Source organism: Muntiacus reevesi, chromosome 5 (assembly GCF_963930625.1).
Source record: "Muntiacus reevesi chromosome 5, mMunRee1.1, whole genome shotgun sequence".
NCBI classification, from domain to species: domain Eukaryota; kingdom Metazoa; phylum Chordata; class Mammalia; order Artiodactyla; family Cervidae; genus Muntiacus; species Muntiacus reevesi.
Window position 1 is genome coordinate 116,026,320 of NC_089253.1, and position 70,422 is coordinate 116,096,741.

A 70,422-nucleotide genomic window follows, 5' to 3' on the forward strand; every position below is an offset into this window, starting at 1 on the left:
GACTTAACCTCTGTTTCTCAAATTCCATCTCCAGGGGTTAAATGACTAGAAATGTAATATTTTCCCAGAAAAAAAACAACACTCACTGGTACTATTGAACACTTGCTTTGTGTCAAACATTGTGCTAAGTACGGGTTTCCCATGTATTCATTTATTATTTTACACAAACCTCACTTTACAGATGAGGAAATTCAGGTTAAGGGAGACTAAGTGATGTGCCCAAGGTAGCAGGGCTGTAATCAGTGGAACTGGGATTCGATCCAAGTTTCTCCACTTCTAAACCCTTTGATAGCAGTTATTGTGCTCTACAGGGCTCCCAAGTGGAGCTGTTGGTAAAGAATCTGCCTATCAATGCAGGAGACGTGGGTTCAATCCCTGGGTCGGAAAGATTCCCCTGAAGGAGGAAAACAGCAACCCAATCTAGTATTCTTGCCTGGAGAATCCCCATGAACAGAGGAGCCTGGCACGCTACAGTCCACAGAGTCACAAAGAATTGAACACGACCATGGACGGAGGAGCCTGGTGGGCTGCAGTCCATGGGATCGCTAAGAGTCGGACACGACTTGAGTGACTTCACTTTCACTTTTCACTTTCATGCATTGGAGAAGGAAATGGCAACCCACTCCAGTGTTCTTGCCTGGAGAATCCCAGGGACAGGGGAGCCTGGTGGGCTACCGTCTATGGGGTCGCACAGAGTCGGACACGACTGGAGCGACTTAGCAGCAGCAGCAGCAGCAGAGCACATTGTGCCCGACTCCTCTCTCCAGTTTGGGGTTACAGTCTACATACTCACATACACCTAGAACAATGGAGGTTTAGTTAGCAAAATTCTGAAAAGATCTTACGTTTATATCCAGGACACAGACCCTGGTGGTGTGGGTGATATACCTGTATCACTTCCAGTTAAACATGGAAGCTTGATCTCCTACATTTATTTTTCTCTCCCTCGATCATAGATATTTTTCCTCTTGTAAAGATGGCTACAACGATTTTTCTTATTCCTGAATACACGTCCCTTTACAATACAACTTTGCCACTCTTCTCATCAAGAGAAAAGGTCTTGAATCTGGGTTGACTTGTTTTGACCTGTAGAATTCGGTGGAGTTCTGTGTGACTTCTAAAACTTGGCCTTAGGAGATCTTGCAGCTTCTGCCTTGAATCTTCTGAACCATTGCTCTGAGATCAAGAGGGAGGGGATATGTGTATACAGACAGCCGATGCACTTTGTTGTATAGAAAATAACACACCATTGTAAAGCAACCATACCGTGATAAAATTTTTTTTCAATAAAATTTTTTTAATAAAAATAAAAGAAAGCCCCAGAAAGAAAAACCCCTAACAGACAAAGGAGTGGTAATTAAAAGGGTATCAAAATTCTCTCCAGATACACTGAATAGAACATAATACCTTTAAAAATAGAAAAATACCTTTAAAACGCTGAAAGAAAATGATTTTCCACCCAGAATTTTATAATCACCCCAATGATCAATCGAATGTGAGGAAAATAAAGATGTTTTTAGACAAGCAACTCTCAAAACCTGGGTTCATCATAAAAGAGGGAGCCGTGGCATCCAGGAACAGGCATGCATACATGCTCAGTCGTGGCTGACTCTTCCCAACCCCATGGACTCTAGCCCACCAGGCTCCTCTGTCCATGGGATTCTCCAGGCAAGAATACTGGAGTGGGTTGCCATTTCCTTCTCCAGGGGATCTTCCCAACCCAAGAATCAAACCCATGTCTCCTGCATTGGCAGGGGGGTTCTTTACTGCTGAGCAACCAGCGAAGTCCAAGGCTCCAGCAGAGAAAAAGAGGGACGTCTCTGCACCAAGAGCAAGGAGCCAGCCCAGACTGAGCCGTGGAAACTGCACAGGAAAGGAAGTTTCCAGAGTGAGGGACACAGGGCAAGGACTGGCTATGCAGCACTGTTGAGCAGCAGGCAAATTACTGCTAGGGACTGATAGAGCCATTGAAGGAACTGGGGGAAGTTGGTATAAGTAGAAGAAACTGAGAAATGGAAAAGGGGGCACTATTTATCCTTTCTTTAAAAAACATTTTTATTTACTTATATAGTTGTGTTGGATCTTAGTTGCGGCAGTGAGACCTAGTTCCCTGACCAGGAAAGGAACCTGGGGCCCCTGCATTAGGAGCATGGAGTCTTAGCCATTGGACCACCAGGGAAGTCCTAGATTATTTATTCTTGAAAAATAAGAATGTACTTTAAAAGGCATTTAGGTGAGCATTTTAATCTAGAGTAAAGAGAAGGAAAAAAAGCAGCTGCTGAGTTGGGGGGTGGGGGTGCTTCCCAGGTGGCTCAGGGATAAAGGATCCACTTGCCAATGCAGGAGATGCCAGAGACATGGGTTTGATCCCCAGGTCAGGATGATCCCCTGGAGAGGGAAATGGCTACCCACTCCAGTATTCTTACCTGGAGAATTCCACGGACAGACGAGCCCACAGTCCATGGGATCACAAAGAGTCAGACATGACTGAACACAAAGGCACTTGCCCCGAGCTGGGGAGCAGGGCAGAGCAATAGAAAGCGGTGAGCTATGGGCCCCTGGATTTCACTATACCTTTTAGCCCTATTTGATTTTTTTAATGATGGGAATAGGTCACTTTAATAAAAATTACTTTTTATGCAAAAATAAACAGCTTGGGCTCTAGAGTCCAATTACCCAGGTTCAGACCTCTGGTTACTCTCTTACTGGTGGCAGGGCCTGGTTCGAGCCACTGGCCTTCCTGTTTCTTTATCTACTTTGTAAAATTGAGGTAAGGGTTAAACATACTGTCTGCAAAGGGCCTGGCACAGAACATATGCTCAATAAATCACAGTCAGCGTGATTTGTTAGACTGCTGAGAAATTCCATGGTAGAGTGAAAGCAAACTCCGCTGCCCCAGATATGGGAGGAATTGAGAAAACCTGAACAATATCACCCTTGCATTTGCCAGTAAGTTCTCCAGCTGTTGTAAAGCCACTCCCACCCCACCCCCTCCCTATCTTGGTCATTAGCGATGTCCTAGTCTACCTTGCAGAGTGACTTAGGAGGCGCTGGACATGCAGCAGAGAGTGGCTTTTCACATAAAGGCCCAATTCATTGCCAGGGGCCTGCTTGCAGGCTTTCCTTCTGATGCAATCGTCCCACACAAGCTGTCTCTGTGGGAGGGGTCACAAAGCAGCTCCAGGATGGGGCAGGGCAGGGAGAAGGCAGCTCCAGGCTCGGCTGGGGGAGGGGAGCACACTGCATCAAGCAGAAAGTCCAGCCCCTGGCCTGCCAGGGTCCCGGGCTCAGAGCCCCCGCAGTGATCTGGGGCCCTACCCAACTAAGGGGGCCTCCAATGAGGCCTGGGGATGAGGATGCTGACTCCCTGGCCCAAATATATACACACACTTATTTAAACAAGCATATGAATGGGACAACGTCCAGAGAGAGACAGGTACCCTAACACGTTAACAAGAGTTCCCTCTGAATGGTGGGATTTGGAGTGATTTTCATGTCTTCTTGCTTATCTATATGTTTCAACTTTGGTGAAAAAAAAAAAAAAAAAGATCATACATTCCCTTTGGAGTTTTAATTAATAATGATGATAATAAAGAAGGAGGCAATGAATCCCTGAAAGGGAGTGGGTACATGAGGAGGGAAATTCCACGGCCCCTAAAACTAGAGGCCAAGAGCCTTCAGCCAGAGGGACTGGGTAACAGTGGAGAAAGTGTGGGTCCTCTGCCAGTCAGTGTTCCAAGAATTCAGAGACCCGCACTTGGGAGAGGTGCCGATGCCGGGGCAGGGGAGGGGTGATAGAAAACGGCTAAACGTCAGTAAGCTGCAGCGTGTGCCAGGTGCTGTCTATGCTAGAACTCACTGAAGCCCCAGAGAGACCTCATGGGGTAGGGCTGCTTGTCATGCAAGCTTAGCTTCTCCAGTCAAACAGCATGATTTTCTGTCTCCCATACATGACCCTTGGTTTCCACTTCCTTGGAATTTTGTCTCCATGCCTTCTTTCAAGTTCTCTCCTCTTCCTCAATGCCTTAATGTATGTGTGTGTGTTTGTGTGTGCGCATGCACTCACTCAGTTGCATCCAACTCTTTGCAACCCCATAGACTGTAGGGACTGGGGGCTCTGAGCCCAGGACCCTGGCAGGCCAGGAGCTTTCAGGGATTCATCACCTTGTTCTTTATTATCATTATTGTTAATTAAAACTACAAAGGGAATGTATGATATTTTTATCAAATTTGAAACATATAGATAAGCAAGAAGAAATGAAAATCACTTCAAATCCCACCATTCAGAGACCCCAGGCTCCTCTCTCCATGGGATTTTCCAGGCAAGAATACTGGAGCGGGCTGCCATTTCCTCTTCCAGGGGATCTTCCTGATCCAGTGATTGACATCTCTTATGTCTCCTGCATAGGCAGGCGTATTCTTTACCACTGAGCCACCTGGGAAGCCCATGTTAATATATATAAAATGCTAAACAAAGTAGTGTGCACTGGAAGTGCCTAGTCGTAGTAAAATAAGAGCTCTGCTGCTGGGCTATGTGCAGGCTCACTGAGAAAGGACCCGTGGGCTGGCTAGAGGAGTGTGACGGTCAGAGTCTGTCTAGGATGCTGGGACTGCACACCTCGAGGCCAGGGGTCCCCACACCCCAGCTGCTTCCAGAGCTGGTTCCATTAGATCCTAGAGATCCCAGGAAAAATGCAGACTTGGCCATTACCTCTGGGCAGGCAAGAAAGAAATGTTTTTCAAGTTCCCAAGAGGTAACTGGAGGATGACAGAGATGTCAATTAGGGATATACTTCCCTTTCTCAAAATCGTGTATGTCATTAGTATTCCAAGCACTTATTCCCCTGTTAGCTTCTGTCACAGAGAAAAGTTAAGCATCTCTTTGCCCACAGAAGGAAAACCAGTGGGAGAATAAAGCCAGCCACCACCTCTCCAGCCCAGGTGAGGACCTCTGGACCTCCACCTTCCCTGGACAGGGCCTGCAGAAGGCTCATTGCGGCAGGGCTGACAGCCTCCCCAGCCCCACCCCGCACTGGGACCAGGTGCCTCAGGCCACCTACAGAAGACCCCACACGAGTGGCAGCTCAGGTAGGAGCCTGGATCCCATGTGCATCCTGGACAAGAGCTGGGAAAGAGTTTCCTGCTGCGATCCGAGCACAGCTCCATCCTGCATCTTATAAGCGCAGGTACCAGAGTGGAGGGCTTCCCAGGTGGCTTGGTGGTAAACAATCCACTCGCCAGGCAGGAGATGCAGCTCCACCCCTGGGTCAGGAAGATCCCCTGGAGAAGGAAATGGCAATCCACTCCAGTATTCTTTGCCTAGAGAATCCCACGGACAGAAGAGCCTGGCCAGCTATAGTCCATGGGCTCGAGAAAGAGTCGGACATGACTGAGTGACTAAGCAACAGTAAATCGACCTCCAGACTCATACTCAATTGCCCACTCAGCTCCTCTGCTGGGCTGTGTAACAGGCATCTCTTTCCTCATGGGTCCAAAACTAGTAAGTTCTTTATCTTTTCTGCTCCCATAGTCTTCTGCACTTGAATTCATGACAGTTCCATCATTGTTCAAGCTGAAAACCCTGGAGTCACTCCTGACTTCTGTCTCTCTCATACTCACACCCACTCCATCAACAAATCCTTCCACACACGTGCAGATTCTGACCGCTTCTCCCTGTGTCTGCCTCACCCAAGCCCCCGTCAGCCCTGGCCTGGTTTGCAGTAGTCTCCTCAATGGTCTCCCTGCCTCCACTCTTGTACCCTGTGTTGTGAACATCCCAGGACGTAGACTATCCCGTGAAGACAGGGGTCAGGGCAGGGCCCTTCAGCAGGGCCCCGCGATATCTGGAGCAGTGGTCCATACTACCTTTCCACCTGCACTCATAGGGTTCGCTCCCCCACTCACCCCCCTCCAGCCACAGTGGCCTCAAACTCACCAGGCACGCTCCCAACCTGAGGGCTTGGTGTTTGCAGCCCCTCTCTGCCTGGACACCTTTCCAGGTTTCCACGTGCTCCCTGCCTCTCCTCCTAGGCACAGCCTCATTCCTGTCTTTGTGCAAAAACTTCCTTTTCAGTGAGGTCCTCCCCAGCCTCCTTGCACCACCCTCCTCCAATTTCTGTCCTGTGTTTACTTTCTTTTTATGCATGATACCTATCACCAAACATACTATAATATTTATTTATTTTATTTTTTATTAACTTTTAAATATTTTTATGTCTTTTTTTTAAAAAATAAAAGTCTTTATTGAATTTGTTACAATGTTATTTCTGGTCTACTGCTTTTAGTCCCAAGGTATGTGGGGTCTTAGCTCCCCGACCAGGGATCGAACTCTCACCTCCTGCATTGGAAGGCAGAGTCTTAACCCCTGGAGCACCCGGGAAGCCGCATAACCTTTATTTATTTGGTTTACTGTTTGTCACCCCTACTGGGTAATCGGTGTTAAAGAATCCGCCTGCAATGCAGGAGACACGGGTTTGATCTCTGGGTCGGGAAGATCCCCTGGAGAAGGAAATGGCAATGCACTCCAGTATTCTTGCCTGGAGAATTCCATGGACAGAGGAGCCTGGAGGACCATAGTCCGAGGGATCTCAAACAGTAAGAGGGGACTGTGCATGACTGAGAACGAATGGGAATTTAAGTCCCTAAGGTTAGAGATTTTTACCGGACACACAGCTAAGTGCTCAACAAATACTTGTCAACTGAGTGAATGAACAGGAATCAACTGTTCTGGTGTGTCTGTGTCAGCTTTTGCACTGAGCCAATGAAATGCAGAGCAAGAAAACACCGTAGACCGTCAAGTTCAGGTCTTCCTTCAGTTGAAGGACACTGAGCTCTAGCAAGGAGGCTGATATTCCCAACATCACAGCATGCTGGCTTTAGAGCTGGGAGGGGAATGGACCCCGCTGGGAGGGGAATGGACCCCGCAGCTTTCAAACACAGCCTATCCTCTGGCCCTCCCACCACCCACGGAGGTCACTCCATTCTGACAGCAATTTCCAGTCTCCTGAGCTATAAAATTAGAACAAGGAACCTACAAAAAACAAAGAAATGAGCTATGGGGCAAGGGTATTTTTAGGCTTGCTGGTTTCTAAGTGCACACATATAGAAAGGTCTACCCATATAGCTATATATAGCGGCCAAATCAGGAAGTCAGTTGAACGGTGGGTCAGCTTTTCTGGGGGTGGCTGAGTGGGGCTGTTGCCACACTATCAGTTTCCAGCCAGAGTGGTCAATTCCAAGGAAACTGACCCTGCTGAGTCATCTGGAAGCTGCATACTTCACATGGGGTGCTCAGAAAGACTCTGAGGAGTCAGATCCTCCTTTTTCTTCTCCTCAATCAGCCACAAGTTACCAGTGAAACTCCAAGGCCCACCCAGCATCTTATGGTCAGAGTCTCCCCAGTGCTGGCTGGCTATCTTGAGGGCAGATGGGGCTTCCGAAGGGGGCGACTGAGCAGTAACCTGGAGCCTCTGGGTGCCCAGCTGACTGCAGAGCCCTCCTGGGCTCTGGTCCCTTTGTCCACCAGGGACTTCCTAAGACCTCAGACCAGATCTAAAAGACGAGACCTGGATTAGCATAGAAGCACTTCCTAATGGTCAAACTTTCTATTCGTCACGTATGGATCTCATTTTATACAACTTACTAGGGAGGTAATCGTAAAATTGTCTCTAGTCCAGTCAAAAAATAAAATGTTCTCTATTTTACACTTGAAGAAACTGAGGCAAAGTGTGGGTAAGTGATATACCACCCAGGTCTCAGCTTAAGTGGTAGAGTCAAGCCATCTAGTTCCACAGCCCTCAGACTAAGCGGCACTGGCTGGAGTGCAAGAAACCTGGGTGTGGGGAGAGTACTTCTGGGGCTTTGAGATTCGTGGCTGGATCTAGGTATTGATGCTGCAGGCCTTTAACTGAACTTTGAGCTAAGTGATGAACGTGTAGCAAGCACATCGGTTGCTTATGAAAAGGAATGAGGGTAAGTCTGTTCCTCTTATCTGGGAAAAGCCGAAGGATGGATCCAGAACCTTCATGGAACATGCTGGAAACTGGGGTTTTACAGTAGTTGTAACAGGAAACCACTCGACAGGGTGACATGCTGTGGAAATAGGGGCTAGCGTCCCTCTGCAAGGCTGGAAAAGGACCAAACACCAAAGCTGGGCTAGATCCTTGCCCTCATGTGGTTTATGTTGTAGTGGACACGGACGAGGACCACAAACAAATGAGATAACTAAGATGGTTATAAAGGGGCTAACCAAAATAAAACAAGGTCATAGGAATGCTTATGGGTTGAGCTGTGTTCCCCCCAAAGCTGTTGAAGGCCTAAGCCCCAGAGTATGACCTTATTTGGAGGTAGAGTCTTTATGGAGGTAACTGAGTTAAAAAGAGATCGTTAGGGTGGGCTCTAATCCAATATGACTGGTATCATTATAAAAGGGAAAATGTGGAGACGGGCACACCGGGAGCACGCCATGCGGAGAGGAAGAGCGCTCAGTGTCGAGAACACCCAAGATGGCCCCATCCTCTGGAAGCTCGGAGGGAGCATGGAGCACCTTCTCCCCAGAGCCCTCAGAAGGAACCGACCCTGCCGGCACCTTGATCTTAGAAACTTCTAGCCCCCAGAATAGGAGACAGTAAATCTCTGCTGTTTAAGCCACCGGTCTGTTGTGTTTGTAATGAAAGCCCTCACAAACTAACGGGCTCCCCTGGTGGCTGAGATGGTGAAGAGGGCAATAATTACTGCCTGCAATAACACAAGATAATGAAATCAAACCCTGGGTTCGATCCCCGGGTCTGGAGGAGGAAAATGGCAACCTGCTCCAGCATTCTTGCCTGCAGAATCCCACGGACAGATGAGCCTGGTGGGCTACAGTCCATGGAGTCTCAAAGAGTTGGACAGGACTGAGCGACAAACACTTTCACTTTCAACAAGCTTAACACATAAAAAGAATTACTTTAGCTGACAGATCAGGTTAGGTCTATCTGAGGAGGTGACAACTGGGCTGAAGCCTGAATGTTGAGAAGGAAAAGCGGCAGAAGATTCGCACCCCAGACACGGGAGCTAACTCGGCATATCTATGGAAAGGCCCGTGTGGCTGGAGCAGGGTGAGTGAGGGCAGAGAGAATATAACCTTCATGGAACGTGCTGGAAATCGCGGTTTTACACTAACTGCAACGGGAAACCATTCAATGGAGTGATGTGAGACCCGACTTTTCCCTTTAAAAGATCCCTCCAGCTGTTCCGTGGAAAACAAACTGGAGGATCGGGTAAGGGGAGACCAGTTAGGAGAGCGAGGTTCACGTTCAGAGGAGAAACGAGAACTCCTGGCTGAGAGCGCTGGCAGAGGAGAAGGGAGAAGCGCTCTGGTTCGCGATGAACTTTGGAGAATTCCCACAGGACTTGCTAGTCCTGGGGCGGGAGAAAAAGGGAGGTATGGAAGACGACTCCTGGAACTTTGGTGTCTAAGCAGCTGAAAGGACTGTGGTGCTTTTTACAGTGGGAGTGGATAGAGTAGGGAGTTTCTTGTTGAGAAATAGCCAGTCAGCTCCCACCCAAATAAGATTTATAAGATGAGGCCCAAACAAAGATTAATGAGACATAGACCCCCTCCTAGAACTCAGGGCTTGAAGGAGGCAGACGCATAAATAAATCATACGAATACACGACGTCAAGCAGCTGGCTACACACAGCTAGGAGTTACCGGGGAAGCTGGCCAAAGGAGGAAAAGGTTTCTGTTTTGCTTTTTCAGAATAACTTCAGACTTCTATAAACATTGCCAAAACAGTACAAAGAATTCCCAAATACCCTTCACCTAGTTTCCACACATTTTAACACTGTACAGATTTACAGCACAGTCATCCAAACCAGGAAATTAGCTTTAGCTACAAACCTCATTCAGATTTCATCAAGTTCCCCATCTGGTCCAGGAGCCAATCTGGGATCACCCGCAGCACTCAGCTGTCATGTTTCCTTAGTCTGTCCTGCTGGGACAGCACCTTCGTCCTGCTCCGTCATGGCCTTCATGCTCTTGAAGAATGCCAGCCAGCTGTTTTCTAGAATGTGCCTCCATGGGACTTTGTCTGCTGTGTCCTCAGGTTGTGCATTTTTTTTTTTCAAATTTATTTTTTATGTTTGGTTGCACCGGATCTTTTTGCTGCATGGGCTTTTCTCTAGTTGTGGCGAGCAGGGTCTACTCTCTAGTTGCGGTGAGCGGGCTTCTCATTGCAGTGACTTCTCTTGTTTGTGCACTATGGGCTCTAGGGCTCACAGACTTCAGGAGTTGCAGCATTCAGGCTCAGTAGTTGTGGCACATGGGCACAGTTCCTGCGAGGCACGTGGGATCTTCCCAGACTAGGGATCAAACCCACGTCTCCTGCATTAGCAGGCAAAACTCTTTGCCACTGAGCCACCAGGGAAGCCCTGGGTTGTGCATTTTGACAAGAACACCGCAGAAGTGATTCTGTGCCCTTCTCAGTACATGACATCAGGCAGCACACGAGGCCAATAAGCTGTTACTTGTTGATTCTGATCACCCGAGTCAGCTGGGGTCTGCAGGTTTTTCCACCGTAAAGTTATTCTTTTGCCCTTTGAGTTAATAGGCATCTCAGGGGGAACTACTCTGAGATGATGTAAACATCCTGTTTCTCATCTTATTTTCACCCGCAAATGTTTGTTTCCGCTGATGAGTCTTGCTTAAAACAATCACGACCGTGGGTGTCTGCCAAGGGGTGGTTTTCTATTTCCTTCACGCCTTTGAATGTTCAACAGTCAGAATTTTTTCTGTAAGAAGGCTGTCCCTTTTCCCTTATTTGTTTACTCAAATATTTACTATATCATTACAGATGTATTATTTCCTATTTTTTCCTCTTATTCTATAAGTGATAATCTATTGTGATCATTTTTGTTGTTGTTGCTCAATCTCAAGTTTGGGAGTCAGGAGCCCCTCCAAGTTGGCTTCTGTGTTCAAGAGGAAAATTTTGGAGCAAAACTTAGGACAAAGTTATGACGGGGAGGCAGAGGGAGAAGGCAGAGGAGAGGCTTCCTGGCCTGTAGGGCAACCATGGGCTCTACACCCAGTCCTCTCTGAGGATGCTGGCCGGCCTCCGGGCTGGCTGTTCCTGACCACGAGGGCCAGGAAGAGGCAGCCACACGCCTTGCTCAGGGGGAAAAACCTCCACTGAAGGTGCCCTGCCTCTAGCAGGACCTCCCCAGGGACTAGCCAGCAGGCTGCCACACTTGGGCTGTTAAGGCATCTGCCTGGATCTGCTCGAGAGGAGCCTTCCAACATGTGCACTGACACACCCTCCCAGCAGCCACTTCCTGCCTGACACCGCTTTGTCAGAAAAGCCATCACCCAAGAGCTCTGGGGCTCCCCACTACTCAGCCCGTGACTGAAGGGTTCCTTTGACCTCCATGCCTGAAGGGATTGTGTCCGGGGAGGTGGCTTGACCCTCAGAGCTATGGAGTGATGAAACCACTTGGCCTGGAGACCATCTAAGCGAGACTGGCTATCATTTGGACTGGCTTGTTGCTTTTTCAACCCGGGGCCTTGGTAGTCTTGCGGGGATGCTCAATAGGTAAAGTAGGTGGGAGCGAGTGAAGAGGGCAGGGGAGCGGCCCTTGGATTTCCATCAGTCTGGTCCAGGCCCTTATTGACAGATGGAGCTGGGCCCCAAAGGGAAATGGTTCATCTAAGGTTATGGGGTCAGTGGGTGGCTAGGCAGGACCAGGACTCAGTGTCCGGAATCCTTGTGTCCTTCTCACCCGGCACATTCCCAATCTACTGGTTTCTTGTTTATCGATGACTGATGAGGCCACAGCCTGGGTTTCCTTGTCCGTTTCCCTTGTTTCTGAGGCAGGCAAAGAGATAGAGACCAGTCTTCCAGGCCCTTCTGTGGCAGGGCCTCTTGGCAGGTGAGCAGCACTGACCCTTCACCCTCAGGGAAGGGGAGCTGTCCTGGGTGGTTCAGCAAGTCAAGGCCAAACTCACCTGGCAGTCTCTCCTAGCTGGAGGCCCATGACCTCACCCAGACCCATCACCAAAGGGCTAGAATATGGGTAACATTTCTTCCTTCCCTCACTTCCCTTCCTTCAGGATGGGAAGCATAATTTTTTCCTCTTTTAAATTTCAAATTAAAAGCTTTAAGATAGGTTAAGCATTCACATGACTCAGAATTCAAAAACTACAAACATCATACTGCAAGACATCTCCTTTCCAACTCTGCCCTTTGGACTTCCCCTCCCCGGGGCAGTCACTGTGGTTAGTTTCTTGTGTAACTTTCCGGAGACCTTGTCAGGTTAGCAAACTTTTTCTCTAAAGGATCAGATAGTAAAATATCTTCGGCTTTGCAGGTCATAGGGCCTCTTTCAACTCTGCCAATGGTGGCAAAGCAGACACAGATGACACAGAAATGAATAAACGTGGCTGTGTTCCAATGAAGCTTCATTTACGGACCCTGAAATTTGAACATCAGGTAATTTTCACATATCACAAAATATTATTCTCCATTTTCCCCAAACATTTAGAAATGTGTAAGCCACGTTACCTCACATGCAATGCAAAAATGTAGTATTTCAGTGTTCAGATAAACCCATATTCAAACACTATTCTGTTGGTGGACTTTCAGCCTAGTTCCAGGCCTAAGCGATCACATAAAATACTGCAGTGTAGACACTTGCCCATACCTCATGTCACATACAGGTGACGTCTCTGTAGGATACATCTGGGGACAAGTTTGATCAAATCTGAACAGGCTTTCTTCTCCTCCCAGGCTCCTCCACCCCGTTCCTCCTCTCTTTAAAGTCTTCATCTTGCTCCCTGAGTACTAACCAGTTAACATCACATATACTCAGAGCTTCACAAGCTTGAGCCCTGGCATGTTTCTGCAGAGATGCTCTAACTGCCTGGCCCTGCCCCAGGTCAGCCCCTGAAGTAGTTCTCACCTGAGCTCTGGACTCCTAGTGGGATCCTGACTTGACTCTCACTGCTCCAGCCCTTACTCAGGGAGGACCCAGGGGATGCATCAAAGTCACCAGTCTATTTCTCATGGCTTCCCGTTGGCTTCTCCAAGGGAGGCCATCGTTCACGGTGCAAGAAAAGCCACAACCCTCAGAGGGGCATTTAAGACCACCACCCCACCCATGGTCTGACCCTGCCTAGGACAGCTTCCCTAGTGGCTCAGATGGTAAAGAATCTGCCTGCAATGCAGGAGACCTGGGTTTAATTCCTGGGTTGGGAAGATCCACTGGAGAAGTGCATGACAACCCACTCCAGTATTCTTGCCTGGAGAATCCCATGGACAGAGGAGCCCAGAGGGCTTCAGTCCACAGGGTTGCAAAGAGTCGCAGCGAGTAAGCACCACACCACGCGACAGCTTAGCGCCCAAGAGAGTAGACCATGGAGCAACCTGGCCTCAACCCTGGCTCTTCTCAGAGGTCTGACTTTGAGAAACAAACTTGTCCTTGGTGAAAGCTCAGTTTTCTGACCAGTGAAATGGGCAGAGCAATAGTCCTCACCTTCGAGGGTGGTTGTGAATCAACCCACAGAAAGCTCTTAGAACCGTGGCTGGCACATATCACACACAGTGTGTGCTGTGTCATTGTTTTCTTTTTAAACTCAATCATAGCTTTCTCTCCCTCACTCAGCACCCACGTTTCGCCTCCTCAGGCTCCCGACTCTGTAGCCCGACTAGATTGTGGCCATTTTGAGCTCCCCCCACACCCAGTGACCTTTCTGCATTTCATCCCTGCTGCTCCTTCAGGCTGGGCAAGCACTCCCCACCCTGCTCTCTGCTGAAATGCTACCGGTTGTCCAAAGCCCAGCTCAGAGGCATTTTCCTTTCAAGGCCTCGGTCTCCTCCTCTCTTGTCTTTCCTCTTCCTTCTTAACTTGTATGATTGCCTTTCCACAACCTCCTGCGTTCATGTGAGGATCGTATATGCTTTTGCCGTCCCTCAAACTCGACTGCCAACTGCCTGAGGATCTTATTCATCTCCAAGTTCCCTGTAGCACTTAGCACAGAAACTTGAATGTGGGAGTACATAAATGCCTTTAAATTTAATTGCAAACTTGAACTCATTGGGGATGCAGAATGTGGACATATGAAGAAATACTTATGCTGCCTGAGGTAGGACTCATTACTTCTCCATGGTCTAGAAGTCACCCTCATATAATCAGAAGGCACCAAGTTTCCCCCAAATCCCATAGGCAGGTTGGAGACCTGCAGGCTTCTGCTCACTCATTCCCTGTCATTCTGCCTTTGATTCAACAGATCCTACAGTCCTGCAAGGGCTTTCCTGGTGGCTCAGTGGTAAAGAATCTGCCTGCCAATGCTGGAGATGCGGGTTTGATTTCTGGTCCGGGAATATCCCCTGGAGGAGAAAATGGCAACCTACTCCAGTATTCCTGCCTGGGAAATCCCATGGACAGAGGAGCCTGGCGGGCTATTGTCCATGGGATCACAAAAGAGTGGGACATGACCTAGTAACTGACCAACAACAACTAAACAACAGTCCTGCGAACAGTGTGTGCTTTGCAATCAGCATCCAGCTGTCTTTCATTCCTCCCATAAGATAAGGACCAGGTGAAAGAGAACCAAGCTGTGTGCAGGACCTCATTAGCTTTGGGGTGCAGCTACCCGACGTGAATCAGAAACTTTCTACTCCTCACATAATGGGACTCCAAAAAATCTAGACTGGTAGGCTACTTTGCTTATAACCAAAAATCTCTCTGAATACAGTTGTGACTATGAGTGTGACTGGAGCTCAGAGAAAAGAGCAAGGTCACCAAGCCATATATCTGTGGGGACCATGTTGGGTTACATGTAATAGAAATCCCAAATACCTGATTTCTTCTTCCCTCGTGTAACATAAATTCTGAAGTCCTGTGGACCATGCCCTCCGTGGCCCAGGCGCTTTCTGCTCTTCTGCTCTGCCGTAAGATGTGACTTCCATCTTCAAGGTTGCCGTATGGTCAACATGATCACTGTGGCTCCAGATATCATACTCACTCCAGACAACAGAAAGGAGAAAAAGGCAAGGGGCGAAATGGCACAGTTGAGTCAACTTCCTTTCAAGAGCTTTCTCAGAGCCCCTTCAAGCAACTTTCACTTATTGGACTGCCTAAAAGATCTTTTTTTTGTAAGATGGCTCTAGTAGCATTTAGTTGTCTTTAACTTCATTTGGAACAATTTTGTTACACTATATTGTGATAGCTTTCATATTAGCATGCATTAAAAAAAAATCAACATTGGTCCATTTTTGTGTAGCCATTTTAATACTGAAGATGGAAGAAAAGCAACATTTTTGGCATATTATCTTTATTACTTCAAGAAAGGTAAAAATGCAATGGAAATGCAAAAAATGTGTTCAGTGTATAGAAAACGTACTGTAACTCATCAAAAGTGTCAAAAGTGACTTGCAAAGTTTCTTGCTGATGTTTTCTTGCTAGATGATGCTTCACAGTCTAGTAGACCCGCTGGAGTTGATAGTGATCAAATCGAGGCGTTAGTTGAAAACAGTCAACCGCAATACACCACGAGGGAGATAGCCAACATACTCAGAATATCCAAATCAAGCACTGAAAATCATTTACACCAGCTTGGTTATGTTAATTGCTTTAATATTTGGAGTCAACATAAGCGGAAAAAAGCCTCTTGATTGGGTCTCCATATGCAATTCTCTACTTAAATGTTAACAAAAACATTCCATTTTTAAAACAAATTGTGATGGCCAATGAAAAGTGGATACCGTACCATACTGTGGAATAGAAGAGATCATGAGGCAAGTGAAATGAACCACTACCAACCACACCAAAGTCCGGTCTTCATCCAGTGAAGGTGATGTTGTGTATATGGCGGGATTGGAAGGGAGTCTTCTATTATGAGCTCCTTCTGGAAAACCAAATGATTGATTCCAACAAGCACCACTCCCGATCAGACCAACAGAAAGCAGCACTCGATGACAAGCATCCAGAATTAGTCAACAGAAAACAATCTTCCACCAGGATAACGCAAGGAAAGCCTCATGTTTCTTGGATGAGCAGGCAAAAACTGTGTCAGCTTGACTGGGAAGTTCTGATTCATCCCCTGTATTTACCAGTCATTGCACCCTCGGATATTACATTTAGTTTGGTCTTTACAAAATTCTCTTAATGGAAAAAATTTCAATCCCCTGGAAGATTGTAAAAGGTACCTAGGAATAGTTCATTGCTCAAAAAAAGATTAAAAGTTTTGGGAAGATGGAATTATGAAGCTGCCTGAAAAACGGCAGAAGGTAGTGGAACAAAATGGTGAATACATTGTTCAATAAAGTTCTTGGTGAAAAAGAAAAAAAAGTGTCTTTTATTTTTACTTTAAAACTGAAGGAAGTTTTTGGCCAACCCAATACATCTCCTTGGCCACACCTGTGTTCCATGCACACCATCACTTCAAAACGTAGTTTATTAGCTGAAATGTAGTTTCTTAGCTGGGCACTTTGCTCTCCCAAATAAACTTGGGGTTTTGTTAGTAATGAAGAAGGGGGGAGTAGAGATGGGGCTGGGAGTTATCTCTGTCTGCCAAAATGGGGACAATCGAGGAAGACTTCCTGGAAGAAATGGGCCACAGGAGGATCCAATAAGAACTCACCTCATGCCAGGCACTTCAAGTCCAGGTGGGGGAGGGGAGGCTTCTGTTATCTTCCAGCGGGAGGGAGCAGTTCCAGTTTCCCTTTTAGAGATAAGGAAAATGAAAGCTGAAGCAGTTTAGTAGCTCACCCAGGGTCACGGAAATGGCAGTTCAGATTCAAAATCCAGAATCCGCCTGGCTCCCCTGTCCCTGCCAGGCTCCGTGCGGATGTGAGAGGAAGGGAAGAAGAGGCTTCAGGGATGGGGAGGCTCTCGGTGTTTTTCCAGAACAGAACTCTGACAGGGTTAGGAGGAAAAGGGAGTGGAGAGGCCCAGATTGCTCCAAGTGGGTATTTCCAAATATAGGGGTTATCTTACTTATCTATGGGCTAATTGCCAGAATAATTGAATGTTTTACACTTAAAAAAAAAAAAAAGCATTAGCATGAAATAAAAATCAAAAATCAAATGGAAAACTGAGCAGACACGTGGGAGATGAGGGCACCGTTCGATGGGATCCCAGAGACAGGGTCAGGCAGAGCGTGGGAGGACCAGCGGGGCAGGGCGGGGCAGGGGGTCTCTGCTCTGGCCGAGTTCCTCCTGCCGCCTGCCAGCACCCGGGGAGGTGAGACCTGGCAACCTTCTAGCCTGGGGCTGGCGGCCAGCAGGGACGCACGGCGCCCTCCTCCTGGGGCCTCGTTCCTGTCCCCCAGCCCCTGCGAGGCTCAACAAGTGGAAAGGGAACTCGACTCCCGCCTCTTCCACAGAGCCGTGTCTAGACCAGGGAAAGCCTAGGGCCTCGGGTTTCACCCCAGATTTGGGCCCCTGGTGTTAGCGCCTGCAGGGAGGCCAGGCGGTGGCTGTGCTCGAGCGCCCCCTCTGGGCAGGACCTGGGACTGCACCCAGGGTGAAGGGGTCAGACGTCTCCGAGGCTCCTTAGGAGCTGGGTGGCCCGAAGCAAATTACTTGACTTCTCTGCCTCTCACCTCCTGCACCTGAGAACCAAAATAATCCTACATTGTGGGACTTAAGGGAGGAAAAAGACAAAGTGTTGTATCAATACATAGCCTTGTATCAACACACATGTAACCTACTAATTTTATTAACGTAATTGTTATTATTGCTGCCTAAAACCTGAAATACAGAAAGAGGGACAGGTTGATGGGGTTGGCAGGGGAGGCTGGAGATGATCAGTTACTGCCCTTTCAAAAAGAAGATAATTCCCGTCCCTTGCCTCAGTGAATGCATAGAAGGGCTGAAAACGGGGAAAAAAAAAAAACATATTCCAACACTATATGAATTAATCAGTAAACAGGGGCCTGGTAAGCCCCCATGATGTGCTCAGCATACTTATAAGCTTTCTGACAAATGTATAAAAAGTAGACTGAAAACTCAGCTAATCCAATCACCGAGAAGTTGTGGCAGGTGAATTTTCTGTACACCTGAAAATTTACCAGCCCCACACACCTTAAGCACTTTTATTTTTTAAAAAATGTTAAATACTTTTGATGAGAATATTTTTTAAGCACACTCTGCTCATCTCTAACTTCCTAGAGAGTATGGAATACATTGTGCGCTCTGCTGTCCCATGACATGATGATGGCCCTGGATCCACTGGATCATATAAAAAGCGAGAGAGGTCCAGGAAAACACCTACTTCTGCTTTATTGACTATGCCAAAGCCTTTGACTGTGTGGGTCACAACAAACTGCAGAAAATTCTTAAAGAGATGGGCATGCCAAACCACCTTACCTGTGTCCTGAGAAATCTGTATGCAGGTCAGGAAGCAACATTGTACAATGTTCCATTGTACATGGAACAATGGACTGGTTCCAGATTGGGAAAGGAGTACATCAAGACTGTATATTGTCACCCTGTTTATTCAACTTATATGCAGAGTACATCATGCGAAATGCTGGGCTGGAATCAAGATTGCCAGGAGAAATATCACTAACCTCAGATATGCAGATGACACCACCCTTATGGCAGAAAGTGAAGAGGAACTAAAGAGCCTCTTGATGAAAGTGAAAGAGGAGAGTGAAAAACCTGGCTTAAAACTCAACATTCAAACAACTAAGATCATGGCATCTGGTCCCATCACTTCATAGTAAATAAATGGGGAAACAGTGCAAACAGTGAGAGACTATTTTCTCGGGCTCCAAAATCACTGCAGATGGTGATTGCAGCCATGAAATTAAAAGACACTTGCTCCTTGGAAGAAAAGCTATGACCAAGCTAGACAGTATATTAAAAAGCAGAGACATTACTTTGCCAACAAAGGTCCATCTAGCCAAAGCTATGGTTTTTCCAGTAGTCCTGTATGGATGTGAGAATCAGACCATAAAGAAAGCTGAGTGCTGAAGAACTGATGTCTTTGAACTGTGGTATTGGAGAAGACTCTTGAGAGTTCCTTGGACTGCAAGGAGATCCAACCAGTCCATCCTAAAGGAAATCAGTCCTGAATATGGAAAGACTGATGCTGAAGCTCCAATACTTTGGGCACCTGATGTGAAGTGACTTGTTAGAAAAGACCCTGATGCTGGGAAAGATTGAAGGCAGGAGGAGAAGGGGATGACAGAGGATGAGATGGTTGGATGACATCACCGACTCGATGGACATGAGTTTGAACAAGCTCTAAGAGTTGGTGATGGACAGGGAGGCCTGGCGTGCCGCAGTCTATGGGGTCACAAAGAGTCAGACACGACTGAACGGCTGAACTGAACTGAACTGGAGACTGTGGAGTAAGGGTGGCTGTTTATTCCACGCTTATGGTTCCTGGGCACCAGTCTATTTTTACACCTGCATTTATACTTTTTCTAGGTATTCTGTCACTGTCAGCCTTTCATGTGTTGATTTTCTCTTTTTAAGCCTCTCTCTCCTGCTTCTACTTTATTCCTTTTAATCTTCTCTAAGTTTGGAGACCAGGCACAAATGGTTCATCTTTCACAGCTCATTTCAGTCCAGGTATGGGAAATATTACAATTTATCAAATACCTACTATGGGGCCTGTATAGCCACCCAGGTGACTTAGTGGTAAAGAATCCACCAATGCAGGAGACACAGGAGAGGCAGGTTCAATCCCTGGGTCAAGGAGACCCCTGGAGGATGGCAACCCTCTTCAGTATTGTTGCCTGGAAAATCCCATGGACAGAGGAGCCTGGTTGCAAAGAGTCAAACACGACCTAGTGGCTGAACACTCTGTGCTGAGCGTTTTACCAGCTGTTTTGCAGCCGTTATTTCATTTTTCACAGCAGCACTGTGAGTTGGACATTTTTACCTCCATTTTACAGCTGTGTGGACTGGGGCTCAGAGAATGTAAGCAACTTGCCCAAGGTCACACAGCGGCTGGTGAGTGGCCAGGTTAGAATTCAGACGCAGTGTGTCCGACACAGGGAGCATCCAAACAGTTCCTGCCGTGCGTGACTTCACTACGCCTGTGGTCAGCCACATGCTGTTGCCTGTCGCTTGTTATTTTGTTGGGCTATGAGAGCTCTGTCTTCCTAAGTAGAACGTGAGCCCCTTGAGGGCCGTGACCTGGCTGCCCACTGACATACTGCCCATACCATTGCCTGCTGCCAGGATCCAGGTGGTCAACAGGTGCTTTGCAAAGAGCAGGAGCCTGGAAGACAGGGGAGGAGAGAAGGAAGCAGGCCGTTGCCTCTGGGCACCCAACCTCTCATACCTTCCTACGGCCTGAGACCTTCAACTTGGGCCACTCTGGGGTGGGAGGCAGGAGATGCTCCCCAGGCCTCTGGCATCTCCCTGGGGACGGACCGACCGACCACACGGAGGCTGAGCCTGGATGAGACCCCAGAGGGAGGGGGCCGTCCAGCAGGGAAGGCGGGTGTTGGGCCCAGGGTTTCTGCTAAAGAAATTCTAGAGCTGGTGCTTCTGAGGAAACTCCTTCTTACACAGCTTCTTTCCTGAAAGGAGAGTGAGTGGAATTCCAGGGGACCCAGGTTTCCGACCCGAGCAAACCAGGCCAGCACCCCAGCAGGGCCTGATTTTGCTAAGTAATGCTGGCTCTGAATCTTCGCTTCTGTGACTCCAACTTTTGAGGCAGAAAAACAGCCCCATCACATGACTTACAGATTTTGCCCTGACGGGACACTTTCTGTTTGCGTTTTGGTTCTCTGGCGGTGGCTCTGAGCTCAGAGGGGAGCCCCTCCCCACCCCACCTGACCCCGCCGAGTGACCAGGGCGCGCTCGGGCTGTATCACGTGACCACGGCTGCCCCGAGCCAAGCCTTTCTCCAGGTGACATCACGGCCTTGCTGACTGCCCAGGTGTTTCAGGGCCTCCCGGGGCTGACACAGAATTTGCATCACTTCTGATGCTTGGCTCCCGATTTGTTTGTCTTTGGTTAATGGTAAATCTGGATCGGGGTCGAGGGAAGTTGTTGAGACGACCAGACGGTAAACACGTCTGACAAAAGCCTGGCGGCGCCGGGACCTCCAATCCCCCTGCCCCTCCCCTACGCCGGGAGTCATCACGGGTCTTCCCGGCCCTGCCTGAGGCCCAGAGATTGTGATCCGGACACTATATCGTCCTGGGACTTACTGCAGTTTGGGGACCTCTGTGCACCAGCCTCCAAGACCCAGAGCCAGGCGTCTCTGAGCCCTAGGCTTTTCCATGGCTCTTGCCTCACTCCCCTCTGGGTTTCTCTCCTCTCTGCTCAGGCCTTTTACCTGGGACCTCCCCCCCCACTCCCCACTAACCTTGGGCAATCCATGGGCAGTCCCTTCAGACCAGAGGAGGGCCAGGGCTGAGGCACTCTGCATTCACCCCTACCCTCATTATCTTAAGGGGGAGGAGACCCAGGCTAGAGGGCCTCTTAATCCATTTTTCTCACCCACCCATTTCCAGCAACTTTCACCTCGCTGGCCTCAGTTTACCCATCCACTGAGGAGTGGGAAACAAGCCCCATTCTTCCAACCAGAAAATGAAGACTGGGATGAGCTGGGTTTGCAAGACAGCATGTTACCCCATCGCTTCAGAGGTTCTCAAACTTGAATGTGCATCCGAACCCCCAGAGGGCTTGAAAACAGACAGCTGTTCCTCCGCTCTACCCCAGGGATTCCGAGTCAGTAGGTAGGTCTGGGATGAGATCAGAGAATTTGCACATTTTTAGGCAAAGCTGATGCAGCTGGTTCAGGGACCACACTTTGAGAAGCACTGCTCTAAATCTCCAGAACTCACCCAAAAGAGAGGCAGTATGTGTGGAGGGGCTTCCCTGGTGGCTCAGATGGTAAAGAATCTGCCTGCAATGCAGGAGACCCGAGTTCGATCCCTGGGTCGGGAAGATCCCCTGGAGAAGGAAATGGCAGCCCACTCCAGTATTCTTGCCTGGAGAATCCCATGGACAGTGGAGCCTGGTGGGGTACAGTCCATGGGGTTGCAAAGAGTCGGACACGACTGAGTAACGCACACGTGTGTGGGAGCCTCTCAAACTGGCTGAGGAAGCTGGCAGCTTGAAAGCAGCCATGATGGACGTATTCACACCTCGAAAATCAGTAAATGTTACAAACCAGAGCTTTTTTTTTTTTTTTGACAGGGATCTGGTTAATAAACATTTACCGGGGCACCGCTGGATAAGAAGGCGGTCTTTCTCCTCCTCTTTGCTCCAAGACTGGCGTGCTGTGACTCAGGGATAGGACAGGAAAACTCAACTAGAATTCTTTGTGCCTCCCTTTCATTTTCTGTAAATTGGAAATAACAGCCTCTATCTCACTGGGCCATAAGAATGAAGCAAGAAAATAACTATGAATCACTTAGCAAAGTACTCAGCACAGAGTAAGTCTTCAAAAACATTAGCTATTATTATTGTTACAGTCTTTTGGATTATAGGGACTCTGTCCTTTGTCCCTACAAGATTATAAAGTTCTATATAACTGTATACCCGGGAGGGGCGGAAACCGTGCCATTTGGGACTTCACAGCTTTGGGGCCTACTGGCTAACGGTCTTCCTTCTCTGGGTACACCCCCCCGCCCCAATGCGCACAGTGAGCCCCCCCCAGCCCCTGGCTTTGTGCATGCGACACGGTATGCCACGGCTTCTTGCAACAGAAGAGTTCTTTCCTGGGAACTTGGAGCTGGAATCCAGAGCTGGCGCATAACTCACCACCTCAAGGTCAGTGGGGCAAGCAGGCTGTGCCAGCAGCCAGAGGGCCCGAGGAAGGGCCGCAGAGAGGAGGGTGGAGCAGGTGGGAGGAGGCAGGCTCGGGAACGAGCTGGGGAAAGGGTCCTGGGAATGCCCGCCTCTGAACCGGGGCTCCTTTGCAACTTCTCTCATCCTGCCCCGAGCCTGTATCCTCTCAGCCAAGGTCCACTGTAGCTCAAATCAGATCAAGGTGGCTTCTGTTAGTTGAACCTAAGAGTCCCAACTTCTCCCCTCACTGCCCTTTCTATATGCCCGCACCTGCCCCAGCACAGGCATGGGGCCCAACTTCAGCTTGGCCCGTCCCACCGCGGGCCCTGGGCAGAGCTCAGGGCCTCTCTGCTTCCATCTATTCATTGCATGTGAACCTGGGTGGGAGCAAGCCTCCTTCTGAATGTTCCCCATTGTGTGAATAGAAATGAATATTTCCAGCATCACCTAGTCAGTCACATTACCTACTCATCCGCTGCTGAAGGCCCTTCAGCGCCTTCCGAGACTTGTCCAGCCGCCTCTCCTGCCCTGGAGCCTCTGTCTGCGTCTCCCAGTCCCACCACCACTCTCAGCCCTGGACACTGAGTGATCAGACCTGCTGGCAGTTCCCTAAGACCCCCGTGCTCTCTCTGACTTCCCTCTGCGTAAAACAGAATTTCGCCGAGGCTACAGCCAACTACCGACCGTTCTTCAAGCCCCCTGCCCCTCTGATGTCGCTTCCCCGGGCCGTCTTTCCCCCTGGGGCCCTGTCTGCCCACCGCGTCCCGAGCTGCTCAGCCTTGTTTATCCCCCTAGCGTCACAGCCCTCGCAACGCCCTGCCGGTGCGCCCACCTCCTCCGCCACCCCGCGATTCCCAATGCAGAGGCCAGGGGCCGGCCCCCGTGTCCCCAGCTTCCACACCGTACGTGCTCGGCGGGTATTGCAGTTCGTGTGGTGACCTGAGGAAAGTGGGCTCCAGAAGTGCAGGGGCCATCACCGTTGTCCGTGGCGACCCTCCAGAAAAGCAAGCTTCCCAGAGGAGAGGAAAGCAGACGAAGAGGGGAAGGCCGCCCTGAAAGGGGTCAGGCAGAGGTCACTGAGGAATCTGCCTGTGAGGCGATCAGATAGAGGGCTCTCGCTCCTGGAAGAGAAGCTGCAGGTTGCAGAAAAGGAAGTAGGCAGGAAGGAGACAGTGTGAGGGGCAGGGGATAGAAGCACCGCATCTGGAGGGGAGAGGGAGGGGAACGCGAGCCCTGGGCCCTGGACTCCCCTTCCTGGACCCTGGGCTCACGCCGTGAGTGCTCCCTGGAGGCTCGGGCCCCAGGCACTCACGAACTTGCTGGTGGTTCGGCCACAGGATGGACATATGTGTCTAACCTAAAGGAAGTCCCCTGTCTCCTAACCTAAAGGAAGCTGCTGGCAAGTTGCTGCAAATACAGTTCTCCAGGGGCTCCCCTGCCCTATTTTTCCTGCTACATATGGTGTGCGTGCTAAGTCGCTTTAGTCATGTCCGACTCTGCGCCACCCTATGGACTATAACCCGCCAGGCTGAAAATTCTGTCCATGGAATTTTCCAGGCAAGAATACTGGAGTAGGTTGCCATTTCTTCCTCCAAGGAATCTTCCCGACCAGGGATCAAACCTGTCTTTCTTACATCTCCAGCATTGGCGGGGAGATTTTTTACCACGAGCTCCACCTTGGACTTCCTGGTGGCTCAGACAGTAGAGTCTGTCTGCAGTGCAGGGGACCTGGGTTCGATCCCTGGGTTGGGAACATCCCCTGCAGAAGGGAATGGCAACCCACTCCAGTATTCTTGCCTGGAGAATTCCATGGACAGAGGAGCCTGGTGGGTTATAATCCATGGGGTCACAAAGAGTCATACACGACCGAGTGACTTGCACCTCACTTCACATCTCAGCTTGCTAAGGCCCCTCTCTAAAACCAGCCCCGCGTGAAGGCCCTGGAGAGGGAATGGTCACAGTGCCCAGTGCCGGGCAGGACGTCACAAGGCCCTTGGCTTCGCCCCCTGGCTCCGAGCAGGCTCCTCTGCGAGGCCAGCCAGAGGGCCGGGTGGTTCCCCTCCCTTGGGCACGGGTCCCATCACAGCATTGCTCCAGGCACAGACGTCTTTCCGCAGTGACCGCAAAGGCAGGCTACAATTTCTCCCACAGTGTGGAAACCTTAGTCTCTCTAACCCCTGGGGAAGCTCTCCCAACCAACTGGGCTGAATGCTGAAGTTGGGTTGCTAGTCCATTAAATTCCCAGTCCAGGAAGCCTACGGTGTGAGGCTTCCGTGTAATCTGTGATCTATTCTCAGAGCTGCCCAAGAAAGATCTTTTATTGGTTAGACATTAGGACTTTAATAGATGACTCTACTGAAGCTGGGTGTACAAGAAGCTACCAGAGTTTAGAGAAAGCCTACAGTCACCTGCCTTCTCCAGCAACTTAAGAACTAGTTTTACTGTTGAGAGCTTATCGTCTAGGTGGGCAAAGAAAATGGATGTGTATTAAATAAAACTGTGGAGGACAATTAAACATTAACTGGTGTGGTGCGTGCTGATTGCAACAGGACTGTAATGCAGCTCACAGAGCCAGTTCTTCGTCAGAAACTTCACGGAGTAGGGAGACCAGAGCCGGGCCTGCAGTGGGGAGGATTCGGGTCAGCGGAAAAGAGCAGGAAGGCGCTCACGGAAGGGCAATTGCAGCCGTAATTTCCTGCCGAGTACGCGGGACAGGAGGCCTGGATCAACCAGAGGCTGTACGTTAAAGACAGGAATATAAGATCCGAGACAGGGTCAGGAGGCAGAAGCGGGGGCAGTTAGGAGGCACCTGTGTGCCCAGCTCCAGAGATTTGGGCTGATGCAAATGATGGAAGGAAGGCACAGCGAGGGAGGCAGAGGACTGAGGGGCCAGGAGGCAGCTGAGGAAATTTCCAGCCATTGCTGGCCACCAGCAGGCATGGGAGGTTGACTGGAAGCCTGAGGGAGAGCTCTTCCCTCTGGGCCCACATCCTGCTGTGGTGGCAGGCACCCCAGCAGCCCCGCTGATCTAGGAGGCAGACAGGTCACCCTCTGCCCTGTGTGCCCGAGGTGGCCAGCCTGTCACAGGCCCCCGGGAGCCAGCGCAGGGCTGTCACAGGGAATGGCACGTTTCAGCACTTCCACAAGCATTCTGAGGAGAGCTGCTATGTGCAGAGCACCTCCGGGGAACAGAGACCAGTGAGGTGGGCTTCCTGACCTCCAGGGACCCCATGCAGGGGAAGAAAACAGGATGTGGTGAACAGCCCTGAAGGAAGGCCGAGGTGGGCTGTGTTCACGGGCTGTGAGGGAAGCAGGGAGTTCAGTCCTGACTGGAGAAGTCACTTCCAAGGAGGGGCTGGGGTTTGCACACCTCAGAGAGTGAATAAGAGGCGTCCGCTGCCTGGTAGAGAAGACAGGCAAGGGTATAGACAGGGAGGGAGAGGTTCCTGTCAGAGAGCAAAGGGAGGTCAGGCAAGGGGGTGCAGACCTTCCAACCTTCCCACAGGAGGGCCTGGCGGCCTTGTGAGGGAGTCTGGGGATGGGACGGGGGATCAAGGCAGATGCTGGGCCAGGGGAAAGAAGGGCTGTGGGGACCCAGCTGGAGCCAGATGTCAGGGCACGAAGGAGAGCCGCGGGCCCATGGACGAGGCTGCAAACAGGAACCTCTGCTCCCAGTATGCAACACGCTCCAATTCTGTGGGTGCACAGGGGAGGGTGTGGTGAACTCTGCCCCAGGCCTGGGGTGCAGGGGGCCTGGAAAAATATGTGGGCTGGGCTGGGCGCCTTGGGGAGGCGTGGGGATTCCCTGGGTTGAGGAAGAGGGGCTTTCAGGCTGAGGAGTCAGCATGACCAGGGGTCGAAGCTGGAAAAGAGCCAGGCACGGGGAACAGCAGGGTGGTGTAGCCGGAGCTGTGGGCTGTGAGTGTGTGAGAGACAGACAGACAGACAGAGACACAAAGAGACCACAGACAGACAGAGAGGGAGGGAGGGGAAGAGGCAGGGAAATACAGAGAGCTTGGAGGTGAGGCCAAAAAGGAAGACTGGGGGTCAGACTTGGGTAGCCTTCACCCACCCTCCCAGGGGGCCCGGGCATCCCTCTTGGGCAGTGAGGAGATCACGCAGCGCTTGAAGAGATGTGTGTTAGAAAGTGAATTCTGACCCCTTCCTGGAGGAGGATGGAGGGAGATAGAGCCAGGAGACAGGAAGATGTGAGGAGGCTGGGGCACTCCCAACTGAGAGAAGAGGACTTCCCTGGTGGTACAGCGGATAAGAATCTGCCTGCCACCCAGGGGACACAGGTTCGATCCCTGGTCCGGGACGAAGCCTCAGAGTAACTAAAGCCTACGAGCTGCAACGACTCCAGAAGCTGCAACTACAGCAGCCTGCTCGCCCTGGAGCCCGCACTCTGAAATAAGAGAGACCACCGCAGTGAGAAGCCCTCACACCGCGACTAGAGAAGAATAACCCCTGCTCGCCACAACTAGAGAAAGCCCGCGTGCCGGAATGAAGGCCCAGCGCAACCAAAGACAAATAAATTTTAAATTAGAAATATAAGAAGGTGTGTGGGGGCAGGCTTCGAGTTCTGTCTCAGCCATTTCGAGTCTGAATTTTGTGGGGCGATGGCCAGCAAGAGGCTGAAGACGCTGGAAATCAGGGCAGAGGTCAAGCCCCTGAGGAACACAGAGTCCAAGCCGGAATGGGACAAAGAAAACGTTTCTACAGCGGTCAGGTGCAGGGTGGCCCTGGGGGAGGAAACGGGGATGCCCTCGGGAGAGACTCGGGAGGAAGGAGGGTCATTGGTGAGGACACGGAATGTTGCTAACCCTGGAATAATGTCGGTGTTTTAGTGGAGGAGAGGTAGGTGTGGATACTGTTGAGTCCTGCAGGTGGGGGAGACGTTGTGGGCAGGATGTCCGAGCCACATGCCCATGCTAAGGGCCGAGAGGAAGGGCGGGGAGGCTGAGCCTCTGGGGGGCACCCAGCCCCCTGCCCCCGCCGTCACCGTGACCCAGTGTGTGAGCGAGTGAGCAAGGGTCACACTCAGCGGGTCCTGCTGGGGACGGACGACTCTGGTTCTCATCACCGAACCCCATCCCCCACCACAGAAGCCCCTTTCCCACGAGCATCCCTTGCTGTTTCCTGGTGATTCCTGGAAATAACCACGAAAAACGCGGGCTGGGACCTGGCAGGACGTCCGGGTGCGTGTCCTGCTGCCCGCAGGCCGGGAGGTCTCTCTGAGCAGGGGGTACCTATGTCTCCCCTCTTCCTGTTCCCTGTCCGGGACAGGCCCACGTATGCCGGGGTGGCAGGCGGGCAGGCCACGTGGCACTCCATCTCTCTGGCGGGCAGGGGGTGTCCCTGATCCCATTTCTTTCCGGCAGGAATCGGGGCCCAACCTCACGGGCACGCAGACCTGTGACTGCCGCAGACTTCCTGGTTGGACGCGGGCCCTGGGTCCAGGCGGCCCTGCAGCTCCCTGGGGCCTGTTGACCTAAACTGTTCCGAACAGATTCGATTCCCGGGGTGGGGAGGGGGGGTCGAGGTGAAGGTACAGGAAAGGGTTGTTTTCATCCAGATCCGCTCAGCCCACCTGTCCCAGAGTCTCTTGCATTATCAAATGTTTTCTGGTTCCTAAGGCAACTGAATCCACACAACCCAGATTTGTTATTGTTCCAGGGGAAAAAAAGGGAAGGGCCAGAGGGAGGTCTGACGTCGGTGTGTCCATCAGCCCGGCAGCTGAGTCACTCCCATGGTCTGGTGAGTCCACCGAGTCACCTCCCTGTGGTCTGAGGCACCCGCGGGCCTTCTGGCTTTGGCAGGAGGCTGGCCCCCCGTCTGCCTGTGTCAGCAAGCGTGGGTAACCGGGCACCCTGGCATGCTGAGTCCTGCCTTGGGCACCGAGGCGACTAGCAGGGGGGAGAGAGAGGGAATTTACCGAACGAGGAAGAGTCCTGCCCTCCGCGGTGAGAGCTCGTGGGGCTGGGGACACATTCCCCGTCCTTATAGAGCACATGTGTGAATTTACAGTTTCTAGGGCCACCTAGGAGTTGATTTACATCACAACCTTAGCCAAGTTGCCTGGTCGCTCCGTGCCTCAGTCTCCTTATGTACCACATGGGGAAGCAGGTTCTTGCTCATGAGTTGATAGGGGAGAGCAAGTCCTCCAGGACTTCAAGTCCTCCTCTAGGAGCCCCTGGTGGCTCAGATGGTAAGGAGTTGGCCCGCAGTGCGGGAGACCCAGGTTTGATCCCTGGGTCGGGAAGACCCAGGAAGATCCTGTGTCGGGAAGATCCACTGGAGAAGGCAGTGGCAAGCCACTCCAGTATTCTTGCCTGGAGAATCCCATGGACGGAGGAGCCTGGTAGGCTGCAGTCCATGGGGTCGCAAAGAGTCGGTCACAACCGACTTTCACTTTCAAAGTCCTCCAGACCAGCCTAGTTTCCACAAAGGAATCGAGAATCATGCACTTTACCTACTGCTGATCAGCCAGACGCTGGCTCACATCTTGGGATCATCTGGAGGGGGAGGCAGAGGAAGCACACCTTCTCCCTGAAAACAGGTACCAGCCCCCCCACATCAGGCAGCCATGGGTGCAGACGCCTCCACCCACCCCCACCAAGGACTAGAATGAGCAGCTTCACTAGCTTAGACCCAGAAGGGAACAGAGTAAGAAAGTGAGGGGGTGAGCTGGAGGGGATGGGTCAGCAAGGGTGTGGGGACAAAGGAGGAGCCAAGAGGCAGGCACCCCAGAGAGACGGTGCTCTGGCCACCCAGACCCGCTCCGGTCTTCGAAGAATGCCCTCGCTCTAAGGCCGTGCTGGCCTGGAGCCTTCTGATGACAGCCTGGCCTTCTGGATAGAATTTCCCTCCAGAGAAAAGGTGTCGATGGGTGAACATGGCTCTCGGGCCCCCTTAGATGGTTGCATCCTCACTGGGGGTGGCTGAATCAGGACATTGGTCGTATTTATTTATGTGCGCTGTGGCATGCAGGTCAGCCATGAGCCCCGTCACCTCGCAATGTCTCACCAGTGCAGATTTCTAGCTTACAAAGTGGAAATTTAGCCCTTGGAATGAGATGACCACAGAAAGGAACTACTACCCAAGAGGTATGCAGCCTTCCCCCTGGGGAGTCCCATAAGACACCCACTCTGCAGAGTCATCTGACAGCCACCCCCCTTCCTTGGCATATGCCATGCTGACCTCTGCCAGGTGCCACAGCCAGGCCAGCTGACAGCTGCCTCCCCCGGGCTGGCCCTACACAAGGCTTTCCAAACTGGGGAGCAAGACCATAAATGAGTCATGGAATTAATTGAGTGGGTGAGATGAGCATCCTTAATAATTAGCCAGAATCAGGTCACATGTATCAGAATGCTTCACGGGGAGTCAGGGCGAGTATTATTACATGCATATTGTGTGTATGTGTGTTGTATGTATGAACACATACGTGCTACATGGATACAGCAATAGAAAGATGGCACATTCTGACTGGGTCACTGGTGGGCATTTAATAAAGGGACGATTTACAAAGACGTGGGCAGGGTGTAGGAAAGTCACAAGAGTTAGTGTAGGGCCAGGTCTAAGAGTTGTGGGGCTTGGTTATCACCTTCAGGCTTGAAGGCAGAGGCGGTTCCAGGACTTGCAGACAGAGAGTGGTGTGGCGAAGGCTCAGACAGGAGCTGTGGTCACTGGCCCAGGGAGAAGGCCAGCTAGCCTGCGGCAGTCGATGGGGAATGAATACTTAGCCTCACTGCCCTGCCTCCTTCCCAGGTCCTGACGGGAGGCCCACCAGCTGGACCCAGGAAAGCCTGAGGGCCAGCAGTCACAGGCCCGGTCCACGTGTGGAAGAGGCCAGTACACAGGGCGTGCTTGGGGTGCAGTGTAAAATGCACAGCACTTCTGACTGTGAGTCTCAGGGAGTGAAGTCTTAAAGACCCTGGAGGCATCACTTCCAGGAACAGGTGAAAGGCTTCTGAATGGCCCCGGGTCAGGGCTCTGGGCGGCAACTAAGACCCATGAGGAAGGGGTTGCCCTGTTCTTCCCTGCAGCTGGGACCACACCCACTGCCCCACCCCCCGGATGTGCCAGGTTGGAGATGCCCAGCAGTGGGGCTGAGCCCAGCGTCCGCAGGCTGGGGCAAAGGTCACGGAGGAGGAAGGCCAGAGAGGAATGGCGAGGAGAGGAACACAGGACTCTGTGGTTGGGACACCCACGCCTGGCAGTGGCCTCAGCCCCTCAAGCCAAAGGGCAGAGTTCTATTTCTGGCTCCCGTGGGAGCGGGAGACAATGGTCGTCTTGCTTTCCACACGCCTGTGGTCGGCGCGCTGCTCCTCAGCTCTGTGTGGTTGTTCTGGACTCAAACAAAACCGCCTCTGAGCCTCGTTTCCACGGGCCACAGCGCTGGGGGTGTCACACGGTGGGGTCACATGCTGGGGACTTCATGCTGTCATCGCCAAGTGTGACTGGACTCCAAGGCCGAGTCTCCTGACCCCTAGACCATCCTTCGGGAGCCTGCCCGACACCTGCCTTCGCGTACCCAGTTCCCAGAAGACAGACTCTTCTGGAAAGAAAATAGTTTCCTCTAACGATTTTTTTTTTTTTAAATGACAGCACTGTCTATAATAACAGAGAACACTCACCTCGGCCTTGCTGTTTCCGTAGGCAATAGAAAGCCACCCTGCCTTCCCAGACCTGGGTCCCTCCCCGCTTACTCATCAATGCATGAAGCTAAGGTGTTTACTTGAGAGTTAATAAGGTAGAGAGCATTTTGCCCTTTGAACAGTCCTCCTCCTTCAGAATTTCATTTCCCTCTGCCACGTTTCTGGCACAGGTCAAGGTTGTACCAGAGTTTCAAGAACACAGTGAAGGTGGTTTCTGCCCAAACCAGCAGGATCTTGGGCCAAACCCTGGTGTGAGGTCCTAAAAGCACCTCCGCAAGGAAAGGGCTTGCCAACGTCATCCTTTTAAGTCAACCAAACAGAAAGCAGTTGCTTGACTCTTTCATCAGTCCTAACCGAGTCATTACTAAACCTTAAGTTAGAGGAAAAGAAAGGAAAGTCCAAGAGGATCAGGGTTTTCCCAACACAATGCTCATCAGTTTGGACCATGACCTGTGGAAAGCAGCAGGCCAGTGGCAATGCCTGGTTAGCCTTCCTTTCAATTCCGTTCAGTCGCTCAATCATGTGCAACTCTTTGCAACCCCATGGACTGCAGCATGCCAGGCCTGCCTGTCCATCACCAACTCCTGGAGCTTGCTCAAACTCATGTCCACTGAGTCGGTGAGGCCATCCAACCATCTCATCCTCTGTCGCCCCCTTCTCGTCCCACCTTCAATCTTTCCCAGCATCAGGGTCCTTTCTAATGAGTCAGTTCTTCGTAACAGGTAGCCAAAGTATTGGAACTTCAGCTTCAGCATCAGTCCTTCCAAAGAATATTCAGGACTGATCTTCTTTAGGATGGACTGGTTTGATCTCCTTGCAGTTCAAGGGACTCTCAAGAGTCTTCTTCAACACCACAGTTCAAAAGCATCAATTCTTCAGCCCTCAGCTTTCTTTATAGTCCAACAATCACATCCATACATGATTACTGGAAAAACCATAGCTTTGACTAAATGGACCTTTGTTGGCAAAGTAATGTCTCTACTTTTTAATCAGCATCCCTTTACTGTGTCTCTTTATTCTTCTTGGCTCTGCCATGGTCTTCATAGTGTTAACTCCCTCTCCATGTCCTGCACTTCCAACCACAGGTGGTCAGAGGTTGACTCTCTCCCTCAATAACTTGAGAGCACAGCGAGTTACTCACCTCATGTCGTCCCCACTGGCTGCACCAGAGTTTGCGAAACTCTCCATGAAGTATGTCTGGGGTGAAAGAATGCATTAAACATTCATTACAGCTTAGTTTAATGATATGGAAAAAAATTAAAGAGCTAGCTGTGGTTTTCTAAACTTATTCTTTGGCATTGAATACTTTGATTCCAAAAAAACTCTAACCTAAGCCCCCCCAAAATAAATAAAAGCGAAGCAGGACACCAAATAACTTTTCCAGGTCAACAAATAGAAATGACAGATATACAGTTAAGATTGAATTTCAGAAAAGTAAATAACTTCAAAAGGATAAGTATATCCCAAATATTGCATGGGGTATACTTATACTAAAATTTGTTTGTTTGTTTGTTGTTGGTCTGATGTTCAGACTTAACGGGGTGCCTTGGATGTAACTGGTGGTCTTCCACTCAGGCCCATGCACACCCAAGGGCGCCCTGGGGCTGTGCAGGCTGGTTGAGGACCCCTTTGCTAGGAAACACTGTCTTTCTCAAACACTATCGTCCTGTTCTGCATCTGGAGCTCCTCTCCCTCTGAGCAGGGCCGACGTCTACTTCCCAGCCCCTCTGCCTGCAGTCCAAGTGTCTCCGTGGCCCTGGGCTGTGATGAAAGATGGCTCTAAAAATACTTTGGTTTCCTGAAGCTTCAGGGGGCTAAGTGTCAGAGTCATTGAAGAGGCAGGCAATATTAGTGACCAACAGCAAAGCCAGTTCACACAACCGTTCCGAGCCCAACATAGATTTCTTCACACCTGGTTTTCACCCCGATCCTGACTTGCCCTGAGACCCTGCCGCCTGTTCCGGGAAGGCACACGATGGAGCTGGGGTGGTTCCACTTCCCACTTCTTGCCCCCGGCCAGTTCCTTCCCAGGTGGACAGAGGGGCCACCACGTCCAAATCCGTCACCCCGGCTCTGCCAGGCAGACACTGGTGGCCTCTGGGAGCCCAGAGCAGAGCTGATCAGGGAAATGGTGCACCTCCCTCTCTTCAGCGCTACCCCTCTCTAAAAAAAAAAAAACCAAATGGAGTGAAGGGGCTCCTTGGAGAGTCACGGGAACTCCTGAATGCCTTCTAGAACTAGCTCGCTCTGGAGAGGAAACAGGGGGACCTCAGTGGCTGCCGCCTGCTGAATTTTGCCTGCCCACCTTGAGCCCTTTTCTAGGGTAGCTAGTCCAGCGAGTGGTCTTGGTGCAGGGCAGACAGTCCTCCAGCCCTGGTGTGACCCTGACTCAGCCCCTGGGATGCTCTGCCTTGGGGCCTTGACCCTTGGGGGTCAGAAGGGCAGTTAGAAATGATGCTAAAGGACATCACCGGATGTCCCTCTGCAGCTCTTTGGCCCCGTGCTTCCCAAACACGCAGTGCTTTCTGAAAATAGAGACAGGGAACCACTTCTCCTTCCAGGGAAAGGTCATATAGGATCACCCCCGTCCCCGTGGTGTGTGCAGCGGCAAGAGAAATGGGGGCAGAAGTCATGAGCGTCATTTCTGGGTGGAAACAGCATTAAAATCCAGTTCCTAATTCACCACGCTTCCCCCTTCTGTCACAGGAGCCAGCAGCTTTCCAGATGGTGGCCACTCCATCAGCCTGGGTCCCAGCATGAGGACCACTCAGAGAGGAGGCCCGAATAGCTCCAGGCGACCTTTTGGAGTAAACACGAAAGAAACGTTTGTTGCGTCAAACCACTGAGCGGTTGGGGTTGTTTGTTACTGTAGCATAACCTCTCCGATCCTGACTGATGGCCAGGCGATGTTCCAAAGCTCCTGAATGTCAATCACCAAGGGAGCCCACCCTGAGGCATTTTTCCAAGTCCCACTCACAGGCATGATTTTGGAGATCCGCCAGGTTTGGGGACCCCCCACTTCACTCCACACTGACCCCAAGGCAGAACTCTGAGCTGTAGTGACTTGAGTGGCAGCCCCCTAATACATAGCTACACTTGAATCCCTGGAACCTGTGAAGGTTATGTTATTTCAAAGAAACATCTTTGTAGATGTAGTTAAGAATCTTGAAAGAGAAGATCACACTGGATTATCCAACAAGTACAAGTGTGCTTATGAGGGGGAGGTGGAGGGAGATTTAAGACAAGGAGAGAGAAGGTCCTGTGAGACAGGCAGAGTGCTGTGATACAGCCTCTGCCAAGGAATGCCGGCCGCCACCAGAAGCAGGTCAGGCGAGGGATGATCCTCCCCTAGAACCTTGGAAGAGGATGTGGCCCTGGGGGCACCGTGACTTTGGACTGCTGGCTTGCAGAGCAGTGAGAGAATGCATGTCTGTTGTTTCAAGCCAGCGAGTCTGTAGCACTGTGTTACAGCCGTTGGTGGACAGACAGTGCCACGAATCCTCAGGGAGCTTCCAGTCTCACAAGCGAAAATGGGCCGCACCAGAGAGGGCCGGGCAGCAGGAGCAAGGCTGCCAGAGCTGGGCTGACTGCTGGGGAGACGAGCTCTGGTGGTGGGCGGGTCTGAGCAGAGGTCTGGGGGGATCTGCCTTGCAGCTTAGTAGAGAGGGGGCAGGGTTCAGAAAGGGACTGGGAAAGGTGTGGACCCCAGGATGGGGGCCTGGCAGGTTCTTCAGCCCAGAAGAGCAACCCAGTCGGTCCTGGGGATCCCGAATGGAACAGGAAGGCTGGCAAACTTGGCCTGGAAACCTGAGCTGGCAGTCCTTCATAGCAATATTTATAAAAGCCAGAATGGTAATTTGAAAAAGTGTCTCTGAGTTCAAAATAAGCCAAAATAGTTAAATTCAAAATTGTATCTTTGCTCTGACCACAACCACAAATACATATACATATATTTGTATGTGTACACACACACACACACACATATATATTTGTATATGTGCATGTGTGCTAAGTCACTTCAGTTGTCTCCAGCTCCTCGTGACCCTACGAACTGCAGCACACCAGGCTCCTCTATCCATGGGATTCTCCAGGCAAGAATACTGGAATGAGTTGCTATGCCCTCTTCCAGGGGATCTTCCCGACCCAGAGATCAAACCCGGGCCTCTTACTTCTCCAGCACTGGGAGGCAGGTTCTTTACTACTAACGCCACCTGGGAGGCCCATTTGTATTTGTATATATGTATTTATATACAGCCAACTCATTGGAAAAGACCCTGATGCTGGGAAAGATTGAAGGCAAAAGGAGAAAAGGGTGGTAGAAGATGAGATGGTTGGATAGCATCACTGATTCAGGGAACATGAACTTGGGAAAACTCCAGGAGATAGTGAGGGACAGGGTGCTGCTGTCCATGGGGTCACAAAGAGTCGGACACAACTTAGTGACTGAACAATAAGAGCCACTTGTATTTATAAAAAACAGAGAAAAACAGACCAAAAATAAGAAAATTGTGGGATAGACTTAGGAATTTTTAAAAAAATTATTATTGAAGTGTCAACAGTTTAAAAAACAAAAGAAATCCAAGATGACCAATTTGGGGTTAATATAGAATTGATGAGCTCCTGAGTGTTCTTGAGGAAGGGTGAGGTGGTTGGGGACGAGAAACGGTGATAAAATAAATGGTTAAAGAGGGCAGCCTGGGCAGGCCTGTGCATAAGGGAGCAGACGCTCGCTACACTCGACTGCCCTCTAGTGGCCACAGCCGGAAAGCCAGTCAAGCCTTGCAGAACTGCCTCCTAGACAAGGTTGGGGTCGGAGCGTGGTGGGAGCGCGCAGAAGGAGCCCTCCTGCGCTCCGGTGCCAGGGAAAGCCTCCCAGAGGACACGATGCTTCCACTGAGCCTGGTGATTCTTTATAAGGGGGCCAGTCCAGCTGTTAGGGCTCTGACAGGGGTAAGGAAAGGTATGGCTTGAGCCTATATTGCATCATTCGGGAACGCAAAGCATTTGGCAGGATGGAGAGCAGGCTCCGACAGGATGGGGAAAAGTAAGGCTGGGGAGGGGAGGGGAGGCTGTGTGTCCGGGAGGGTTTGAAACGCATCATACACAGTGTATGTATGTATTTATATACAGCCAACTCATTGAAAAAGATCCTGATGCTGGGAAAAATTGAAGGCAAGTGGAGAAAAGGGCAGTAGAAGATGAGATGACAAGGCGTGCAAGGGTTTGAGCAGGGGTGTGATACAGGGATGAAGGGAGGGAACATCTTCAACTTTGCCCTTTAGACCATCATTCTAGCAAAGGCGTGGAACCTGGGCTGGTGGGAGCGGAGTTCGTGGAGGAGGAAACGCACACGGAGGGTAGAGAACCCCCATCTTCAGACAGCTCTTTGCTGTCCACCCGTTCACCCCCGGGCTCTCTCTCCTACGGACTTGCAGGACTGGAGACATGAAAAAGTGGCAGAGAACTGAAAGACAGTTAACTTGTGAAGATAAGCACAGGAAACTGGTGACCCAGCAGAAACGTGCTCTAAAGAGCAGCCGTCCCCTACCCTCTTGGCAGCAGGGACCAATTTCAGGGAAGACACTTTTTATGCAGACCCAGGGCAGGGGGTGGTGTGTGCCCTGGAATACATCTTCCTAAGAGGGGACTATGGGGGGAGTGGTTTTGGGATGATTCAAGCCCAGTATACTTATTGTGCCCTTTATTTCTATTATTATTACATCAGCTTCTCCTCAGATCATCAGGCATTAGGTCCCAGAGTTGGGCACCCCTGCTCTGGACAATGACAGGTGTTATATTAATCTATTGAGTGCTGTTGAGCCTGAGGACCAGCCTGCTGACTCTGGGTGGGAGCGTTTTGAATCCCACCTTTGATCTCTCCTGGTGCAGAGCTCTTTGTTGCCATGTGGCATCACTAGGGTTTTAACACTTGCCTTCCGTTACACCCCACTTAATAGGAGTTGCTGTCTGCTTTCTACTGCCTGTTGCCAGCTGCTGGTTTTTGTCGTTGTTGAGTTGTTATTGTTTAGTCACTAAGTCGTGTCTGACTCTTTCATGACCCCATAGATATAGCCCGCCAGGCTCCTCTGTCCATGGGATTTCCCAGGCAAGAATACAGGAGTGGGTTGCCATTTCCTCCTCCAGGGGACCTTCCTGACCCAGGGCTTGAACCTGCGTCCCCTGCTTGGCTGGCAGATTCTTGCACACTGAACAGCCCAAGAAGATGACTAGAGTTGGAGCCTAATTTGGGAGGTGAAGTCAGCTGCCTTCCTGTATAGCATCAACAACTGGCGTATTGATTAGGTCACAACCCTAACAACAAAATACTATTCTCTTCTCATTTTGCAGATGAGGCAGTCAAGGCACAGAGCGGCAGAGGGACTCAGCCACAGTCACACAGCTGAGGTGACAGAGCCAGAAGTGGGAGGCTGGCTCCCGAGGCTCTGCTCTGAACCACTTGCCCTTTAACCCTCCTTGTGCTGGTCGCCAGGGACACGCAGAACCACACTGAGGAGTGTGTTGTCTTTAACTGTCTTCTTTCCTGTTCTCCATCCTCGTTCAACCTGTTTCCCACTCCCTGCAGGCTATTTAATGGCTAAGTGAATCCTAATGAAATAGTAAGTAGATGAGAAACACCTGTACCTTCTCCCCGGAAACCTTCCCTTCTGCTCCAAGTCCCAGTGTTTGCCACGGCATCCGTGTGTGTTTGCAGAAGTTTCATGGGTGCACACTCCCCAGTGGGATTAGTGGGAGGCCACAGCCTCTGATCTGGGGAAATTTATGTTCAAAGGGAGTTGAGGTGAATGAACTATTCAGTTTCCTGCTTTTGCTCACTATCAGTGTGGTGAGCTAGTGTTTTTTAAAGTGTGAGTGGTCGCACATTAGTGAATCATGACCAATTTAGCGCGTCTCAGGTCATGCTATATTTAAATGAAATTAACAGGGAGGCCTGGCGTGCTACAGTCCGTGGGGTCACAAAGAGTTGGACATGACTGAGCAACTGAACTGAAATTACAGTTTACGTTATCATGTGCGTCTCATGTGGTATGGTTAAGTATCGTCTTGGGAAATTTCGTTTTAGTTGTGTGCATCTGTGTATGAAGGTGTGCACACACTTGACTATGATATAAAATATATTCATTCTTTTAAAAGATTTGTTGATGTGGACCATTTTTAAAGTCTTTATTGAATTTGTTATAATATCGCTTCTGTTGTTTATGTTATTATTATTTTTTTTTTGGCCCTGAGGCATGCAGGATCTTAGCTCTCCAACCAGGGATTGAACCCACACCCTCTACTTTGAAAGGTGAAGTCGTAACCGCTGGCTCACCAGGGAAATTCCTAAAATGTGTTTCTTACTGTGAGTTCAGTCAAAGAAGTTTAAGAACCACGTATATATTACCAAACATTTTTCTCCTCTGGTTTCACAATGCTTGTTTACAAGAGTTTTACAACCCATGTTTTGCTCAAGTTAATATGAAAGTGAATTCCCATCAGCCAATCTACACCGCATAATGGATTGGAGGCGGGGTGGGGGTGGTTGACGAGCACGAGGAGGGAAACCGTTGGGCACAGAGCGGGGTTATGCCCCCTCAGCCTCCAGAAGCTCCCCTCAGATGATAACCCAGCACCTCACCACTTAACTCACCAGAGCCTCATCAAAACTGAGGCCTGTGAGCCGGTAATTGTTTGAATTAATAGAATTTGTTTGGAGCCAAACTTAAGCTATATTTTCCTAGTGCGTGTTTGTCATTAAAATCCTGGAGTTGATTGCCATTCCCTTCTCCAGAGGATCTTCCCAACCCAGGGCAGGTCTCCTGCATCGTAGGCAGATTCTTTACCTTCCCTGACCTACAGGGGAGTCCTAACATCCTACTATAAGATCCATATTTTAAAAATCCAGTTGATGAATTTATCATTTAGTCTTCCTTGCTTCTCATCAACCAGTCCTGGTCCATTTGTAGGGCTTCCTCCTTGCGTGCCAGGCAGGCGCAGACCCCCACAGATGAGTGGACGGAAGGGTGGTCCAGCCAGCCTGGGTCCAGCAGGCCTGCTTTGGCTGCTTCTCCGAGGCCCCTCCTCTGCCCCTGCCCCACCCTGCTAAGCCCCCACCCAGCTGTACCACGGGGCCCTGAAACTGGGTCTTTATTCAGCGAAGACAGCCTTCTCCTATAGGGCGCCCAGATCCTGGGGCCACTGGGCTTCTCTGTGCTGAAGTCAGGTAAGTGCTCACACATCTGTCAAAACTGACAGTCCTGACCCACCCTCTGGGCAGGGCGGATCAGTATGGAAGTTAGAACATTAAATCAGACAGCCGGGATGCTGCTCTCAGATCTTCCACTGACGAGATAATGCCTTTGGGCAGGCAGTTCAACCAAACCAATATTCAGCCGCCACACCTGTGAGTCGGAGGTTGCTAATGGCCCCTGTTTCATCATGTTGCTGGGAGGATAAAGTGACGTCACACAGGTAAGGCATCTGAGCCCCACGCTTAGCAAACAGTAAGTGCTGTGTGCTGCTTGCTGTTCCTGTGACGGCTCTGATTGTTACGGTAGTCTTCCGGGCAGCCTCAGGGTAGCTGTGCGTCTGAGAGCCACACAGGTTCCCTCCCGGTTAATTCCCAATATCTGTTGCCCGGTCACCCACTGACTTTCCCACGATAAACCTCGCGCTTCCCACAGGCCGCTTGTCCTCCACTGCTTTCCCGCCTCTTGGTGGCCCACACCCACCTTTCAGCCTCGCTTCCTCATCCCCAGGCCAGCTTTGAGAGATGCTGTCTTTCTGTGGTCTGAACACGGCGATGTGGGGTGTAGTTGTGAGAGCCCTGGGTCCTTGCTCTGCTCCGTCCAGTCAGGAAGCATGGCTGCTTGGGTCAGGTAAGTCAGAATGGGCTGGAGAGGGGTTTTGAGTCTGAGACTCCGCCGACGGGGAGGGTCCCGCTGTTCAGGCAAGGCCCAGGGCCGAGTATGTGTGACGAGGGCTCCCGGCTGCAGGGCATCCGGCAGACAGAAGGAACCCTCCCTCAGGGGGGGAGTGGACTGGAGGCAGGTGGTCAGTCCCTGCCGTCTCCTGGGCTCCAGGGAGCTTGCAAAGGTCAGGGGACCCACCGTGGGATCAGGGCCTCCATAGCGGACTGAGGTCAACGCCCAGACACATGAACTGGGAAGGTCTTGTTTCTGTGGAAAAACTCGGATGTACGCCTAGGGTCACCATCTCTAGAATCCACTTGGGGACTGTCTGTGAGCGGAGGTGCCTAGGGACGTGATGTGGGGTTGACTGGCTGTAGCAGTCTGCGCTGGGCCCCGCTCTGGGGAGCCATGTGGAGAGGGCCTTGCTGGCCCCGGGGCTTCCTGCCTCTGGACCAGACGGGTGTGAACCAGGAGGGACAGGGTCAGCGCTGGTTTGGCTCCAGGGGGACAGGGAGGCAGAGGCCTGGGGAAACAGAGTCACAAGGAAATACTGTGTTATTCAGAGACACGTGTCCCCTGAGCCTCCTTGAGCTCAATTCTGTGAGATGAGAATGGTGATAATCCCAATAACCTAAGCCCTTTTAGTGTGTTACAGAGGTGAACGTAAGTAGTAGTTTGGAGGGGCTTCCCTGGTGGGCCCGTGGTGAAGAATCCTCCTTTTAGTGGAAGGGGCCTGAGTTCGATCCCTGGCCCAGGAAGATCCCATATTCTGCGGAACAGCTAAGCTCGTGCGCCCTAACCACTGAGCCTGCTCTCCGCAACAAGAGAAGTCACCGCAACGAGAAACCCGCACACAACGAGGAAGTGTGGCTCTGCTCACCGCAACTAGAGAAGGCCCAAGCATAGCAACGAAGGAAGACCCAGCGCAGCCAAATAAATAAATAAACATCTTTTTTTAAAAAAAGTAGTTTGAATAGCCAATCTAATGGTCTAATATTGTCGTTACTGTCCCTGCATAAGAACACAAGGATTTACTACAATTCACTACAGTGTAAACTGATACAACACATTGGGGGCATTCACAAAGGTCCCCGAAATCGAACAAGGGTTCTGAGCAGCAGTGGCTCTGAGAATGGGCCCAGCTGGGGTGACAGTGAGCATCTGTGAGGGAGATAAGGGAAGAGAGTTACCTGGGCGTGAAGCTGGCGACACAACAAGGTTTTGAAGCTTTCTGAACCAGGTGCCTGCCCGCTCTGGTGCTCAACTGGTGTTCAGAGGTGGTACTGTCGTGACTGGGGGTCCCAAACTGAGGCCTGCCTGCTCTGAGCCAATCCAGGGTGGGGTTTAGGCCTTTGGTCAACATGGGCAGACCAGTTTCTGCTATGGAACAGGGGAGCTGGTTCAAGGCTGCCCCTGGGATTAAGGAGCCTCACCAAGAGAAGGGGCATCATGCAGGCCCTTCCCTTCCATTTGAAGAGATTCTGCGGGTTTACAGTTTTCAAATCCCCTCATACATTTCATCAGAGAAGGCAATGGCAACCCACTCCAGTACTCTTGCCTGGAAAATCCCATGGACGGAGGAGCCTGGTAGGCTGCAGTCCATGGGGTCTCGAAGAGTCAGACACGACTGAGTGACTTCACTTTCACTTTTCACTTTCATGTATTGGAGAAGGAAATGGCAACCCATTCCGGTGTTCTTACCTGGAGAGTCCCAGGGATGGGGGAGCCTGGTGGGCGGCCGTCTATGGGGTCGCACAGAGTCGGACACGACTGAAGCAACTTAGCAGCAGCAGCAGCAGCAGCAGCATACGTTTCATCCTCTGGACAAACCAGCCCAATTGTTATCCTATCTTTTGAAATATTTGTCTTATTTATTTACTTGACTCTCCTGGGTCTAGAATCTGCCTGCAATGTGGGAGACCTGGGTTCAATCCCAGGGTTGGGAAGATCCCCTGGAGAAGGGAAAGGCTACCCACTCCAGCATTCTGGCCTGGAGAATTCCATGGACAGTAGAGTCCATGGGATCACAAAGAGTCAGACACAACTCACCAACTTTCACTTTTTCACTTTCCTGGGTCTTAGTTGTGGTGTGTGGGGTCTCAGTTCCCTGACCAGGGATTGATACCAGCAACCACCCCCCAGCACCGCCCCCACCTTGGGAGTGTGGAGTCCCTATTATTCCATTTGTAACAAATAGGACTCAGAGTGATTTGCCAAAGGCACACAACTCAGTTGGGACTAGAACCCAGATGCCAGAGCCCAGACCTGGCCCATCTCCCAGGGCATTTGGAGCTCAGTGTCCCAGGACGGGGCAGGAGCCTGGATCAGACCCCGGCTGGCCAGTAGCTTGGAGGGCCGGAACCTGGCAGTTCCAAGCACGAAGACACATGCCAAATGTCTCAACGAATTAGAAACTGTGTCTGGTGTCAACCTGTGAGAGGTATGTCCTTTCTTTTTTACAGCTTTCTGTGCTGATCAGAATTTTTGCATAAACAAGCCTTACATTTATAATCAGGCCAAAGAATCTTTTTTTTTTTTTTGTGAGGCTGGGGTAGTGTATAGCCGAGTGAGGGCCCTTCATCTACCAGCAGCTGCTCTTGTGGGCAGGTCTCTGGCCTCATCACTCCTGAGTCCCCTGATGCTCTTTTCCTGATGACGGTCTCAACAGTTCCAGTCTCCAGTTCTCTCGGCTCAGTCCCCTTTCTGGCAACCACCGCTGCCCTCCCCTGTCCTTTGAGGGTTTCCCAGCAAACCTCTGTGCTCAATTCCTTGGCGGAAGATGAGGGAATCACATGGCTGAGTGACTGATGTTTTCTGAATCATGGAATGGAAAGAAACACTATACAACAAGCCAGCACACAGGGCCTCTGTTCCAAGCCTAGTAATAGCACGGTGTGGACATGATTCATCCAAGACTGCCTGGCATGTGCACACGCGTTGGAGCGAGGGCGGTGCCATGCCCGTCTTCTCCGGTGACAACGGCGCTACTCAGAAGGCAGCCCCAGGCCCCTCCCAGGCACAGCACGGAGCCCAGTGGCCCTGCAACCCCCTGGCTCGGGGGCTACCAGAGAGGTGTCTGGGGGATGGCATGGACAGCAGCTGGGGGGCAGGAGATGAAGAGGGTGGAAGATTTGGAGGTGGGGTGAGGATTGGGGGAAGTAACTAGACAGACAGGTGTAGGTAGAATGTGGTCGGCGTCTCCTGCCAACCAGGAAACAGGCTCTGACTTCTCCACTTCACATCCCAGAAACACATGCCAGGGCCCACCAGGTACGGGAGACACACACCCACCAGTGTCAGAACACACCTAGTAAATAATTCGTGGACTCACGGAGTCCTTACAAAGTCCAGGCAAGGGCTCAAGTCCTTGACCTCATCCTCCCAACAGCCCTATGAGAACTGCAGTGAGCCCATGTGGGAGATGAGAACCCGCACAGGACATGAAGTAACTTGCCAAGGTCACGCAACCACTAAAGGGAATTCTAACCCAAGTCATCCGGGTCCGGAGTCTGAGCAGAGTCCCTCCTATAGGCCAGGCACCACCCCTCACATACATTATTTGATTTCATTCTCACAGCAACAATGCAAAGAGGTGTTATTAATGATACTCCAATTTTTTTGTTTTGATACTCCAATTTTAAAGATGTGACAACTGAGGCTCAGAGTGGTCAAATATGTTTCCTGAAGCCACACAGCTGGTATGTGGTGAAGTGGGTACTCATCCAGGTCTGTCTGACTCCCAAACTCATGACCTCCACCAGGACATCTTTGTTCTAGTCATTTTGGGGGGACAGTGCCCCTCTTTCCTGTGTCTCCTATTCCACAACCTGTGGTTTGGATTGGTTAGAGTTTGACCCAACAGTAGTAGACTTTTGGCTATTCCACACAAGGTCCTCCCATGTTGGAGAGGAAGGACAGAGGTTGTGCCCAGGGCTAATGGGACGACTCCTCCAGGGGACACTGTGAGAGTTTTGCGTGGGTGGGGAAGGATGATGGAGGTGAGGCGATGCCCGAGAGTCAGCAGGCCCAGTGGCTCTCACCAGACTCTGTATCAAAATCCCCTTTTAGGAAACAGAGGCTAGATGTGGTAGAGGTCCAGGGTGGGGGAAGGGTGACCCCAAGGGGCAGCCAGGGATCACCCTCATCACATTCAGGGCCTTTCTCTACCCTGTGGAGCACCTCCCCTTGGAATCATCGTGAAACTAGAAGGTGAATATGGGATCCCAAAGTCCTAGTCCATAAGCCACATGGACAGATAAGATGTTGATTTGGTTTGGCTGGATTTGTTGCTCTTACTGTCACTTAAAGTGGGTATCTTTTTAAAAATTAATTATCTGGCTGTGCTGGGTCTTTGTTGTTGTGCGTGGGCTTTCTCTAATTTTGCTGTGTGGGCTCCAGAGCGAGCAGACCTCAGTCGTTGAAACTCTCAGGCTCTGAAGCGTGGCCTCAGTAGTTGTGGTACGCAGGCCCAGCGGCCTCGCGGGTCTTCCCTGACCAGGGGTTGAACCCATGTCCACTCCATTGGCAGGTGGATTCTCAACCACTGGACCACCAGGGAGGTCCTAAAGTGAAAGTGAAGTCGCTCAGTTGTGTCCAGCTCTTTGCGACCCTGTGGACTGTAGCCTACCAGGCTCCTCCATCCATGGAATTTTCCAGGCAAGAGTACTGGAGTGGGTTGCCATTTCCTTCTCCAGGGGATCTTCTCGACCCAGGGATCAAACCCAGGTCTCCCGCATTGCAGGCAGACATTTTATCATCTGAGCCACCAGGGAAGCTGAGGAAGTCCTAAAGTTGCTGTCTTTAAGCAAGGTGTGAGTTCTCCAGTTTGCCACAGGCCCCCCCCACTCCCCACTGCTTCACACCATCCCACTAACTCAGGCGAGTTGCCATGTTACTCAGGCTCATGATAACACTGGAGTCTGAAACCCTTGAGACATAATTTGTTGTCAGCATTTCACCCAGGCGGAAAAAAAAATACATGGGCCTCCCAGGCCAAAATGAAGACACTGAGGTGCTGGGAGGTCACGGTCAGGTTGCCCCTGAGCAGCTGCTCCTGGAACGTTCAGCTGGAGCTGGGGAAGAGCCCAGAATTTAGTACAGTCACTGCTTATCTGGGGCCTGGACCCGTGTAGCAGTATGCTATGGCTGCTGTAACAAATGACTGCAAATGTAGTGGCTTAAAACAACAGAAGTTTATCATCTTACAGCCTGGAGGTCAGATCTCCAAAATCAGTGTGTCTGGACTAAACCCAAGGTGTTAACAGAGCAGCGTTCCTTCGCGTCACTCTAGGAGAGAATCTGTTTCCTCATCTCTTCTAGCTTCTAGCAGATATCGTCATAGTCCCCAACATAAGGATGGGGAAACAAGCTCAGAGGGTTCAGTGATGTTGCAGGCAGTTCAGGTGCAGAAGACATATGCGGACCAGGGGCTGAAGGGCTTGATGAAAAGACAATGTACAGAAATGTGAGCAGAGTTGGGGGACCCACAAGGGCCAGTGGGCACCCAGAGCCTGCAAAGCAGGGGGATGTTGCCGCCCTAGACCTCTGGGATCTGGTATGTGCTGTGACCGGAGGAGACGGCTGCCCACGAGGAGCTGGGAGCCTCTGGAGAGACATCCGCCACTGCCAAATCCCAGTCCAGCAGGGAGGGCATCCAGGCCACACTCTCCTCTCGTCCAGCTAAAGCCAGAGGGTGAGGGAGCCCACCAGTGCAGCTCTAGGCCAGCCTCCGGAGCACAGAGCTGGAAGGGAGGGTGGGGAGCAGCCCAGCATCTCCCCTGAGGTCACACAGTCTGTGCAGAAATGGCTCTGTTGTTGGTGCTTAGTTGCTAAGTCACATCCAACTCTTTTGCAACCCCGTGGACTGTAGCCCAACAGACTCCTCTGTCCCTGGGATTCTCCAGGCAAGAGTACTGCAGTGGGTTGCCACTTTCTTCTCCAGGGGATCTTCCTGACCCAGGGATCGAACCCATGTCTCCTGCATTGCAGGCAGATTCTTTACCACTGAACCACCTGGGAAGCCCAGAGCTGGCTCTACGCTGGTTCTTATTGACTCCGAGGAGGAGGTATCTGGTAGGGGCAGAGACACCTGGGAAGAGTTTGGCCTTTCGACTTTCAAATCATTTCATGCTGCTGAGTCTCCTCTCCAACTACTCTGCTAAGCCCTTCCCCCCTCAAAAAACACCTCTGGGTTCAGGTCATCCACCCAACTCCACTGATTGGTTTGGGCTCAGTTATTCCCAAGTGGACTCCGTGCCACCAGAACTAGGCATATCTTGAAAGCAAACTCGGCAGCAAGCACAAATTTGTAGAACCAAATACGCAGCCCACACTGAAGAGAACTGGCTGAGATGGCCTGTTGCTTTGGGTTGCTTCAGCCCTTGATGCCCACATGTGTGGAAAACCTTGGTCCGAGTTTGTTGTGACACATGCTTGGAGTTAGAACTGGGGACCGTCACCCACATATTCCTGTGGGTGTGTCAACGGACACACCCACAGGAATATAGACAGGTCAATGCATGTACTTGGCTTTGCCAAGTTAGGAATTATTTTATTGGAGCTAGCTTCAAAGGGGGCCAGGTGACTTCGGCAGGCAGGGAGGAAAAGCTTCCTTTTCTTCGTGTATTTGTTTATCCCTTGCATGGTTTTTTCCTGCACCAATGACCTCTGTAACACAGAAATGTTTCCAAAACGCCTGACGGTCCAGGCAGCCCTGGGGACACATGCAGCTTGGGACTCTCTGCTCTCCTGCCTCCCTGCTTCTGTGTAAGGTTGGACAGGCCTTCTCTGAGTGGATAGGTGAGGATGCGGGCTAGCACGGGGAGAGGAACAGGCTACAGAGGGACTTGCATGTCCGCAGCTCCCTTTCTGGGCTGCAGACCTGTTATCTTGCATTCTTTCGGCAGCCACTCAAACTGCCCCATGCGGCTCCTGGTCCCACACCCGCGTCTTTCCCACCCCACCACCTCTCCAGTGTCCACGCTTCCCCCAACCATTTCCAGGCTCTGGCTCAGCTGACAGTGCTGGCCAGGCAGCCCACGTCCTGCCCCACCTCCCCTGGGATGGAGGCTGGGTCTCATACCCATCCTGGATTAGGACAGGAAGGTGGGTTAGCACTGCAGGTTGGAGGGTGGAGATAAAGAGATCCATGTCCTGGGGCTGACTCTGGAAGACCCAGTGTTATGCCCAACAGAAAAACCCCGCTGTTCCCAAAGCCCCTCAGGGTGGCCAGGGACACCCACTCCCTTCCCGTCAAAAGCCCTGAAACCCACACTGTAACAAGCATGGTGGGTCTGGCTGTGACCTTCCAAATAAACCCCTGCCCACGACTGAGCTGGTGACTCCCCGGCTACTGTCAAACTCAGCTCAGGAATACCAACCCGGGGTGGGGGTGACCTTAACGTCCCAGGACACCCCTAGCCTTCATTCTCACCTGGGGACAGCGCCCAGAGCCACAGAAGCACCTTGTATGTGAACACCAGAAAATGTTCAAAACACCCTGAGATCCACAGGAAACCCCACAAGAAAGAAGGTTCAGAGGCGCCACTTCCATCTGCACAGGTGAGGGGGCTGAGTCACTTACCTGGGGCCCCGGGGTCCCAGGCTGCTGAGTGGGACTGGAGCCCATACCCTTGGACTCCTCAGCAAGGGCTCTTTCCCTCAGAAAGAAGCACTTCTTGGTGTAGGTGGTCCTCCTGGGGCCCCCCAACACCCCAGTGTCTGAGGGCCGGGGAGGCCTGATCCACGTCTGCTCACCATTCTGATCTGGCGCTCGGGACTCTGTCCACGCAGCTCTGGGCTCCCTGGGCACTGCCTTCTCCAGCTGACCACATGAGGTAGGCTCAGGGCTGCAGTCACGCTGTGACGTGGCCACTGTGGGCACCTGCCTCCGGCCCACAGCCCTGGTTGAGGACCTCGAAGGTCATTTGAACAGAGGAGAGCTGTGGGCTTAGGATAGGCGGAAGGTTTGCCAAGTTTTGAGACTGCAGAAGCATGTTCTTCAAATGCAAGCCCATTAAAACCAGAGGGCCTACACAGACTGCTGTGAGGCTGGGGCCGGCCTCCCCCACCCCACCCAGGCCTCCCCTTGCTCCCCAGGCCCTGGGGCCACCTGCCAGGAACACGTGGCTCACATCGCATGAGTTTAAACACCACCCCAGAGCCCTCCTGGTTGGGGGCTCCCTGCCTCGGGGAAGCCTTGCCTGCTCTGGTTCAACGAAACCCACCTCTCTGCCCACCAGAGTCCCAGAAACCCATCCAGGGTGACCTCCCTGGGTGTGCCAGGCTGCAGGGGAGGGTGACAAGGAGGAAGGGACAGCTTTGGGATTCTTCTCCCCTAGAAATGCTACCTGGAGCCCTAAGGTCCAGAGGAAGGAAGGAGAGAAAGGATTCCACCCTTGGGTGGGGGAGCTCCCAGTCTGGTGAGGAGTGTGTAGAGGGTGCAAACACACACCGGTGCAGAAGCAAGTCCAAAAGAGAAATCCCACAAAAGCAAATCCAGGCTCCTCTGGGCGTGCAGTCACCCACCTCGGTGAGGGGTCGCTTGAGTGAAGGCAGGGCGGAGACCCCGGGAGGCAACGGACAGTCCTCCCACGGGAGGCTTCGGGGTGGGGGGGAAAGGGAGACCCCTGAGGCCAGCGGGGTCACACTCCTCAGCCAGGAGGAGGACTCCAGGCAGCCTGGGCTTGGTGCCCGGGGTGAGGGGGGACACTTCTCCCAGGTGTCCCCTGAGCTGGGGGGTTTGGTTGGGGTGAGTGAGAGGCACAGTCAGGGGGACCCACAGCCAAGGCATCAGTTGGGGGAGGAACGGGCTTGTACTCAGACCTGGTACGGAAGGAGAGAAGGAGGAAGCAGGAAGGAATGGATCCATTTAGCTGGATCACTCATTGCTGAGGAAGGATAAGAAGAAATGAGAGTCATCAATGAGAGTTATTGTTTACTGAACAATTTTACTGAATAATTGGTTTCAAGCTTGTAAACATTCAGTTCAGGCCAGTTGTGTCCAACTGTTTGAGACTCCACGGACTGCAGCACACCAGGCCTCCCTGTCCATCACCAACTCCCAGAGCTTGCTGAAACTGATGTCCTTCTAGTCAGTGATGCCATCCAACCATCTCATCCTCTGTCGTCCCCTTCTCCTCCCACCTTCAATCTTTCCCAGCATCAGGGTCTTTCCAATGAGTCAGTTCTTCATATCAGGTGGCCAAAGTATTGGAGTTTCAGCTTCGGCATCAGTCCTTCCAATGAATATTCAGGACTGATCTCCTTTAGCATGGACTGGTTGGATCTTCTTGCAGTCCAAGAAGACTCTCAAGAGTCTTCTCCAACACCACAGTTCAAAAGCATCAGTCCTCCAGCACTCAGCTTTCTTTATAGTCCAACAATCACATCCATACATGACTACTGGAAAAACCATAGCTTTGACCATGCAGACCTTTGTTGGCAAAGTAATGTCTCTACTTTTTAATATGCTGTCTAGGTTGGTCATAGTTTGTAAACATTAAACCCTCTGAAAAGAAGCAGTGACTCGAACTCCAAGAGAGATGAAATCAAGGAGTTTCCTGAGAGGTTCTGAGTAAGAACTCCCACCCCTGAGACCCCTGAGACCCCCCTGGAGCTGCAGTAATCCAGTGACAAGGGCTTCCCAGAAGGGCCACCCCACTGCCCCCCACCTGAGAGGTGGTCGGGAGCCTGAGCCTCCTGCCGAGGCCCAGCTGGGGTCCAGGGGTCTGTGGGACAGGCCTGACTCTCACACCTGGAGTGCAAAGCTCGTCTCAGAACCCAAGCTTGGCTCTGAGATCCTCCAATCCTCACATCCCGCTCATCCCCCTGGCCCCTGGAGCCACCTGAGGCCACTCCGCAGCACAGCCTGGCCGGGACCCACGTGCTCCTTGGAGGCTGGACTCAGAGCTCCCAGGAGTGAGCAGGTTCAAGCGTGAACTCTTCCTGAACCGGCTGGTCAGGCCTCCACCCTGTTCGTGTCAAGTGGCGAGCAAGGGGCAGGGCAGACGGGCGGCCTGAGCACATGAGGGCTGGGATGTGCCTTGTGGAAAAATATACGTGCGCGAGATGAGCTTCGTCCCCACAGAGAACAAGATGGCGTGTTTATCGGTATCTCCTGGGCCCCACCCGGTGCCTGCATACCTCGGCTCACACCCACCCCCGCTTCAACTGGACCTGGGAGATGTGGCCACCCAGAGTGTCTGAGGCAGGCGTGCATGTTTCGTCATGTGTCGGCTCCAGGTGGGAGGTGCGGGTCCCCATGGAACCAGCGCTGAGAGCTGGGGCCTGACCACATAGCTTCCTCTTTGAAAACCGGGCATTTTCTGCAGAACCACCAGGCCTGTGACCTGGGAGGATGTCCATGACAGTGGAGGGGAGCTGGTGGTTGCAGAATACCCCTTCCCTGGCCTGTCCACCTGCCCACCCCCAGATACCTGCCCCCCTTCTCCTCTGAAAACACCAGCCCTGGCTGTTACCCCACCGCACACAAGACGGACGTCTCCACCGCCTGCCCAGCACACTGTCCTGGCCCTCCACTCGGGACCAGCCTTGAAGACCCCTCCATTTCAGGGCCCACCTGTTCTTACAGCCCAAAGCCCTGAGGAGGGAGCCTTGTTGGGGTGTCTGGGGGCTGGGGTGAGGGCCTGGGCCTGGCCCCACAAAGCCACCACTTTGTCTAATCAGATGTGAAGTGGGCCTCCATGACCCAGGCTGGGGAGCAGGCCAGCAAAGGTGATTCCTGCAGGGAAACCAATTCTGAATACTGAGCCACCGTGCGGAGGCGCAGAAGTTCAGGCTTCACGGTGACTTAGTTGCTGAGTGGAGGCCCACGCTGCTCTCCCACCCCCCAGGGCTGCATCCTCACCCTCAGTCTGTACCCTCTATGCCTCCCGCCACTCCCGTCCAACTTCCACTGCAGGTCACAAAAAAAGATCCTGCACCTCACTGGGCCAACAGAACTTTGAAAACACATGCACACAGTCGATCCTCACTACTTATAGATTGATTATTTGCAAATTCACCTATTCTCTAAAACGTGTTTCCCTCAAAATCAATACTCAGGGCTCTTTCATGGTCCTTCACGAACACATGCAAAGTGATGAAAATTGGAACCACCTGACGGACACATTCCCAGATGACATCACAGGCTGGGAAGGCTCTGCCTTCTCATTTCAAACCCCATACTGGAAACAAGTATCCTTTTAGTGTCTCATCAGGGTCATGTTTTTAGAGTTTTTGTGCTTTTCTGTTGATGATTTCTCAAGGATGCTGCTGAAGTGTCAGCAGGTGTTCCTAAGCATAAGAGGGCTGTGATGGGCTTTACAGAGAGAGGAAAGATGAGCATTAGACAAGCTTGCTTCCCTGATAATTCAGTTGGTAAAGAATCCGCCTGCAATGCAAGAGTCCTGGGTTCGATCCCTGGGTTAGGAAGATCCCCTGGAAAAGGGAAAGGCTCCCCACTCCAGTATTCCGGCCTGGAGAATTCCGTGGACTGTATAGTTCATGAGGTCGCAAAGAGTCAGACACGACTGAGCGACTTTCACTTTCAGACAAGCTTTGGTCAGGTCCTAGTTATACCGCTGCCTGTACTTCTTCTAGCGGCAAAGGTTTCAGGCCTGGCGGGAGCGGAGTGCCCAGATGTCCCCATTCTCTCAGAAGCCTGATGCCACACCGCCTGGTCTTTCTGTCCACAGAGTTATATTTCGAGCAGTGCTTCTTCATTTACTTTTGGTTGAGAAACTGCATTTCTCCCGGCTTCAAAACCGGAAAAACTAGACCAAGGAGAAAATATACGAGGGCAGACCAGCTGTTCCTGCCTGTGGCCCAGCGTCCTGCCACCGGTCCTAGCCGTTCTGTGAAGTTCTGGCATCTGACTCTGGGCCACCCTTTCTTCTGAGACTGTCCTCCCCTCCGAGCCATCAGCTAACCAGACCTCAGGTGTCACATGTGAGACCAGGCCCCCAGCGCGGTGCCTGTCACATAGAGGTCCTCCTCACATGTTGGGTATCTTGTCTTTTTTAGTATTTATTTTTACTTATTTGTTTGGCTGCTCTGGGTCTTTGTGGCAGTTCGCAGGACATTTGACATTCATCTCCATATGCGTGAGTTTTAGTTGCAGCACGTGAGATTCAATCCCAACCAGGGATTGAACCCAGACCCCCTGCGTGAGGAGTGTGGAGTCTTAGCCACTGGATCCCCAGGGAAGCTCCTCTTCCCTTCCCCTTAGATTCCACCTCCTGGGTTTTTCTGGGAGCAAGAAACAAAGACTCAGCCAAGTAACTGCAGCAAAAGAGGTTTTCTGGGAAAGACAGGCTTTCCTAGAAAAGGAAAACAAAAAGGCCCAGGATCCCAGAAGCCAGTCTCTGTCCCTCCCCCAGAGGCATCCGGAGTGTCCTGCCCCCGGCCCCCCTCTGCCCAGCTTCCACCTCGGTTCCCTCACACTTGGAGCTTATCTCTGGAGTGCTCCCCGCGGTGCCCTCAGTTTCTGGAATTTTCTGAGGCAGGAACAGCTGGGTCTCTACCTGGTCCGGACACAGTTGCTGGCTGGCCAGCCCTATGGGTCAGCCGCAGGGGTGGGTGACCGCGTGGGGCCGGTGGCCGCCCTGCGCCTCTGTCCTGCGATGGTCCTCCCACCCGGGTGGAGGGGCACGGGGCCTTCGGGAGGAGCCCGGCCCCCGGAGCGCTTTGTGGGCGGAACAGGCCAGCCGGCAGGCGGGTGGGATGGGGTGGGTGTGCGAGAGGCAGGAGTGGCACGTGTCGCCTCTCTCCTCCCTGGCCTTCCTCCCTGACACGTGGAGGTCCTCGCAGGGAGGCGCTGAGAACAGACCCGGGGGCCTCTCCGGGACAAGCTGGCCCGACCTGCTTTTGATCTCTCCAAGGCCCCGCGCTCCGTGGCCCGGAAGGCCCCCAGAGGCCAGGACAGGGGCTGGGCCACCTGAGCCCAGCGAGGAGACCCTAACCGTGTGTCAGGGAGGTGGCGGCCGCGGGAAGCCCCGCCGCCCGGGGCCGAGGCCAGGGAGGGCAGCGTGGGGAATCGTTAGAACCCAGGAGCAGGGGTGCCCGGGCAGCGTTGGGCCCAGACGTCAGGTGGGGGCGGGCCGGCTGGTGGGCCTTCTCTGGGGTGGCGGGCAGGGCGACGACGCTGGGCCTGCCGCCTGGACTCGCCGCGGTGGCGGGGAGGAGCCCGGCTCCCGCGGAGAGAGGGCGGGGCAGCCGCGCGGCCTGCGGGCGGATCGCAGAGCGAGGCGAGCCGGGCTCCCTCCAGCGCCGCTTAGCGGCAGAGAGGCGAACCGCGAGCCGCCGCCAGAGCCAGAAGCTGCGTGCCTGTCCCAGCCCCGCGCCTCAGAAGGTGGGCAGAGAGGAGACCTGCGCTCCGAGAGGGGAAAGCTGTTCTGCACGTGTGTGTGTGCACATCGATATACACGCAAGCCACACATAGATACACGCATAGATATACATGCACACAGCTACACATGTAGATATACACAGAGATATACACAGATATGCACATGTACACACACCACGCAGAGATACACACATAGATATACATGCACACAGCTCCACACATACACACACAGGTATGCATACACAGAGATATACACAGATACGCAGATATACACACACCACACACATAGATACACGCACAGATATACATGCACACAGCTACACATGTAGATATACACACAAATATACACAGATAGGCACATATACACATACCACACAGAGATACACACACAGATATGCACACACAGAGATATACACAGATATGCAGATATACACACACCACACACATAGATACACGCACAGATATGCACACAGCTACACATGTAGATCTACACACAGATATACACAGATAGGCACATATACACATACCACACAGAGATACACACACAGATATGCACACACAGAGATATACACAGATATGCAGATACACACACACCACACAGATACATACATAGATACACATACACACTACACACACTGATATGCACACACTATACACAGAGATATATACATACACACAGATACAGACAGGTACACACAGGCCCACACGTCACACACACAGATGTACACATACACAGACACACACACACATATACACTCACAACAAACACAGATGCACACCACACACAGAGCTGTGTACACACACAGAGACAGATACACACACAGATACAAATACACACGTAGGTACACACCACACAGATGCTCACACTGAAACCACAAGCTCCCTCCCTGCAGGCTGGATTGCGGGTCATGCCCCTTGAGTGTCAGAACCAAGTCAGCCAATCTCATGGCCTTGACCCGGGTGGGGGGTACTTTTCTGCTTCTGAACTGCCTGCCCCTGGACCCATTACCTCCCCACCCCCAAACAGTCCCCTGGTTTGAGATCCTGTATTAAAAGGAATCTCAGCACTTCCATCTCTGAAGGGACATCTTGGCCGATGTGGGAGCAGTGCCCACCCCTGTCCTGGGAGAGAATCCTCCACATTTAAATTGCTCATTACACAGGAAACACGGTGAGACTCCCCTACCAACAGAAAGTGAAAGTCACTCAGTCATGTCTGACTCTTTGCAACCCCAAGGGCTATACTGTCCATGGAATTCTCCAGGCCAGAATACTGAAGTGGGGAGCCTTTCCCTTCTCCAGCAGATCTTCCCAACCCAGGGATTGAACCCAGGTCTCCTGCATTGCAGGCAGATTCTTTACCAGTTGAGCCATAAGGGAAGCCCAAGAATACTGGAGTGGGTAGCCTATCCCTTCTCCAGTGGATCTTTCCGACCCAGGGGTCGAACTGGGGTCTCGTGCATTGGAGGCGGATTCTTTACCAACTGAGCTCTCAGGGAAGCCCCTACCAATAGGAGGTATGGGCTAAAAGCCTTCTTCTGGACTCCATTTAAACATCACCTCCTCGTAGAAGCCTCCCCAGCCTGTTCCATCTAATTAGGTCCCTCTGCCACCCTACTGGTCTCCATCCCCTTCAGAGCACCTGTCACGGGGGAGTTCTGTTTTTTAAGGTGTGTTGCCCGTCTCCTCCTCTAGACAGCAGACCCCCAAGGGCAGGGTCATGCCAGCCCTTCACCTCTGCAGACTCAGGATCTAGCCCAGTGCCTGGCACATAGTAGGTCTCTGTAAGTGTCTGTCAAATGACTCGACTTCATAATATCAAATAGTTCTAGATGAACTGCGATAAACTGATGGATGACGGATCTATGAATTAGCGGCGTGGGTGGCATAGCCAATTTCGAGAAGAATGTCGTGAAAGGCAGTTCCTCTCCTCTCCCACAAACAATTTCCAGATTGATAGGATGGTGGGCCGAGTTCGGTCCTGCCCTCTGCAGCATTTCTGCCAGGCTTGTGGTACACCTGTACGCCCACGGGGATGAAGACCTAACCTAGGCTTCTTCCGCATCACCGCCTCACCTCCTGACCCTCCAAAGGCATTGGACTCCTTGAATGTTAGAACTGATGGGACCCCATCGATTCCGAAGACGGCTCCACAACACAACTACCTGGGGGCCATTTAAGAACACCACTCTGGGGACTTCCCTGCTGGTCCTGAAGTTAAAACGTCACCTTCCCATGCAGGGGTGCAGGTTCAATCCCTAGTTGGGGAACTAAGATCCCACATGCCTCATGGCCAAAAAAACCAGGACATAAAACAGAAGCAGTATTATAACAAATCCAATAAAGACTTTAAAAATGGCCCACATCAAAAATATCAGTTTAAAAAAAAGTAAATAAAATAAAAAGACCAGTTGGTGGATCCTGCCAGGAGCTTAAGTCCTGACTCTGCCGCACACCCTGCGAGCTTGGGGAAGTTGCTTAACTTCTCTGTGCCTTGATTTATTGCCCTGTAAAATGGAAATAATAATAATCCCAACCTCAGAGGTCTGTTGTACGGATCAGTCAGCAATGTGTGTAAAGCTCTTGGTGTGACACCTGACTCAGTAAATACTGAATAAAGGTAGCTATTATTGTCTTGATTATCTCATCACCAGTTAGCGACTGACGTGGGGCGAGCATCCAAGCCTCCTGATCCCGGATCCAGTGTTCTTTCCAACACGTCACTCTGAATGTGCACACGGTCTTCCCTCTGAGGCCGGGCTCACACTCGGCAAAGTGGACAAGTGGTCGCTGCCCCGGGGCCCTTTAGTCAAACTGAATGGAAGGGAGAGACTGGACCTGGGAATGAAGGACAGCTCTGACCCCCGGGGAGCAGACAGTTGGAGAATGTGGGGCTTCAGCAGGCAGTTTCTGAGCCCTTTGGGAAGCCCTTTGGCTGCTCCTGTTAGCATTTCATTATGGAAAAATTGGGAACCAAAAATAGATGTTCTTGAGGGGAGCTTAATCCTCAGGGCTTTACAAAACAGCTGCTGGAGAGTTCCATGAATTAACCACCAGGGGACACTACCATCCCATGCAATGGTGGCCGGTTGGGCCAGAATTGGCGCATAAAACTCCACCCCCTCTGCACAACCTCTTGCCCCAGCCTGTCCTGTTCAGGGCGCTGTGGCTAGGGTCCCGGAAGATCACGCATTCCTGGTCCTCTTTGCAACTGAGCCCACCGCTCTCCTCCTGGGGGACCTGTAAGAGCAAGTTTTCCTGCTCTTTCCTGTATTCCTGGCTCCTTCCCTTCACCTCATCCCATGCCCAGCTTATCCCAGGCCCAGCACAGCACTGGACACATAGCAGGTGTGTGTTTGGCCACCTGATGTGAAGACCCGACTTATTGGAAAAGACCCTGATGCTGGGAAAGATCCAAGGCGGGAGGAGAAGGGGACAACAGAGGATGAGATGGTTGGATGGCATTACTGACTCAATGGACATGAGTTTGAGTAAGCACCGGGAGTTGGTGATGGACAGGGAGGCCTGGTGTGCTGCGGTCCATGGGGTCACAAAAAGTCGGACACAAGTGAGCGACTGAACTGAACTGAACTGAACTGTTGGCTGGTAGTTGGATGTGTGAAGTCCAGTGTCACTAATAAACTGTGGAAAGGAAACTGCCTATGCCCTGTGGGAATGGTGAGAGTGTGGAGTGATACAGATCAGAGAGAGGGTTACGGCTGATGGTCAGGAGGAGGGTCATGGCTATTTGGGAAAACAAGGCAGAAGGCTTAGGCAAGGAGTCAACAGGGGTAGCTCAGAGATCCGATAATGAGAGACTGCTCACTGCCCAGGTCGAATCCTTGCCTCAGAGCCCTGGGCAGTAGCACCAGGATTCGGGGGTGATGAACCCAAGCAGCCCAGGACCGCTTAACTGACCTCCAGGGAGGCATCACTGGCCCCACGACCATCGTTAGCCTCTCCTGTCTTTGGAGTGGTTTGCAGCGGCCACGATCAGGCTGGGAGCTCCCGCAGGTGGCCTGGCTCCTCTGGTTTCCCTCTGGGTGAAGCCCCAGGGCTCAGCACCCTGAACCTGTAACACATGTCAGTAGTCCACAAGTCTCATTCACAGGCAGGGTCTAGACTGAGCCGGGAGGAGGGTTGGCAGGAACAGAGTGGTGGGCCTGGCTGGAGGGTGGGCTTTGGAGACCTGGGCAGAGACCCAAACAGTGCAGGTGAGGCCTGGGGCGAGCTCAGCACGCGATGGGCACGTGTGATCCTAGGCCTCCGGCAGCAGGACAGGTCTCCTGCTGGCAGCCTCCAATGTGAGGGCCTGGATGGGGTTGGGGGTGGCTGACGGAGGACCCCCCAGTGACCCACGGGGCAGGGATGGGGCAGCCACGTGGGGACTGACTGGGGGGATAGTCTGGGCAGAGGGGCAGCCCCTTTATGCATTTCTTCCTTTTGGGCATCAGAGCGGGTGGTCCCCAGGAAGCCCTGAGAGGAGGGGCAGCTGGATGGGTCCTGCCCGGCCGACACTGGACACCAGCACTCAGGGCGCGGCTACCGCCCTCCACCCTCAGGCTTTCTGAGGCTGTCCACACTGGCTTCCGTCTGCTGCGGTGGTTGCCAGGGGAAACACTTACTATTTTTACATGTTCCCACGTGACAAGACTGTGGACAGGCGCAGGCGTGGTGGGTCGAGGAGAGACCCCGGGAAGCAGCGATGCCCAGTGGGCTCTGGAGACCTTGACGGGAGGCAGGAGCTGTCGTGAGGCCCCAGGAGGGGGTCCGGGATTCAGATCTACATCCCTGGGGGAGGGGCATGTCAAGGGGAGGGGTGCCCCAGGTGTGGGAACACCAATCCATTCACTCACCCGGTCATTTCATCAAACGCAGAAGGTGCTGCATGGTGAGCCAGGTGGGGGAGAGAGCTGAGAACAGGGTGAGTGCATCTCAGCCTGGTGGAGAGATGGACAAATTAAACACAAATGCTTCCACAGTGTACCATGGGTACCATCTTGGCAGAAAGGGATCCAGGAAAACGTCCTTGATGAGAGGACATCTCAGCCAGGATAAGGCTTTGCAGGCGATGTGGCAAGGGGTACGAGCATTCCAGACAGAGGGACCAGCATGGGCAAGGGGCCAGGGGAGACAGTGAGTGAGGCACCTTTGAGAACTGAAGTCACGTAACTTCTGCAGTGTGGGCGAGGGTGGAAGCTGGGCCGGACCCAAAGCATCGGGTGGCGGTGGGGTGGGACAGCTGCACCACAGCAGGTACCCCCAGGCACACCTAATACCAGGCCTCTGGCAGCAAGCCTGCAGTCCACACATGCCCTGGCGGGAGGGGGTGGGCAGGGGCACGACTCCCCATTGCCCCGGGACTCTGGGAGAATCTCCAGGGCTTCCGGGAACCACAGAGCCTGAGCTCTTGGAGGCAGATTCCATCAGTGGAGCTGGGTTGCTGCTTATAGGTCTGGACTGAGCAACTAGTGTCCCAGGACGGGGGAGAGAGAGAGACAGAAAGTGCCATAGCTGGTCACCCTGACTTCTTCAACCCCAGCCTGTGCCCAAAACCCCAGACACACAGTGAAAGGTTTCTCTCACCTCGAGCCATGATCCTTCTGGAAAGTCCAAGAAGCCATCCATCCTTAAGGTGGGGGTAGAAGGGGATGGACACGGGGCAAAAAAGTGACACCACCCAGGGTCAGGAGTCCACTCTCACAATATTGCACACCTCATGCACATATACAACCGAGCCTAATCCTAGCACCAGCCTTGTGAAATGGGTATTTTGACCCCACCCCACCCCCCATTTTAAAGGTTAGGAAACTGAGGCTCAGAGAAGCTGAATAACTCCTCCAGGATCATACAGGTAGGAAGTCATGAAACCAGGATTCAAACCAGGTCAGTCTGATGCTAAACCCTATCTCTCCACAAGATGATTTACTCCACAATGTAACTTACGTGCTTGCGAGGCACCAAGCTAAGTGCTGCAAAAGGCAAGACACCATCTCATCTCCGAGAATCTAATGAGATCACGTGGGAGGAATGAATGGCCTGTTGCCCCAGGAGCCAGGGTGGAACTCTGTGTCTGCCTCGGCAAGTAGAAGTCACACTGCCTGGTGCTGAGGCTGGGTAATAAAAGGAGGCACGACCCGACCGCCGCACTGTGAGAAGTTACGCGTGGACAGGACTGGAGCTCCTGCCGGCAGCCAGGCTCACCACGGCCCTGTGGCCCACTGCGCGCTGTCAGAAATCCTCACACACAATCTCTGAGCACCAGAAATAGCCGGTTCGTGCCACTAAGTTCTCAGAGTGAGTTGTAAGCCATGGTCACTGGAATGAGAGGTTCATAAACTGTAAAGTGCTATACAACGGTCAGATGTAGTTAGTAAACCTAAGTTTGGCATAAGGGGACTGTGTTAACGTCTTAGGAAGTAAATTTTGTCTTAACCAGGGTTCTCCCCCAAAAGCAAAAATGGAGCAGGAGCTTGTGTGCAGGGACCCACGGTTTTGAAATGATCCATGGGTTCAGACAGTTCAAGAATGCATTATGGAGGACTTCCATAGCGGTCCAGTGGTTAAGACTGGACTTGTGACAGTGGAAGCGTGGGTTTGATCCCTGGTCAGGGAACTAAGATCCAGAATGCTTCACAGTGCAGCAGACAAAAAAAAAAGAATGCATTATGGAGTGGATTCCTGCCGTGCATGGATGGGGCTCAGCATCTCCTTGGGCCCTGGAAGAATGGTCCTCAGCGGGTAGGATTGGTCTACTGGTCTCAGCCCTGCTGGTGGAGGGCTTGTATTTGCTGTCGGGAATGACTCGGAGCAGCTTGCCTGGCCAAGAGCCGAGGGGAGAGAGCTGAGTCTGCACTGTGAGCTGACACCACATATGCTGGGCTGACACTGAAATGAAGCATAAGAGGAGAGCGGCATACCGCAGCCTCAAGGCAGTGCCTACCTCCGCTGCCCAGACGGAGGCCAGCAGGACCAACCTCTGCCTGGACGGCTTCCCCACCGGCCGTGGGGCAGCCTGCTCGCCTGTGCAGCTGCAGGCCCGTGTGAGGCCTGGAAGCCGCTGTCCCCCAGAAGCCTCTCTCTGCTGACAGAGCCCCAGCAGGCCATGCTTGCCAGAGCCTGGGGCTTTGAGGAGTGGCCTTTTGAAGGAAGTCAGTGTAGAGGGTGAGGCTGCTTTATTCAAACTCTTGGTTTTTCTCCAGGAAGCTTATGAGGTGGTGAGCAGAAGCCTTAAGGACACGGGGTGTCTGAGTCTGGGGGTCATCTGTCCAGGCTGGGACGAGGGCAAGGTGCCCTCTGCATGACCCCACCTCTGGGAGCTGGCTTGCTGGTCAGACCCCTCCGCCAGCTCCATTCATCTCCGTTATGGGACATTCTATACTTAGTGGTCTTCCAAACAGAGAACGAGATTCCCTGCTCCAGAGCCTTGCTTCCAGTCTTTTCAGTTTTAAGCCTCTTCATCCCGGTTATGGGCCGGGAGCCGACTCCGCACCAGCTGCAGGGGAGGCCTGGGCAGCCGGGAACACACGGAGGGAGGAGGGCCGGACTGTGGAGGGGCTGCAGCTCACTGGAGGAACTTAGATTTGGGGAAGGACTTCACGAATTACAACACCTAGCATAGGGCAGGAACTGAGCGTCCCCTCCGAGAGATTGAACTTGAACCTGTATGCTTAAGATCCCAGCCCCCACCCGCTCTCCCATCACCTTTCCTTTACCTTCAGTTCTCCTAGGGCTTCCCTGGTGGCTCAGACAATAAAGAATCCGCCAGCAATATGGGAGACCCAGGTTCAGCCCCTGGGTTGGGAAGATTCCCCCGGAGAAGGGCATGGCAACCCACTCCAGTATTCTTGCCTGGAGAATCCCATGGACAGAGGAGCCTGGTGGGTTACAGTCCAGAGCGTCACAAAGAGTCAGGCATGACTGAGCGACTAACACTTTCACTTTCACACTCGTGGGTATAGGTCATGGCTCCTTTCCTCCTGCTTCGTTCCAGGGTGATGCATGACCTCCCCACTAGTCCCGGGGTCCTCCGCCGGGAGGGATCCTCGCCTTGGAGGCTGGTGCAGCTCTGTCCCTCAGGTCCGCTTAGGACTGAGGGGTTTCCTGGGATGCAAGAGTTTCGGTGTAAAACCCAGAAAGTTTGGCCACCCTAGATGAGCGTCTGCTTTCATGTTTGGAGGAGACAACCTCATCAAAAGGCAATTACAGGGTTTCCCTGGTGGTCCAGTGGAAGACTAAGACCCTGAGTTCCCAATGCATGGGGGGTGGGCAGGGCGGTGGGTGGGTGCAGGTTCAATCTCGGATTGGGGAACTAGATGCCACATACCACAACTGAAGGATCCTCATTGCCGCAACAAAGATCAAAGATCCTGCATGCCCACAGCTAAGACTTGGTGCAGCCAAATAAGTACCATAAAAATATTTTAAAAAACCTGGCAGTTACAAGGTGTGCGCTAAGCTCTACTGGACCCCAGAAGGAGGGTTTCTTGGCAGAGGTGCATCCTGGCTGAGTCTTGTTAAGAGGATATAAACCCTTAAAGTGAAGATGACATGACAAGCAAATGCGGGAGAAGGGATAAATGTGGCAGCAGGCTTTGGGTTCCAGGAATGTGTGTGTCCTGTAGACGCCAGTGATGCAAATCCCCAGGCCAGGCTGCACCCCCCCCCCAGCTGCAGCCCCCTCCCAGCCAACCGCAGTGGAGTCCGTCTGGGGTGCCCAGATTTCTGTGTGCTCAGCCCTGACAGAGGCTTACTTGGAATCTGGTAATAAGAGACAGTCTTATTCAGAGAAGATCCTTGCTGGGGTGTTGGAGGCAGTCTTTGAAGTGCAGAGCAGGAAAATGAGGCAGAATTGCCCCAGCAGTGGGGATCCTAAGACCCTGAAGGGAACCTGTGCTGTGACGGAGGCGAGGGGAGAAGAGAGAAGTGGGGGAAACAAGAGTTCTGAAAAGTCCCTGGGGACTGGGCTTGGAGACCTCGCTCACCCTGCAGAGATGGAGCTCGAAGGAATGGAATCCTGGCCCTTCCATTGCTTGGTGATGCAGGCAGTGGGTGGCATGTAATTAAAGGGAAATTAGTTCTCAGGGGTCCTCAGGGAATTGTAACCATCATTATTCATTCACACATCATCTGTTTCAGGGCAAAATGTCCCAGTACAGACCACCCTGGCAACATAAACAACTTCCTGAATTCCAGGCCAAAGAGTCTTCTGTCTGATAAGTTCTAGACCCACTCCCCTTGGATGGCCAGCAAGCTCCCAGCTTCTAGCGTGGGACCCAGGAGTCCGCCATTAGTCTGGACACAAAGAGTAAAGCCAAGGTCAATCCTGGATCTTAGTAAGGATGGGGATGAGTCCTCCCTGAGGTGACTGGTGAGATAGTGCTCCTGAAAGCTCATCTGGGCCCAAGTGTATCACCGTCTCTAAGGGAGCTCATTACAAATGCACTCCCCAGGCTGTGTCCCTGAAATAGTAAACGCTAAGCCTTGGGGGTGGGACACAGGAATCAGCATCTTCAACGGTCACCCTAGGAGGGTCTTCTGCTTAGTATAAAATTCTTTCTTGTGGGGTAAGTGCTATTTGTTTTAATAAAAGACAAAGTTTTGTGTCAAAGAAATTAGTCTCTGCTATAAAATTTCCAGGATGAGTCTAACGCAGGATTTCTCAACCTTGGCACAACTGGCATTTTGGACCAGATAATTCTTTGTTCTGGGCATTGTCCTGTGCATTGTAGGATGTTTAAAAACATCCCCACACACTAGATACCAATAGCATCCTACAGTTGTAACAAGCAAACATTTCAAAACAGCTCCAGACACTGCCAAAAGTCCCTTAAGGGAAAAATCCTGCCCTCAAGAGATTTTCCTTATGAAATCTGAGCTGAGTCCCGTGTGTTGCGTGTTCTTCACCGACGTTGGAATGACCTCCAGGCCAGGCCCTGCCCACATGGAACCCCCGCCCTCCTCACCACTTTCCAGCTGCAGGTGGAGCTGAGGCCAGTTCATACCTTTGTTCTCCTGGTTGTGGTGAAGAGCCAGGCCCTTTAATAGCTCCCTTTCTCCTTCTCCCTTGTGGCTTGTTCCCTGGTGGCTCAGATGATAAAGTATACTCCTGCAATGTGGGAGACCTGGGTTCGATCCTTGGGTTGGGAAGATCCCCTGGAGAAGGGCATGGCAATCCACTTCAGTGTTCTTGCCTGGAATATCCCATGGACAGAGGAGCCTGGTGGGCTAAGTCCATGGGGTTGCAAAGAGTTGGACGCGAGTGAGCAACAACAGGTTCAGCTTCCCCTTCTCCACCCTTCCACCTAATGCACCCCCTCTCTGCCACATCTCATGGGTGCCTCTGCCACCTGGCCCCTTCGCTCGCCAGAGAGACAGAAAGCAGACCAGCAGAGACAAGTGGTGCTAATGAGGCTCCAAGAAATGCCCTGCGGGGAAGAATTCTCCTTTCGTGAAAACAGGAAGTTTATTTTGGTGCTTTAAGTACACACAGCCACAGGAGAAAATCTGACAAGTATAGAACAATATAAAGAAGAAATAAAGGCCACCTGTAATTCCACTGCCCACGAAGCCCCCGCTGACACCTAAGAGGCGTCCCGCCTCGGCCCCCATGACCTCCCTGGCTGGCGTGCAGGCAGGACACCTGGGTGAACAGAACACTTGACCCAGGGCGATGAGAGCCATTCAGCATTCCAGATGAGACGTGTGCTTTATTCAGAGCCAGCGGTGACCAGGGGTTCCGACTGCCTGTTTTGCAGAAGATCTTGTGTTGGAGGGTCTCCCCACCTTGCCTTCCCAGGGCCAAGCTCCTGCCGATCAGAACTCGTCCTTTATGTCAAAGTGGGGCTGGTCTTCAGGCTTGAAGTCCAGGTTGGGGCTTCCATCCTCATTGAGGATTCTTCGGGCCGTGTAGCCGACAATCGGGTACTTGGCTTTGTACACTCTGGTGAAGACGTCATCCAGGGATTCCAGCTCCTCGGCCGTGAGGCCCGTCTTGGGGAGAAAAGCCCGAGAAACCCAGGGTTGGGAATGAATGAACTGGACTTGGCCCCGGCTTCTCATACATCCTCCCTGCCTTATTATCCCCATATCCTTCAGGCAAGAGAAAAAAAAAATCTCTCGAAAATCAAATCACGGACAGCTGACTTTTTAAGAGGCCACCCTGTGTGCTCATGAGTGTTGCGGGGGAGGAGATGGGGGAAGCAGGGGCCACATCAGGTTGCGGGGTTTGATTGACGTGGGAATGGAAGGGTCCAGAGAGCTCCCAGGCGGTGCAGGGGGGCCGCCGTGTGCGGTCTGCAGCCACCTCCTCCCCCCAGTGACTCCCACCGCTCTCTACCCTTCCCCCATTATAGATCTGCACACCCTCCCCGCTCTGTAATGTCTTAATTTGCTTCTATAATGTTGTTGCTCAGGTCTGACTCATCTGAGCAACACAGGAGTGAATGCCAGCCTTTCTGTTGTGATGACTGGGATGACCTTGAAATGGTCTTTGTTAAGGCTGTTGTCTCCTTCACAGAAATATGAGCCCAGGGGAGCCTCTGCTTCATCCCCTGAGCGACCAGGAGTGGCTTGGGAAGTGGATCTCGGCAAAGCACCCAGGGGCTGGGGGTGGCAGGGGCAGACTGTAAGGGGGACGGTACTGCTAAGGCAGGCGGGGGCCAGACTGTGAGGATCACTGAGCTTGACCACAAGTGCCCGGGAGTCTGGCCTTGACTCTGTAGCCAGTGGGGAGCCATGGAGGACTTTTGAGCTTTAACAGTGAGATCTCTACTTTAAGAAAACAACCGGCTATCACACGGAGTGGACTGGAATGTAAACAAACTAGTTAGGAAGCTTTGCTGTTGCCCAGGGGTGTGGGTGTGTGTGTGTGTGTTGGGGGGAAGGCCATGGCCAAGGAGGTGGGGCACTCTGGCAGAGGCTCAAAATCTGGCTCACGGTGTCATAGGTGAGGTCTGCAGGGTCCAGGGACATCTTGGCCACCCCTCTGGTGGAGTCCTTCCCGGTCAAGGCGTTGTAGGGGGCTCCTCGTCCATAAAACTCTGCAGTGGGGAGGATGGAAGAGGATATGAGTGGGTGTGCCTACAGCAGCTAGGAGGGGGTGGGGGGGCTTCCAAGACCACCCCCCACCCCCCCAAATCCTGGAAAGACTGGCCTGAGGGGAGGGACGGCAGTGAGGAGGGAAAGTCCAACAAGCCACCCCAGCTATCTGCTTGAGTCCCTCAGTTCAGAATAATGAATAAGTCATACATGCTGGGCCAAGAGGTGACTTTTTAAAAAATACAGAATGAAAACAATCTCTTAAAAATATCTAAAATGTAAACAAGAGGAGTGTCCTGTCTGCCTAAATGCTCACTGAAACCAAGTCTATTTCCCTACGTCTTTGGTTTGGTATCAAATAAACAACGAACCCTTAAAAGACAGCTTCCACGATATCAGCTATAGTTTCCGTCACGGAAAACACAGAAGGGCATTAAAAAATTCTACAATGTTCTATGATCTCAACCCTTTGCTAAGTAAAGGGTTTTTTACTAAGGCAAATAATCCAGTTTGACTCTGACTGAATAGGCAACAGGGAGCCATAGAAGATTTTGGAGCAGGAGCATGATATTATTAGAAAAACACTGCTGAAGAACAGCCCTGACAAAGACAGTGAACCCAGAGACTTCCCGGGCAGTCCAGCGAGGGTTTGATCCCTGGTTGGGGAACTGAGATTTTGCAGGCTGCACAGCACAGCCAAAAAGAAAAAAAAAAAATTACGAACTCACTCTGGAGGGAAAGGACTTGCCCGGTGTTCCCTCTGCTCCCTCACGCCTAGAGCGCCCACTCTGGCCACCACATCCACCTCCAGAGGTAAGGGTTCATGAAACCAAGCCACTTACCCTTTCCAGAAGTGACATCGAACACCACCCCCTTGACTGCCATGTAGATGGGCTGATCTTCCTAGAAAGCAAGAGGGAAGGTGTGAGGAGGAAGCAGAGAGCTCTGCTCTTTTGGCTCAAGTTAGTAAAATCTCTTCCCATCATGGGCAGTGCAGGGGGCAATGGTCAGCCAGTCCTCAGCCAGCATATGACCCTGCCTGCAGAATCGGGCCCACTCACGAAACCTGGGAAAAGCTACGAACCTTCGTGACAAGTCTATGGCAATATCTTTCTTTTAAAGAAGAATCAGGAGCTGAAGCAGCTCTATACAGATTAAAAATCAAAAGAATATCGAAGGAGTTACTTAAATTGGTTCAAATTTCATTTTCACCACACATGGATGTAATCAGTGCAAATGATCTATTGTATGTTTTGCTTCTTACAGGTAAGATTGGTTCATACAAACATTGTCATGTGTTGAAGTAACCAAAATAGCTGTCACCTAAACAGCTCTATCTTATTTTAGTGATGCTGTACCTGTTTACTATTCTCCTATTTTGGCACATCTGGATGGTTTCCAATTCCTTAGCACCATAAATGGCAGCATTATGAATACATTTCAAGTTACTATCTAATGTGTTGAGTTATTTCTTTGAGGCCTATTTCAATATATCGAATTCTGGGGCCTGAGCAGATGAACAACACAATCACTTTTTATGTTTTACCAGCTTGTCCTTCAAAAAGTCATCTATGGTGCTAGAAATATACAAGCAATGCCGTTTCTTTGCAGCTGTAACCATGGGTTTTACATTTTACTTTTTGCTCTATTTGTGGGTATTCAAAAGGAAGGACAGAAAATAAAATGTAGTTCCTAAGTGACAGTTAAGGACTCTGGAAAAATTTTAAATTAAAAACAAATACTATATATTAACATATACGTGGAATCTAGAAAAATGGAACATGCTAAGTCACGTTAGTCGTGTCCCACTCTTTGCGCCCCTTTGAACTGTAGGCCCCCAGGCTCCTCTGTCCACGAGGATTCTCCAGGCAAGAATACTGGAGTGGGTTGCATGCCCTCCTCCAGGGGATCTTCCTGACCCAGGGATCGAACCCGCATCTCCTGCATTTCCTGCATTGGCAGGCCGGTTTTTTTTTTTTTTTTTTTTACCACTAGCGGCACTTGGGAAGCCCCCAGAACACAGTAGGTTCTGTGAAAGACACCAGCAGCCGGGACCCCTGTGTTTCGTGATCTCCAATCTGAAGCGTCCATCGAAGCTTCTGTGCAGTTCCCTGCTGGGAGTCCGAGCTCTCAGCACAAATCACACTGCAGAGTCTGGGACAGGAGGGTCTGCCCTGGCTCTCATCCAAAAGGACTGTCATACAAATGAGATCTCATCGCTAGGTACTTCAGGATAACTTGTTATACAAGGTCCACAATCCCACAGCAGAGACTCTTGGGGGTCAGATGTGTTTTGGAATTCAGAATTTGTCAGATTTTAGAAAGGTGTCTTAGGGCTCATATAGGAACACCTACAGGGGGTCTGAGGAAGCACCCCATCATCAAGGATATCAGTATTTCACAGTAAAGCATAAACGTGAATATTCACACTAAGTACGATAAATAAAGTCTATAAATAGACTTGCATAGCTCCAACACTGTTCCATTACCAAAGGTGTTCAGATCAGGCGGGGTTTTGCTGTCAAATGATATTTAAAAAACCTTCTACTTTTCAAAGCTTCTCTTCTTCGATTTCTGAACTGCATAAGAGGATTATGGGTCTGTTATACTGCTTCTTATTTGTATCTTTAATAATAAACTAATAAAAATAATATTAATACCAGCTAAGATTGCCTAAGGTTTAACGTGCTAAGACTACTCCAGGCCTCAGCTAAGCACTTGCACAGCACCACCTCATTTAATTCTCACAAAACCCCCACAGAGAGTAGGAACTCGTATTATAGCCCAGTATGACGGTCAGTTTTATGTGTCAATTTGGATTGGTGACAGTATCCTTATTCAGCACTTATCTAGGTATTGCACAGAGGTATTATGTAGATTCGATTAATATCTACAACTGGCTTTGTGTACAGATTACCCTGGATAATCTAGGTGAGCCTGATACTATCAGTTGAAAGGCCTTAAGAGCCTCTGAGGTTTCCCTGAGAAGGAAGAAATACACCGCCAGTGGGCTGCAGCATCTGTTCCTGCCCAGAGGTTTCTCGCCAGTCCTTCCTGACAGCCTGACCTACTCATTTCAGACTTACCTAGCCAGCCTGCATGATCACATAAACCAATTCTTGCAATTAAAAAAAAAAAAATATATATATATATATATACACACACACACACACACACATAGGGACTTTCTGGTGGTCCAGTGGTTAAGAATCCAAGCTTCCACTGCAGGGGCCACTAAGATCGTGCATGCCACGTGGTGCAGCCAATATATATATACAATGTATACACATATACATAGATATAAAATGTTTTTAACCAGTTCTGCTTCTGGTGGAACCCTGACTGATAACAAGTATCACAGATTAAAAAAAAGAAAAATTGAGACTTTAGCTATTTGCTCAAAGGGACTCAAACCCAGATATGATTCAAAGCTCTAATGCTCTAATGAGCATTAACAAACAGTTAACACTTCTGAGAGTGAAAGGGGATGTTATTAATAATTATCCCAGGACAACAGGCATAAACCAGAACCACCCAGGGCAAACCTCAGCACAAGGTGGTTAAAACCAGCTGCACTGAACTGCCTCTTTCCCCTCTTACTACAGACATCCTCTGGGCTCCACACCCTGAAACAATTTTTTCCTTAACCTCAAGCTTCCCTCTCTCCTTCCCACGGCTGAGCATCCATCAATGATACCCGCATGAAAAAAACAAGGGTCTTTTTCTTGTAGCCTAGGCATGGCTGCTGGACATGACCACCACTTAGAACTCTTTCTGCCCTTGGGTTCTGTGCTGGGGGTTCCCTAGGATCACCCCTAGATTTGGAGATTCACTAGAAGGACTCAGAGAATTTGGCAGAGTCAGACTCAGAGCTAGTTTATTACAGCAATGTAGCGAGGATACACAGCTGGATCTTAAGGGGAAGGGACACAGGAGGAGCCTAGAGGAATCCACGTGTGGACTTTCTTAGGCTCTCGCCCTCCCAAGAGGGGGTCAACAGAGCACATTCTTTCCCCCGCAACCAAATGCAGCAACACATGTATGATGTTTCTGCCCAGGGAAGCCCGGGAGAGCTTCAGAGCACAAGGTCTTTGCTGGGGGCCCACCTTGCAAGCCCTCTCTGCCCAGCACTGTTCAACAGGGACACACAGTGTGTACAAAGAGCCCAGACGGAGCCCCCTTTAGCTGTCAGGGAAGTGCGGAACACCCTAGAAGTCCAGACACCAAGCCAAGAGCCACTCTTGCAAGTGGGCCTATCTAAGGATGGCAGGCCTGCAATGCTAACTCTTCCCTGCAGAGATTTCCTGGTTCCCTGCTGCTCCAAACGGGGGTCCTTTAACATGCTGCCACATCTCTGGCACCCTCCTTTCGCATTCTCAGTGACTCAGGCTTCTAACCAACCTCTGTGCACAGTGATATCCAAACTAGCACCACTGCCTAGCGCCCAGGTTTCTAAGTCCCTCTTGGGAACCTAGGCACACTAAGGCTACTTGACTTGCGGGTTAGGGAGCCCACAGCGGAGGGTTTTAACAAGAGAATATTAGGTTCCTTCCTTCTTCTACCACTATCCGGTGACATGCCTCGGTTTGCTCACAGTATAAAAGCAGGAGGTGGATTCCTATCTACTCTGAAACGCTATCCTTCCCTGATTTCCCCACCTAAGTCTTCCCCATCTCCTGACCTAATTCCACACCCCATGGCCCTTCTCCTGGACAGCACCCTGTTCC

The 70,422-nt window shown here is 51.6% G+C and overlaps 2 protein-coding genes across 2 annotated transcripts in view; both read right to left on the reverse strand.

The window, feature by feature from the left end:
- Positions 1 to 12,281: 12,281 nt before the first annotated feature.
- Positions 12,282 to 50,571, reverse strand: LOC136169420 (uncharacterized). Its single transcript, XM_065937176.1, has 7 exons — positions 50,468 to 50,571; positions 48,835 to 49,039; positions 47,891 to 48,130; positions 32,541 to 32,596; positions 16,619 to 16,699; positions 14,836 to 15,000; positions 12,282 to 12,449 (listed from the first exon to the last, which is right to left on the reverse strand). Exons 1-7 carry the CDS (start codon positions 50,569 to 50,571, stop codon positions 12,437 to 12,439), a joined length of 864 nt encoding a protein of 287 aa, XP_065793248.1. The 3' UTR covers positions 12,282 to 12,436.
- A 13,531-nt stretch (positions 50,572 to 64,102) lies between these two features.
- The window catches only part of NENF (neudesin neurotrophic factor), a 7,297-nt gene continuing 977 nt past the window's right edge, over positions 64,103 to 70,422 (reverse strand). The window contains exons 2-4 of the mRNA XM_065936245.1: positions 66,538 to 66,598; positions 65,594 to 65,697; positions 64,103 to 64,648 (exon numbers count right to left, since the gene is read on the reverse strand). Coding sequence (XP_065792317.1) covers positions 64,472 to 64,648; positions 65,594 to 65,697; positions 66,538 to 66,598 — 342 coding nt within the window. The 3' untranslated portion in view covers positions 64,103 to 64,471. The remainder of the gene's footprint in view (positions 64,649 to 65,593; positions 65,698 to 66,537; positions 66,599 to 70,422) is intronic.

What these genes read in the sequence shown, in the direction of transcription:
- LOC136169420 (XM_065937176.1), bottom strand. Translation starts at nt 50,571, where the DNA reads ATGGGGACCCGCACCTCCCACCTGGAGCCGACACATGACGAAACATGC. An exon ending in CTGGGACCCCGGGGCCCCAG is followed by an intron (nt 32,597 to 47,890) that starts GTAAGTGACTCA and finishes CTTTCACCCCAG; the next exon opens with ACATACTTCATGGAGAGTTT. An exon ending in CTTGAAGTGCCTGGCATGAG is followed by an intron (nt 15,001 to 16,618) that starts GTGAGTTCTTAT and finishes TGTTGTCTGGAG; the next exon opens with TGAGTATGATATCTGGAGCC.